Below are 72,089 nucleotides of genomic sequence, written 5' to 3'. Positions count from 1 at the left end.
TTTTAGAGGGTTGCTTTATGTCAACATTGGCTTTTGAAAGGGATTTTGCTGCCACTTTACTGAGCTTGGCAATACTCTGTTGGCAGTAACTAGACCTACTTTGGTGGCTTAATGAGCATCAACATGCCGTGTGGTTTATTTGATACCGTCGGATTTTACATAATTTTTGTAGCACCATCAATGAGAAGCCTTGATTGGCCTTGTATATTGGATGGCTATGGGTACATACATGGGTTTGGGGGTGTTTTTTCTACCCTACTACACAATGATATTGATTGGGTCTGTCTACATGAGAGTGTTCCCTTTGTAGGGCACCTACCTTGCCACTTATTAACTCTCCATATGTGGAGGGCTTTATGACCCGTTTATAGTGCACATGCATAATGACTTATCATGCTTAGTATTCTGCCTCACTCTACTCCCCCCCCCCCCTTCTCTCTCTCTCTCTCTCTCTCTCTCTCTCTCTCTCTCTCTCTCTCTCTCTCTCTCTCTCTCTCTCTCTCACTGAAATGACCTACATGCTTCCTACTTATGAAAATTCCGCTTCTCGCCTAACTTAACCTTCGTAACTTTCTATATAAGGAGGTGAGGGTTGCTTTGGCCCCTCACTTAGCCTTGATTTTGAATTTTGTGTGTGTATGTGAAAGTAAGGAGAGAGGGATTTCTGTCTGCCTGCTTACTGTGGTGCTATGGTGTCGGTTGAACATGGTGTGGCTCCTCTGGTCGGTAAATTGTTGAACTAGCGATGTTCTGCAAAATTACATTCTGGTAGGTTTTTTTAATCAGCATAGGACATTGATGTACGTCCTGGTTCTGAGGATGCAGGCGATGTTGAGGATGTGGCAGGTCTTGCTGCAAGGATTGCTGCTATTAGAGTTGTTTTGCCTACGGCAGAACAATCTCGTTGGGACATAAAGGACGCGCAATCTCATGCGTTGTCTGTGAAGCGCACCATTGTTCCTCACACTTGTTCAGCAAAATCTGCAAAGCAGGCTTGGGATATTTTGGCTGGTCTTTATGCAAGTCGCAAGGAGGCAAAAATTGCTTTGCTACGTAAAGAGCTGGAGTCGAAGATTATGCATGAGAAAGATGATATGGAAATTTTTCCTGCTGGTGTCAAGGATATCAATGAGCAACTTATTTCTGCAGGTGAAGTCATTTCAGACAGTTCCCTTGTGCAGACTGTTCTTGATGCCTTACTAGATTCTTACCAGACTTTTGCTAGTACTTGGAGACTTATGACCCAAGGAAATCCAGAAGTTGTCAAGTTTGATGCATTATGCACATTGTTGTTGCAAGAGTCACTTTCCAAAAAAAACAGGACTAGGTAGCGTGCAGTTGAACAGGCTTTTACTGCTTCTCAAAGAAAGGGTGGTAACAACAATGTAGCCACTTATTATGGTTCTGCTGCAAGTGGCAAAACTTCTGTTCCCAATGCTTCTTCTGGAAGCACTTCGTCTGGCAATTCTGATGATAAGGGCAAAAAGAAGATACGTTCCCATTATTGTAAAGCTAATGATCACTTGATCAAGCACTGTCCTGAGTTGAAGGCCAAAGAGGCTAAGAAGAAAGAGGGTGGTTCCACTACAAATGCAGCCATTGTTGAGACTTCTCTGAAAGGAGACTGTGATGCTGATGTTGATGCAGAATGGGCTTTTAGTGCAGAGTGCACTTACAATCCTGCTGTCCATGATCCATGCATGTCAGTTGTTGCATATTCACATGTGTGGTATTTCAATAGTGGTGCTACAAAGCACATTTCCTCACATCGTGAATTGTTCACCTCTCTCGAGTCTGTCCCTCATGGGAATTCAGTCACTTGTGCCAACAATGCCTCTTATCCGGTTCAGGGAGTTGGAAAGATTATGCTTACTGCTGCAAATGGCAGTTCTTTCACACTTGTTGATGCGCTTTATGTACCTGGGATCAAGAAGAATCTTTTTTCTGTATCTGCACTTGCTAGACTTGGACTTGTAGTCAAATTTGTGGATGATAGATGTACAGTTCATGACCTCAATTTTGATGATGAAATTATTGCATCTAGGCTTTTGTGCCCTGGGCTGTATAAGCTCACATTGTATGACAAGTGTGGACAAAATTTTGCAAACGCAGTTGCAAATTCAAGGGCTATTTCAGATACAAAACTTTGGCATGCACGTTTTTGGGTCATTTGAATTTTGCCAGTTTGCTGCATTTGCAGAAATCTAATATGGTTGCTTCTTTGCCGCCTCTTGAAGCACTTGTCAAACATGTTTGTGAAGGCTGTATTTTGGGTAAGATGCAACGTTCAAAGTTTCCCAAGATTGCAGCTTGTGCATAGTGATGTTTGTGGGCCCATGCAAACTCCGTCCTTTGGCAATTACCTTTACTATGTGACTTTCATTGATGATTACTCCAGGCAAGCATGGGTATTTCCGCTTAAAGCGAAGTCCAAAGTTTTTATGTGCTTCAAACAATTTTTGGCTATGGCTAAAAATGTCTCAAAATGTACTATGGGCACCCTCCATTCCGATCGAGGGGGGGAGTATATGTCTCATGAATTTAATGCATTTCTCGCTAGTCGTGGTATAAAAAACCAATGTACAATGCCTTATACGCCTCAACCAAATGGTGTTGCTGAGCGGAAAAATAGGTCACTTACCGAAATGGCATGATGTATGGTCAAAAGTCAAGCTTTACCGCATTCTTTTTGGCTTGAGGCCATCATGTGTGCCACTTATGTACTTAACTGGTGTCCTATGAAAGCTTTGCAGTCTATTACTCCATATGAAGCATGGCATGATAGAAAGCCTTATATTGAGCACATGCGTGTTTTTGGCTGTTTGGCATATGCTTTGGTGCCACAAACACAGCGCAGAAAATTGGATAATAAGGCTGTCAAATGTATTTTTGTTGGTTATATTGTTGAAAACAAAGGTTACAGATTGTGTCATCTGCAAACAACGTGTATTCTGGTTTCAAGAGATGTAGTTTTTGTGGAAGATTCTCTTCAGCCCTTGCTGTCATGTACTAGAGACAGTAATGTAAGCTCACACGACATTTATGACACTTTATTGCCTCTTTTCAGTGGTGGAAGTTTGAATGTAAATTCCAATGAGGCAAATGTACAGCCTATGGGGGTTTCTGAAAATGTTACAGATCAGCCTATTACTGATGCAGATGTACATGATGAGGAAAGGGCTGAAAATGAGCAGGCTATAGGTATGCCAAAATGACTAGTGCATACATTGCGTGATAGTAAATTGGATGGACCTTTGTCTAGTCGTACTTGTTCCGGCTCTTGCCATGCATCTTATGCATCAGATTGTTATGCTTTGGCTGTGTCTAGCTTACATGATGTTGAGGAACCTCTGTCTTTTAATGAAGCACAGAATTCAAAAAATTGGATGGCTGCCATGCAATCAGTATATGATGCACTTATAGAAAATGACACATGGATTTTATGTGACTTGCCTCTTGGCAAAAAGGCCATTGGTACAAAGTGGGTTTACAAGTTGAAAACGCAAGCCGGATGGTGAGATCAATCGCCATAAGGCTCGACTTGTTGCAAAGGGTTATGCACAACAAAAAGTCATAGATTATGAAAAGACTCTTGCTCCCAATTGTCGTATGACTACTGTGCGTTTTCTATGTGCATTGGCAGCTCATTTTGGTTGGGATGTACATCAATCAGACATTGTTACTGCTTTCTTGAATGGTGACATATTTGAGGAAGTTTATGTAACGCAGCCTCGCGGTTTTGTCAAGAAAGGAGAAGAGGACAAAGTGTGTAGATGTAAGAAGGCTTTGTATGGGTTGAAGCAATCTCCTCGTGCTTGGTATGAGAGAGCTGACACTCATTTGGTCAAACACGGCTTTCGTAACAGTCCAATAGATAGCACATTGTATGTAAAGCGTGAGGGTGATGTACTTCTCATGGTGGTTCTTTATGTAGATGATTTGCTGATCACTGGACCAAATGAGAGACATATTGCTGAATTTAAGGCTGATTTGAATGTTACTTTCAAGATGAATGATTTGGGGTTGTTGCATCATTACTTGGGTATACAGTTTAAGCAGTATGATGGTGGTATTGCCTTGTGTCAGAAAAGTTACATAGAGACATTGCTATGTAAGTTTGGACTTGAGGATTGCAAACCTATTGCCACTCCCATGGAAACAGGTTTGAAGTTGAGTCTACATGATGCTGGCGATCCTGCTGATGTCACTTTTTACCGAACTGCTGTTGGATGCCTCATTTATGTATGCAACACGAGGCCGCACATTTAGTTTGTAGTCTCACAGGTCAGCAGATTTATGCATAGCCCAGGGTCTAAGCATTGACAGGCTGTCAAGAGTATTTTCCGCTACCTTAGTGGCACTTTACATCTTGGCTTGTTTTAGACCAAGGGGGGATCATTGCCGCCAGACTTACATGCTTTTTCGGACTCAGATTGGGCTGGTTGTTTTGACACGCGAGTGTCCACAAGTGGTTTTTGTTTCATGATTGGTAGTTCATGTATATCATGGTTGAGCAAGAAGCAACCTACTGTGGCCACTGAGGCTGAGTACAGGGCAGTCTTCACAGCTACGGTTGAGTGTGTATGGCTCAGATGCCTTATGGCTGATTTGGGTGTTGGACAGGACACTGCCAACACTATCTACACTGACAGCCAGAGCGTATTGGCAGTTGCGAGGAACCCAATTTCCCATGCTCGCACAAAGCACATTGAGGTGCATTACCACCATGTCAGGGAGAGGCTCTCAACAGGAGAGATCAGCTTGGCTTATGTGCCAACACATGACAACCTTGCAGATCTTTCCACAAAGGCATTGTCTCATGAGAAGCTCGAAGCTTTCCACAAAGCTTTGGGCTTACTCCCCTTTGTGGACTGATCATGTCCTCAGGGCATGGCACGCCCCTTTACTCATGTGCCAGCTCTCGTTCAACACCTCACTCCAGGGGGGATTTGTTACCATATACATGTAGTAGTGATGTGTGTGAACACACTAGGACCGCCGGGGCATTTTTTCCCTCTTTAGGAGGTTTTTACCCCCGTGCATTGTATATACACCCATCACTCTAGGGCTATCTATCTTTCCATTGCACACTAAAAATCTCTCTATTGTGTGCCTTGAGCTTCCTTCGTCTTCTCCAAGCTGTGTGCGTTTATCTGCAACCCTAATTCCAACAGTTTGTGCTTGCCAATGCTCATGGTGTAGTTTATGCTCATAGCATACTTGAAACTCAAGGGAGATAGAAGTATAAATAGCTCTTGTAAAAAGAACTAAATATTTACCACATTGAACCGTAGCAACTCATAATAGGCGATACATGATAATTACTAGGTGGCCCTGCTTAGAAATTTGAACCATAATAGAATGTGAACACTAGGGCCCATAATGCCTAGTCATTAGCAAAAACTTATCCAAGCCTGCATTTCCATGATTGGGGTAGTTTGTGCTTGCCAATTCTCATGGTAGTTTATGTTCATGGCATAAATGAAACTCAAGGGAGATAGAAGTATAAATAGGTCTTTTAGAAAGAACTAAATACTTATCCAAGCCTGCATTTCCATGGTTGGAGTAGTTTGTTCTTGCCAATTCTCACGGTGTAGTTTATGTTCATGGCATAAATGAAACTCAAGGGAGATAGAAGTATAAATAGCTCTTTTAGAAAGAACTAAATACTTCCCTCCTTCAATCGTAGCAAGTCATGATAGGAAATATAGGATAATTACTAGGTATCCCTGCTTAAAAATTTGAACCATAATAGAATGTGAACATAAAGCACATCTAAGTACAAATATTGAACATTTCATTGGCATGACATAGCCTTGTGAGGTGCATAATAGGTCTACAAAATTGCAACCTAAAAAACTGACACAACCATTTGTTAAAGTTGTTTACAATATTTATTACATTAACAGGTCTTACAAGATATTTGACAATTTTTGGCCACTGAAAGTGTTCCCCACACTGCATGCTTGAATTGGTCCAATAAACAAATTTGACCAGCACATTTGGGACTTTATCATGACACGTGATTAAGGAAAAGGTGCATGTGTTAGTCCTAGAAACTCATATTCGCCACATGTGGAATATGTCTCACATATTGAAGTTGATAAATGTGACATCTATCAAGTATGAAAAGTACTTATGTATGCAAGTAGCTGGAAACACTCAACGACAAGAGTAAGAGGACCCTCTCCACATTAGTTAAACCAAACTCCATGAGTTCCTCGACCATGTTGCACACCTTATTGGTGACAAAACATGAAAATGAATTCCCATGACACCGCGGACAAGTCTTTGATAAACACTATACACCTAGTGTGCATGCTTTGACAAAGATGAATCCTACCGTGTAGAGTTTAGAATCCTAAATTTCTTGCTTACCATGGTAACGATTGTTGTTGAAAAACCTGAATGTAAGATCACTATGTATTAGCGGAATCTTATGTAGTGCAGAGTGTCAACTGAACTCCATGAGCTAGTAGACCAAGTTGTGCACCCTTATGGACAACAAGATCAATGTGTACTAAAAGAAAAGACAATCGCTAATCTTGTAGCCATGGAATATGTGTCGAAAATCTACCAAAAGACAATCAATGCTTGTAGTGCGATCTCAAATCTAGTGTAACGGGAAGGAAAAAATGACCGAGGAGGTACCGCGTATACTAACCTCCAAAATCCTTTCCGCACACATGACCTTTCCATAGACATAAAGAGCTAAGTGGGATGAAATCACTAAAGAATATGCATCCCACTTTGTAAATCTCATCTAAAGCATATTTAGAAATGAAACCAAACTATATCATATTCTTATCTTAAAGAGCAAAAGTATTGGATACTTACCTTGATTAAAGGGAACTTGTAAACAAAGGATGTAAAGGTGCATCGCCAAAATCCTTGCTTCTGTTGGTTCATCCATTTCCTTAACCTATGAGCTAAACACTAAAAGTTCATATTAGTGAATAGAAATAGGAAAGTTAAACTACCATTTAGCGGACAAACCTCGTCTCCTTAGCTAAGACTCCCTATTAATTTCCTCTGGTAGTTGAGGACTACTTTCCAAAGCTAACAGGATTGGTGTGAATGGTCAATGACACCGTGATATAACCATTGAAATTCAATTCACAAGCTTGATCTTACACAAGCTATACTTTATCTAGAGGCACAAGAAGGCATGTAGAAGGTAACATTGTCTACTTAGGTTGAATTGTCTTCACATTTGGATCCTCATAAATTGGAATTGTATTCACCACTAATCTTTTGGGATAATCATATCTACCCCCGAATGAAGGAGTGAAACTTTCTTTTCCAAGCTTAGAAGAGTGGAATCTTATTCATAGCTTCTTTAGAAAGATAAGGTATTATCAATGATTGATGAGCAACCCATAGAAAACTACAAGCGGTAAAGACATGAGACAAGAAAATCATGCCTTTTTGTCGCTCTAGCATAAGCTTCAAGCTAGATTAAATGTAATATATAGCTCCTTGAGCAAGTATACTAAGTCATGCCATGCATATGCATTTTCTTGTTTTATTCTTTGTGCTTGTGTAGCATATTGCGAAAAGCTTTATTCATGGGTTCAACTCATAACTGCACTACTATCATGCACTTAAATAGAGAAAGAGACTTCTCGTAAGTTAGATTGAGAAGTCTCCATTATGGTCGTCCTTTGAGAAGAGGATGGCCAAACCAAGGTGTCTACTATGAATTTGTCCTCTGAAAAAGATCATGGATGTATCTCTTGCTTCCAATCCCTTTGGTGTCAACCAAAGCACAATTCATGACAATGTGACCATGGTTGGAAACCCCCTTGACAAGAACACCTTAGATACAACATCATTAAGGGAAGTGAGAGCACCCTAACTACCTATATATCTACAACGATGCAAGGTGAGTCAACCATCATGAAAGCCCCATGACCCAAAAACATGACCAGAAAGATAAAACCCTAAAAATGGTTCTCAAACACAATTAGGTTTGGATGGCTAATGTGACCTAGCTAAGACAAGATGCAGCCTAAATGCAATACAAGTGGGTGGCCAATCTAGGTGCATACTAGCCTGCACAAACATGACGTAGCCCTAGATGAAGCAACAAAGTGGTGTAAATCTATCTCTCACCCGTCTATTTTGAAAGAAACAAGTGAAAAATCATGAGCCTAAAGGAAAATCTCAATCTCTCTCTCTCTCTCTCTCTCTCTCTCTCTCTCTCTCTCCCCCCCCCCCACTGCTCACTTGTGTTAAACAAAAATATAGGCCTAGTGTAATCATACCTACAAACGTTTTAATGTATTTCTACATCCTAAAATAGAAAGTAAGAAATATCCCTCGGCCTTTAGCATAAAAAACTTGAAGTATAATTCATTTACATTTAGAATTTATATACCTATGGTTTTCAAGTTTTTATAGAAATTTATCAATTTTAAGCATTGCTCCTCACCTCATTCGGCCTATATTTACCATTTGTAGTTCTTAAACCTTTGATTTGATAGATCATTGCTTTTTAACTTTCCTTATAGATATATTTTATGTATGCGCATTCAAGTGTATCCCTTGCTAATGCACGTGTTATTTCTTGATATGTAATGATGGTGATTGGATTTGGTGCTGTGCTGGCTTAGCTAGCAATTGGGGTGTTGGGGAGGGGGGGGGGGGGTGTGCAACACGATAAAGCTAACACAAAAGGAAAGTTGAAGCTCTTGTACAAGAGAATAAACCAAAAAAGAGGTAATACATTGATACGAACCCAAGCTACATATATTAGAGACTGCATGTATTCCTAGCCTCTAATTATGATGCATGGTTTAAGAGTTAAGTTCCATGTGCACAATTGATTATCAACATCCCCCACTATCAAGTGTTATCCACTTTTGGCTTAGTGGCTGACACAAGTTTTAGAGAGGTTCTAGATTTTTCAAGTGTGGGTTATTCTAGCTAAGATTTGTCCCCATTTAAAGTGATGTCTTTACATTTTTTGTTTATCCTTCTATGAAGTTTGTATATGATGTGCAATGAAGGGGGTCTTAGCCCATCATGAAACCATTGTCTATATTTTTAAAATTTATTGTGCAAGAATCGAACTCGTAACAACATTAAGTGGTGTAACATCTGGATCATCGACTTCTTGATCTTTAACCGGATTCACCCATGGTTTGTTCTTATAAAAATAAGCACATTCAATATGGTTTGTTCTTATAAAAACAAGGTCGTCTAAAGAAGACAAGGGCACTGCCCATAGTGGCACAATAAAAAATAAAATCCTAAGTGTTAGGAAATAAGATGTAGCTAAATAGATAATTGAGTAGATTACTTAATGGAGAGAGACAGATTTACATACACGAGATTATAAAGTAGAGAGAGAGAGAGTACACACGATATACGTGGTTCACCCAATGTGGGCTACGTCCACGGGAAAGCAGCCACTCAATGGCTTTAGTACTTCAAAACAAGAAGTAGTTTACAAAGGGATTATACCCTTAATGGAGCTCCCGCCTTGCTTCACGCTCACCACCTCACACTCACCTTGTTGCATCAACTTCACACTATGAAATGTGTGTAGAAATGGCCTCCTTTTATAGGCCAAAAGGGCTGCCCTCTCTTATGAGAGACAGCCATGTGTAGCCGCCCTTGTGCGAATAAGTCCAAATCGGACCCTCCAATCCGCCCATGTGTGGCCGCCCTTGAGAAGACAAGTCCGCTTTTGAATTCAGCCACCGGCCACCGGCCATCGGCCATTGACTACCGGCCACCGGGCAACCGACCGGTTGTTTTCCGACCACTTTTCGGCCGCCGTCCGGCCATAATATTCTGGCAAAAAGTAATATTCCGGCAAAAAAAAGGCTTTTAAAGTTGCCCCTGATTCTTGTCCGTGAAAATTTTGGTTTCCGGTGAGTGATTTTCCTTCACGCACGATGGCTTCTCCTCATAATGGGGGCCTTACAAATGTGCGCTTTTACCACAGAAAATTACAAGGGTAAATCAAGGCTCCATACTTAACAATCTCCCACTTGGAGACTGATCTCCAAACCAAACCTGTGACTGCTTTCCATTCTGGCTTCTTATCCTTGAATGCCGATTGAAGATGAGCAAAAGCTCAACTTCTCCTTGTTGACCACCTTTGTAAACATGTCTGCAGGATTTTCACTTGTATGCACCTTTCCTAGCTTTAGTTGTCCCTCTTCCAAAAGAGTGCGTATAAAGTGATATCTCACCTCAATGTGCTTTGTCCTTGAATGAAAGGCTGAGTTCTTCGCAAGATGGATAGCGCTTTGGCTATCACTGTACAAGACACAATTGCCTTGTTTGAATCCAAGCTCTTCTAAGAATCTGTGAAGCCACAGAATTTCTTTGCTTGCCTCTGTCATTGCTACATACTCTGCTTCCGTGGTAGAAAGTGAAACCACTTTCTACAGCTTTGAAGCCCAGCTTACTGCTGTGCCTCCAACCGTGAACACATAGCCAGTAGTGCTCCTTCGAGTATCTTTGTCACCTGCCATATCTGCATCAGCATATCCTTCTAGAAAAATATCAGTTCCTCCAAAATACAAAGCATTTGTTGTTGTCCCTTTTAGATACCTAAGTATCCACTTCACAGCTTGCCAATGCTCTTTACCTGGGTTGTCCATGAAGCTACTCACAACTCCCACTGCATGTGCAATGTCTGGCCTTGTCTAGACCATAGCATACATTAGAGAACCTACCGCTGCAGCATATGGAACTTTAGACATATAGGCTATCTCCTCTTGTGTCTTTGGACACATATCCTTCGTTAGTTTAAAATGACCAGCCAAAGGTGTAGAAATTGGTTTTGCATTTTACATTGCAAACCTTTCTAGTATCTTCTTGATGTAATCTTCTTGAGATAGCTTTATTGTCTTCTTCGTCCTGTCCCTTGATATTTTCATACCAAGTATCCTCTTTGCAACACCTAAATCTTTCATTGAGAAAGATTTGGACAGCTCCTCTTTTAGGTCTTTGATGTCCTACATGTTAGCACTTGCAATCAACATGTCATCAACATACAACATTAGGATGATGAATTTCCCATCTCCCAAATTCTTCGTGTAGACGCAGTGATCCGAGTTGCATCTTGTGAATCCATGATCCAACATCCATCGATCAAACTTTAAGTACCATTGTCTTTATGCTTGCTTTAAACCATACAAGCTCTTCTTTAATCTGCAAACCATTTTCTCCTTACCTTTTACTTCATACCCCTTTGGTTGAAGCATGTAGATTTCCTCCTCTAAGTCACCGTGAGGGAATGCCGTATTTACATCCATTTGCTCGAGATTTAGATCATGAGCAGCCACAAGGCTTAAGACAAGCCTAATTGAGTTCATTTTTACAACAGGAGAAAATATTTCATTGAAGTCAATACCTTTCTTTTGAGAAAAACCTTTTACCACAAGCCTAGACTTGTACCTTTTCTTCCCACCTTCTTCTTCCTTTAGCTTGTACACCCATTTGTTTTGAAGTGCCCGCTTACCTTTAGGCAACTCAACCAACTCCCATGTTTGGTTGCGATGTAGTGAGTCCATCTCCACTTGCATGCTCTTCGTCCATTCTTCTTTGGATTCATGTTGCATAGCTTCTTCATATGATTCCGGCTCTCCAGAATCTGAGATCAAGAGATGGTTGAAGGAAAGAACAAACCTTTCTGGAGGTCTACTTGCTCTTGTAGATCTTCGGGGAATAGGTTGAGGCTCCTCATTTGGTTGACGTTGTTGCACATTGTCACCGTTTGCAGTCCTTGAGTCTTCACCGTCCTCAAGCTCCATGTACTCATCACCTGTTTCTTTTGTTTGTTTTCTTTCCAAGTAATCTTTGTACATATTTTGTTCGTTAAAAATTACATCCCTACTCCTTAAGATTTTACCATCTTCAAGATTCCATAGGCAATACCCAAAGTCTCCTTCTCCATAGCCAATGAAGAAACACTTTTTGGACTTTGCATCTAACTTTGATCTTAGGATTCTATCTATGTGCATGAAAGCCTCACACCCAAACACTTTGAGAAATGCATAATTCATCGGTTTACCTGTCCATGCCTCTTTTGGAACTCCCCCATCCAATGCCGTTGAGGGTGACCGATTGATTAAGTACACAGACGTACTTACAGCTTCTGCCCAAAGCTCAAGCAGTAGGCCTGCATGTAGCCGCATGCTTCGTGCTCGTTCCATGATTGTCCTGTTCATCCTTTCCGAAATCCCATTTTGTTGAGGTGTCCTTGGGATTGTCCTTTGCCTCCGAATGCCATTGCTAGCACAAAAGCTTTCAAAAGCTTGGCTGCAATATTCGCCTCCATTGTCAGATCTGAGGCATTTAACCTTGGTACCTGTTTCATTCTCCACAAAGGCTTTCCACCTTTGAAATATGGAAAATACATCGGATTTATTCTTCATGACATAAACCCATGTTTTTCTAGTCGCATCGTCTATGAATGTTACATAGTACAATGAGCCACCAAGTGATAGTGTACTTGCAGGACCCCAAACATCAGAATGAACCAACTCAAGTTTTTTATTTTTTCTTTCATTTCCTGATTTTTGAAATTTTACCCTCTTTTGTTTACCATAAACACAATCTTCACAGAACTCTAAGTCCACTTCTTTCAAACCTGGTAGAAGCTTCTTTGTTTGAAGGATTTGCATTCCTTTGGCACTCATATGCCCAAGTCGGTAGTGCCACACCGCACTCTCAACTTCTGTAGTTGCTGCACAAGTTGAAGGGTGCATGCTAACAGTACACAAGTAAAGTGTACCGACTTTTTCACCCTTGGCAACCACCAAAGATCCCTTTGAGATCTTCCACCGTTTGTTTCCGAATGCAATGTTGTGACCTTCATCGTCCAATTGTCCTGTAGAGATCAATTTTTTGCGAAGAGAAGGAACATGCCTAACATCTTTAAGCTTCCATTCATTTCCGTTAGCAGTTTTGACAGAAACTGTACCTTTGCCAACAATCTCACAAGCTTCATCATCTCCCAAGTATACATACCCAAAATTACCTTTGGTGTAGTCTTGGAAATGTTGCTTGTGTGGTGTCGCATGGAATGAAGCCCCGGAATCTACTATCCAGGAATTAGACACATTGTCTAATGAGAGAATTAGAGCATCTTGCTCTACTTTACCTGCCACATTGGCCTCCGATGTTGGCTTGTTGTCTTGAGACTCTGTCTCCTTCTTTTTCTTGGACCAGCAATCCTTCTTGACGTGGCCCTTCTTGCCGCAGTTCCAACATTCAAGAACTGACTTTGTGCGTGACTTGCTCCGCCTTGAGCGATCACGACCCTTTTGGTTTTTGAACCTCTCCTTAGGCCTTCCTCTTGTTTCCACTGATAGTGCAGCACTTGATGATTCTCCTGGGCTTCTCCTTCGCATTTCCTCGCTTAGGAGAACACCCACAACATCATCAAACTTAAGAGTACTTGTGCCATAGATAGAATTACTTACAACCATCACAAGGCTGTCCCAACTATCCGGTAGAGATGATAGTATAAGGAGAGCTCGCACTTCGTCATAGAAATTGATTTTCACTGATCGAAGTTGACTTATGTTTGTGTTAAAGTCATTTAGGTGTTCTGCAACTGAACCATTCTCTGCCATCTTTAGATTGAACAAGCGCTTCATAAGAAATACCTTATTGGATGCTGATGGTTTCTCGTAGAAGTCGTCAAGTGACTTCATCAAGTCCTCCGTGGTCTTCATCTCCGAAACATTAAAGGCCACCGTTGACGCCAAGCTTAACCGGATTGTTCCAAGTGCCTTTCGATCAAGGACAATCCATGCTTCATCTGCCATTGTTGCGGGCTTCTTCGCAAGACCGCCTATGGCAAATAGAGGTCCTTCTGGTAGAGATAGTCTTCAATCTGCATCTTCCAATGCTGGTAGTTTTTGCCGTTGAACTTCTCAATCTTGAGCTTCCCTTCCTCCGCCATAACTCCCACTCAATTCAAGGAATCCTTTCCTTGAGATAATTTAGCTATGCGCAAACCTTGCTCTGATACCAGTTGTTAGGAAATAAGACGTAGCTAAATAGATAATTGAGTAGATTACTTAATGGAGAGAGACAGATTTATATACACGAGATTATAGAGTAGAGAGAGAGAGAGAGAGTACACACGATATACGTGGTTCACCCAATGTGGGCTACATCCACGGGAAAGCAGCCACTCAATGGCTTTAGTACTTCAAAACAAGAAGTAGTTTACAAAGGGATTATACCCTTAATGGAGCTCCCGCCTTGCTTCACTCTCACCACCTCACACTCACCTTGTTGCATCAACTTCACACTATGAAATGTGTGTAGAAATGGCCTCCTTTTATAGGCCAAAAGGGCTGCCCTCTCCTATGAGAGACAGCCATGTGTAGTCGCCCTTGTGCGAATAAGTCCAAATCGGACCCTCCAATCTGCCCATGTGTGGCTGCCCTTGAGAAGACAAGTCCGCTTTTGAATTCGGCCACCGGCCATTGAATTCATCCACCGGCCACCGGCCATTGACTTCCGACCACCGGCCATCGGCCATTGACTACCGGCCACCGGCCAATCGACCGGTTGTTTTCCGACCACTTTTCGGCCGCCGTCTGGCCATAATATTCCGGCGAAAAAAAAGTCTCGGGGGCCTCCGCCCCCCCGAGGCCTTCAAAGTTGCCCCTGATTCTTGTTCGTGAAAATTTTGGTTTCCGATGAGTGATTTTCCTTCACGCACGATGGCTTCTCCTCATAATGGGGGCCTTACAAATGTGCGCTTTTACCATAGAAAATTACAAGTGTAAATTAGGCTCCATACTTAACACGAGCCACACAAAAAAAACACCCTCACACGCCAATTTTTCATTGGCCAAAGCCCCTATGGCCATGGGGACAAATTTCCTCCCCTTAGATCCTGCCTTACCGGCAGTGCCAACAAACACATCCAATACGGCTAGTTTTTCCACAAATGGAACATTGGCTTTTTGTTTACCTCGACCTCAATTGAAATTATTGACAACAATGTATCTCTAATATTGTATAGTAAGAGCTAGGCAGTATTGTTGGAAATCACATGTTCTTGTTCTTGTAGTGAATCAAAACACACCTGGAACTATAAGGTCATTTAGATTCTGCAAGGTAGTAGAAGTGCAATAGCTTTGTCTTCTTCAACATTGGAATTGATTTCAACCAATTGCAACATAAAACTGCACATGCTATTATATATGACTCGTAAGAGTTGTACCTCTCTTCATGACAAGGGAAAAAAACTTAATCTTTGGAACAATTTTTGCGATCTTCATCTAGGCACCAAATAGCTTATCCAATTCGTGTGATGCAAGCGCTGACAGGGTTATCCCTACAATATGATGGGTGCCTGAGTCATGATTGCAAATGTTTTCTCATCCCTTTCAAGCCATTGCAGCTCAGCATCATGAGTTGAGGGTCATTTGGTTTGTTTTATCGACATTACTCAACAAATTATCTTGCATAAGATGAAACTTCAGTTTTACCTACCATGTGAACATATCCAATTTTAGCGATAGAGTTTGGGTTGACGAAACCATCAAAATCAACTGTAATCTAGGCATGCCATATATGCAACTTAATTTCCACAAGTCTAACTTTGAAGATGCCAGTAGCAAAGTACTACTATAATATTGAAAACAGCTTCTTCTTAGTTGATCCAGATTTGTGACTCGACGTATTCTTAATCTCATATCCAAATGCCAAAAACTGTGACTAAAATTATGTTTTGCTATAAAACAAAATTCTTTTTGTAGTTGAATTTGAGAATCCGTAAGAGAACTAGATACATAAGTTGATAACTCGACATTGAAGTCATTGTAGAACTTCTGTGAAAGAAGAATCCCATGTGTTGAACGCTATCAAGATTTCTATGAAGGCACTCTTTAGGTTTTATAAAAAGTGGGCAATCTTAAAATAGGTGTGAAATCTTGCAAAAAAATCCACCGAAGGTTTGCAATAGTGAAGAATTCACCCAACGACATTGAATGTGTCCATGGTGAGCTACGTGAGCCAATTTCAAGGATGCCACAGTGTTAAAGATGCTTCAATAGACTGAGCGACCTTGTTAACACCGGTTGTGTGTGCTTTCATGCGAGTCAACCAAGTGAGCTTCCTCTCTACAAGGCTCTTTCTTGTGAGCTTGTTGAGTTGAGGTTGCCAAGCTATGGCCGGCTAGATCTTGAAGGAGGCTTTGTTACCATGCAATGTTGGCTTATCTAGCCATAGCCAAGGTGGGTAATGTGCAACACGTCAAAGCAAACAGAGAAGGAAAGTTGATGCTCTCAAACAAGAGAATAAACCAAAAAAGACAGTAATACATTGAATTTGACCAAATTACATATATAAGAGATTGCATGCATTCTGAGCTTGTAATTACGATGCATGGTTTAAAGGTTAAGTTCCATGTGCACACTTGAATATCCAACATTTGGTACATGAGGAAAGAAGAAGGGAGAAACACTATTACAAACCCATAATTGAAAATATGAGAGCAACAATCTAGTAGTCAAGGTATACTCTTTATGATTTCCAAAATACTGGATTCTCTTTATGATGGGGAAAGTAATCTTCAATCTAGTAGTGTTGACATAGCATTTCAGACGTTAAGAGCCGCTACGACTTTTAGTTAAGGCATATCATGCCTCCTTTCTTTACTCTTATGCTCACATCGCGTCTAAAACATAATTAGTATTGATAAGAGACAAAGAGCAACCCCTTGAGATCGAGGGGTCACTTTGCACATACCTGTACCGCTAATGAAGGTGGCTCAACTTTAACCTTCATGAGCATTAAATAGAAAGTGCTCTTTGTTGATGAGTGCGCTTGTTGCGTTCGGTTGTATGCTTCTAGTATCTTTTTCACAGACTTAGTGTAGCGAAGTACATCTCCACGCTATAAACGTTAGCATGCAATTACTATTGTAGCTAGACTATCATACAACACATGGGAGCAAGCGTGCGCACTCACACACTCATTCACTCACACACACACACAGAGAGAGAGAGAGAGAGAGAGAGAGAGAGAGAGAGAGAGAGAGAGAGAGAGAGAGAGAGAGAGAGAGAGAGAGAGAGAGAGATGTTCAACCCCTCATGAAGAGGGGTGATTCCTAAGTCCACAAGAGTGAAATTTTGAGATAACATTATAGAATTTGGCTACAGACGAAGAGTGAAAATGTCTCATCCTAGACAAGGAGATGAAACAGGAAAGATGAATATTGAAACTTTTTCCACGTGGCAAATGCATAGCCTCCTTTTGCTCACAAAAGACAAGATATTTTGTCTTTGCTTGGTTCAAATGATGATCTAGACGATAAAGATCTCATTCAAGATAAAATCCTTATGAATGCTTTCATCAATACACATTTGTCTTTGTAAGAGTGATTCCTATCCCATGCAACCAAGCAAAATTTAGCTGCAAGCTTCTCATGTTTCATTAGCCACAAAGGACCTAACACTAACACAAAGGGGTTTGTTCTATGAATTGACGAGTAACCATTTGGCCAGCTCATGAACATGAAGTATTAGGCCTAGAGCGCATCGACACGATCGCTGAGCTACCCCAGCTGTGTGTGTGTGTGTGTGTGTGTGAGAGAGAGAGAGAGAGAGAGAGAGAGAGAGAGAGAGAGAGAGAGATGGCTCTGTATTCCGACGAAGATGCTGTTCCTAGTGAGGATATGGAGCTTGATGGTCGCATTGTCAAGGCGACCCTCTCTCGTACCGGAGTCATTCGCTGGACAAGCTCTTCTTTTTCAGATAGCCTGGTCTTGCAGGACGATCTCCTCGGCTTCTCCCGTGACCACTCTTCTCTCACTCTTTTCACTTTCAAGGTAGGTCAGGTTGGCTGTTGTGCTTTGAACAACGCTAGAGTGAGAAAAGATATTGTTCTGAAGTTTCGTGATGCTGATACCCTTGAGTCCTGGTCCCAAACCATCCAAGAGTGCTTAAATGGTGCAGGTATGTGTGTAGAGAGAGAGAGAGAGAGAGAGAGATTATGAATGGTAGATCGGTTTGTAATCTCAATCCTATTAAGGAGATGTTTGTTTGAACATCAGCAAATTTGGCATGTAGAGGGGCAGTACACCATGCATACAAAAGGTGTGGAATGTAAAACCCTATTGCAAGTTGAAACCCAAAGTAGTATGACTTGTATTCTTGTCCATCCATCATTTACTATATGTTTGTTTGAATTATACATCTCGTATGAATAAACAATTATTTTACATCGTGATTTTAAGGGTTTTTCCTAATGTTTGCAATTTCGTAGGCAGAATAATTTACTAGCCCTATGGTTTTCACTTTGAATTTATTCGATAAGCTTTATTGGTGCAATCTCAACAATGTTCCTATGGTGTTCACTTTTGTATCCATCTATTAAGAAGTATTGGCGCAATTTCAAGTAAGTTTGAGAAGTGTCCGATGGTGTTTACTTTTGTGTCCATCTAATGAGAGTTATTGGTGCAATCTTGAGTATGTTTGCCAAGTGGCCCCCCCTCTCCCCCCCCCCCCCCCCCCCCCCCCCCGCCCAAACCACCCACCCACCCACCCAAAGGCTTAACGTTGAAAGATAGATGGGGATTGCTTAACTGAAAGAAGCTAGGGTCTTGCTCTTAGCTCTCAAAAAGTTGGTATTGGTGAAGAGGAGAGGCGGGATGTGGGACTTTATGCAAATAACTGTTGGAATTAGGGTTGCAGAGAAACACACACAGCTTGGAGAAGACGAAGGAAGCTCAAGGCACACAATAGAGAGTGTGTTACTTAGTGTGCAATGGAAAGATCGATAGCCCTAGAGTGATGGGCGTATATACAATGCACGGGGGAAAAAACCTCCTAAAGAGGGAAAAAATGCCCCGGCGGTCCTAGTGTGTTCACGCACATCACTACCACATGTATATGGTAACAAATCCTCTCTGGAGTGATGCGGTGAACGAGAGCTGGCACATGAGTAAAGGGAAGTGCCATGCCCTGAGGACAGGATCAGTCCACAAAGGGGAGTAAGCCCAAAGCTTTGCGGAAAGCTTCAAGCTTCTCACGAGACAATGCCTTTGTGAAAAGATCTGCAAGGTTGTCCTGTGTTGGCACATAAGCCAAGCTGATCTCTCCTGCCGAGAGCCTCTCCCTGACATAGTGGTAATGCACCTCAATGTGCTTTGTGCGAGCATGAAAAACTGGGTTCCTCGCAACTGCCAATGCGCTCTGACTGTCGGTGTAGATAGTGTTGGCAGTGTCCTGTCCAACACCCAAATCAGCCATAAGGCGTCTGAGCCATACACACTCAACCGTAGCTGTGAAGACTGCCTTGTACTCAGCCTCACAACTCGAAGGTGGCCACAGTAGGTTGCTTCTTGCTCAACCATGATATACATGAACTGCCAAGCATGAAACAAAAACCACTTGTGGACACTCGCGTGTCAAAACAACCACCCCAATCTGAGTCCGAAAAAGCATGTAAGTCTGGCGGCAATGATCCCCCCTTGGGATAAAACAAGCCAAGATGTAAAGTGCCACTAAGGTAGCGGAAAATCCTCTTGACAGCCTGCCAATGTTTAGACCCTGGGCTATGCATAAATTTGCTGACCTGTGAGACTGCAAATTGAATATCCGGCCTCGTGTTGCATACATAAATGAGGCAGCCAACAGCAGTTTGGTAAAGAGTGACATCAGCAGGATCGCCAGCATCATGTAGACTCAACTTCAAACCTGTTTCCATGGGAGTGGCAGTAGGTTTGCAATCCTCAAGTCCAAACTTACATAGCAATGTCTCTATGTAACTTTTCTGACACAAGGCAATACCACCATCACACTGCTTAAATTGTATACCCAAGTAATGATGCAACAGCCCCAAATCTTTCATCTTGAAAGTAGCATTCACATCAGCCTTAAATTCAGCAATATGTCTCTCATTTGGTCCAGTGATCAACAAATCATCAACATAAAGAACCACAATGAGAAGTACATCACCCTCACACTTTACATACAATGTGCTTTCTATTGGATTGTTACGAAAGCCTCTTTTAACCAAATGAGTGTCAGCTTTCTCATACCAAACACGAGGAGATTGCTTCAACCCATACAAAGCCTTCTTACATCTGCACGCTTTGTCCTCTTGGCCTTTTATGACAAAACCGCAAGGCTGCGTTACATAAACTTCCTCAAATATGTCACCATTCAAGAAAGCAGTAACAATGTCTGATTGATGTACATCCCAGCCAAAATGAGCTGTCAATGCACATAGAAAACGTACAGTAGTCATACGACAAGTGGGAGCAAAAGTCTCTTCATAATCTATGCCTTTTTGCTGTGCATAACCTTTTGCAACAAGTCGAGCCTTATGGCGATCGATCTCACCATCCGGCTTGCGTTTCAACTTGTAAATCCACTTCGTACCAATGGCCTTTTTGCCAGGAGGCAAATCACATAAAGTCCATGTGTCATTTTCTATAAGTGCATCATATTCTGATTGCATGGCAGTCATCCAATTTTCTGAATTCTGTGCTTCATCAAAAGACAGAGGCTCCTCAACATCATGTAAGCTAGACACAGCCAAAGCATAACAATCTGATGCATAAGATGCATGGCGAGAGCCTGAACGAGTACGACTAGACAAAGGTGCATCCAATTTACTGTCACGCAAAGTGTGCACCAGCCATTTTGGCATACCTCTGGCCTGCTCATTTTCAACCCTTTCCTCATCAAGTACATCATGTACATCTGCATCAGTAATAGGCTGATCTAAAACATTTTCAGAAACCCCCATAGGTTGTACATTGGCCTCATTGGAACTGACATTCGTATTTCCACCACTGAAAAGAGGCAACAAAGTGTCATAAATGTCCTGTGAGCTTACATTGCTGTCTCTAGTACTTGACAACAAGGGTTGAACAGAATCTTCCACAAACACTGCATCTCGAGAAACCAGAATACGTTTTGTTTGCGGATGATACAACCTGTAACCTTTGCTTTCAGCACTATAACCAACAAAAATACATTTGACAGCCTTATCATCCAATTTTCTGCGCTGCACTTGTGGCACCAAAGCATATGCCAAACAACCAAAAACACGCATGTGCTCAATAGAAGGCTTTCTATCATGCCATGCTTCATATGGAGTAATAGACTGCAAAGCTTTCGTAGGACACCTGTTAAGTACATAAGTGGCACACATGATGGCCTCAAGCCAAAAAGAATGCAGCAAAGCTTGACTTTTGACCATACATCGTGCCATTTCTGTCAGTGACCTGTTTTTCCTCTCAGCAACACCATTCTGCTGAGGTGTATAAGGCATTGTACATTGGTGTTTTATCCCACGACTAGCCAGAAATGCATTAAATTCATGAGACATATACTCCCCCCCTCGATCGGAACGGAGGGTGCCCATAGTACATCTCGAGACATTTTCAGCCATAGCCAGAAATTGTTTGAAGCACATAAAAACTTCGGACTTCGCTTTAAGCGGAAATACCCATTCATGCTTGGAGTAATTATCAATGAAAGTCACGAAGTACAGGTAACCCAAGGACGGAGTTTGCATGGGCCCAAAAATATCAGTATGCACAAGCTGCAACCTGCATGTGGCCCGAACTGAACCATCCTTTGGAAATTTAGAACGCTGCATCTTACCCAAAATACAACCTTCACAAACATGTTTGACAGGTGCTTCAAGAGGTGGCAAAGAAGCAACCATATCAGATTTTTGCAAACGCAGCAAACTAGCAAAATTCAGATGACCAAAACGTGCATGTCAAAGTTTTGCATTTGAAATAGCCTTTGAATTTGCAACAACATTTGCAAAATTTTGTCCACACTTGTCATACAAAGTGAGCTTATACAGCCCACGGCACAAAAGGCCAGATGCAACAATTTCATCACCAAAACTGAGATCATGAACTGTACATTTGTCATCCACAAATTTGACTACAAGTCCAAGTCTAGCAAGTGCGGATACAGATAAGAGATTCTTCTTGATCCCAGGTACATAAAGTGCATCAACAAGTGTGAAGGAACTGCCATTAGCAGCAGTGAGCACAATCTTTCCAACTCCCTGAATTGGATAAGAGGCGTTGTTGGCACAAGTGACTGAATTCCCATGAGGGACAGACTCGAGAGAGGTAAACAATTCACGATGTAAGGTAATGTGCTTTGTAGCACCACTGTCGAAATACCACACATGTGAATCTGCAGCAACTGACAAGCATGCATCATGGACAGCAGGATTGTAAGTGCACTCTGCGCTAAAAGCCCATTCTGCATCAATATCAGCAACACAGTCTCCTTTCACAGAAGACTCAACAATGGCTGCATTTGTAGTGGAACCAGCATTTGCAATGGAACCACCCTCTTTCTTCTTAGCCTCTTTGGCCTTCAACTTAGGACATGACTTGATCAAGTGATCATTGGCTTTACAATAATGGCAACGCATTTTCTTTTTGCCCTTATCACCAGAATTTCCAAACGAATTGCTGTCAGCAGAAGCATTAGGAACAGAATTTTTGCCACTCGCAGCAGAACCATAAGAAGTGGCTGCATTGCTGTTACCACCCTTTCTTAGAGAAGCAATAAAAGCCCGTTCAACTGCACGTTGTTTAGTCCTGTTTTTTCTGGAAAGTGACTCTTGCAACAACAATGTGCATAATGCATCAAACTTGACAACTTCTGGATTTCCTTGGGTCATAAGTCTCCAAGTACTAGCAAAAGTTTGGTAAGAATCTGGTAAGGCATCAAGAACAGTCTGCACAAGGGAACTGTCTGAAATAACTTCACCTGCAGAAATAAGTTGCTCATTGATATCCTTGACACTAGCAAGGAAAGTGTCCATATTATCTTCCTCATGCATAATCTTCGACTCCAGCTCTTTACGCAACAAAGCAATTTTAGCCTCATTGCGGCTTGCATAAAGACCTGCTAGAATATCCCAAGCCTGTTTTGTAGATTTTGCTGAATGGATGTGAGGAACAATGGTGCGCTTCACAGACAACGCAATCAATGCATGAGCCTGCGCATCCTTAACATCCCAACGAGCTTGTTCTGCCGTAGGCAAAACAACTCTAACAGCTGCAATCCTTGCAGCAAGACGTGCAACATCCTCAACATCGCCTACATCCTCAGAACTAGGACGTACATCAATGCCCTGCACAATGTTCCAGACACCCTTTGACACAAGAACATGTTGCATCATATAAGCCCACATAGGGTAGTTGTCCCCATCCAACCTGTCCTCAGCAGCAAACATCTTGAACACATCTGTGTTGTTGTTGTCAGCCATGGTAAATGCTGCACCTGATGTGAAAACTGCCTGAAAATAGGAGAAACGGAGCGGGAACAACTTGTGCTATATAGCACAAACCGTAGAAGACTATAAGGCACCTATTATGCAGAAAACGGCACTGACAGAAATTCTGCACAAAATGACGAAATAGCCTGTGCAGTACTGCCTGTAGTGGAAACGGAGGCCGAAATGAGCCCAAATCAAAATTCTGAGCAGACCAAGCTCTACGAGCTTGCTCAAAATATTTGTCGACCTGCGAACGCTTACCAAAGCTCACTGAAATCGGAGAAAGTGAGCAGGCGTGTGCTGGAGCAGCTGGCGACTAAGCCCGGGAGGACGTGACCTGCTCTGATACCAATTGTTGGAATTAGGGTTGCAGAGAAACACACACAGCGTGGAGAAGACGAAGGAAGCTCAAGGCACACAATAGAGAGTGTGTTACTTAGTGTGCAATGGAAAGATCGATAGCCCCAGAGTGATGGGTGTATATACAATGCACGGGGGAAAAAACCTCCTAAAGAGGGAAAAAATGCCCTGGCGGTCCTAGTGTGTTCACACACATCACTACCACATGTATATGGTAACAATAACCTTATGCTTTTGTGGCCTCGGGACCAGGTCCCACATATCATTCCTCTTAATGGAATCAAGCTCTGCCTACATGTGGTAACAAGTCTGCGCCTTGGTATCAGAGCCTTGGCGAAGGAGAAGATGCACTGAGAAGAGCTTGTGAAGAGTACCTCCCTTGCCCGCGTCATCTTTCCTTGCCTCTAGCGATTTAACACGCTCCCCTTGTAGATGCCGTTGTCCCCTTTCATCACCACCCGTTGGCAAGCCCTCTTCCCTTTGGCCCACCGTCGCAGCGCTTTGAGACGTTGCTGCATATAGGCGTGCACCTTGGCGGCGCTTGCCTCTCGCTCCAAGTGCACGTGCGTTTTAAAACACACCTGCCGGCAGTGACAAATGCTCCCCCCTTTGGCGGCGATGTCAACTAGCTTGGCGTTTTGAAACGCTACCGGCTTGGCACTTGGGCAACGACATCAACAATGAAGGACTTATTGCCCCCCCCCCCCCCGCATGCCCCTCTCTCTCATGCTAAGCTAGCGTTCTAAAACGCTAAAAGCATAGAGTGGTAGGCACATTAGGGAAGCAGAGGGGGCAACGGCCGACAACGTCTTGGTTGCTATCAACGAGGGATTGGGGAGCACTTTCAAGAGAAGTTTTTTTGAAGAGCTTTGACGTGCAGCTTGGGAGATGAAGAGGCGGAGTTTGGAGCTCAAGAGAGGTCATAAAAACGAAGTTTATGTTGAACGGCTTGGAGGATTATTTGTGGTTTTTGGAGTGCGAGAAGGCATTATTTCCAGATTTTGCAACTTCAACATAGCCCCCCTTGCTCGAGTGCCAACGATAAATTGAACGGCGATAACTACGCCCATTGGAATTTGATTATGCGACTTTGGTTCTCACAAAAAGGCTTATAGGACATTGTTGACTGTTGGGTGCAACGGAATGAATGTTTGTGCTTTGCTCAAGATGAGTGCTCCGAACTGTGCTCAAGGTTCCTTTTGTTCTTATGGAAGGTAGAGCCTTCCGTTCTTAATGAGAGAATGCTATGATCACAAACAAAGTGAGTGGACACTGTGCATGCAAGTGTATGAGACTGAGAGATAGAGAGAAGAGAGATACGACACCAGAGACGTAAAACCCTCCTCCGAAGGCCCCACTCTCGTCGGCGAGAGTGGTCTACTTATAATTGCACAAACTGGTATAAATTGAATGCATGTGACTGATGCAAGTCTAGGCTATGTCGGCGATGACGACACCGACCTAAGGGCTGAAATCTGCAATCTTTTATCTGTTGTCCAAAAACGCTAGGGGCTGAAATTTGCTACAATCCAAAACACTAGTTTTGGGGCTGATTCTGTTGGTCTTTGTCGTTGAAATTCTGCAGGTCTTAGGGCTGAAAACTGATGGTCTTTGATGGCTGAAAATCACCTGCTGAAAATGTCTAAAGGCCGGAAACTGGGGCTGCTTTTGCTATGACCAAAAACGCTAGGCATGGGGGGTTCTGTGGCGATGGCAATGGCTGAAAACACTGATGTGTTGCAGCTTTGCCGGCGATGCTGAAACTGAAAACGCTATGCATGAGGAAATACGCGAGGCATGGGGATTGCTTGCGGTGACTACCTGTTCCAAAAACGCTAGCTGAGGGAACTCCTAGAGATGATGCTTGATGGAGAAAACGCTGGATGCTGAGTCTTGCTTGGAGGGGAGAACTGCCAAGGTCTTGTTTGAGAAGTTGCCTGCTGAGCTTGGCTCCTGTTGCCTCTTCTGCCAAATAGTGCTAGTCTAGGTTTGCTTATATACAAACTTACTCAATTTGCCCTACCTACTTTCCAACAAAAGTCACTTAAAAATAATAAGTGAAAAATGTCAAAAATAGGTAAAACAGGCTAAATGCATTGGAAAATTCCCCTGAATGATTTTGATGGATTCTGATGGGAATGCTTTTGATCATGTTGTGTGCAACCAGAGGATATGCATCTACACTAAGTGTCTAGACATGCACGGTCTGCGAACAGACTCACAAAAGTGCCAGATCACTTCTAAATCTAGACTGATTGGACTGATTGAACCCTTGTCGTGTTGTAGCTTGTCCACGGACACATGGGTTGGATGTGTCTTGTGACATCGATGGCTCAGAGCACCATCCTCCGAGGGATCCTAACAACAGGTACACCCCCCTTCAAGATGACGAGCATCTCAAATTATGTGTCGATTGGGATGCTGCTAAAGCGAAGGCAATGTCGGCCATTGCGGAATCTCTTATGAAGGAAATTTCTCCAGCTTGCTTTGGTTCTCACGAAGTTGACTGAGGCGTATGAAACGGTGTCTAGGACACCTTGGTTACAAATCACGAAGGAAAAGCTGGAATTTGATGATCTCAGCTCTTCTCTTATTGAGGAGGAAGCCATGTTGATAACTCAAGGCAAAATTCAGATTTCTGAGATAGGTGTAGAAGCACTTATTGCTTCGGATTCTAGAAAGAAGACCAAGAACAGTCTTGTGGAAAGCGTGGTCATTTGTCTAAAGATTGCAGATCCAAAGGCAAAGACAAAGGTTCTACAAAGGACAAGGGCAAAAGCAAGCATTTTGAGAAAAGCAGTGATAGTGACTCATGGAAGGACAACAAAGAGGCTGCTGGTGTAGTGAAGTCTACAGTGGCAAGGACTCTTGCCTTCTAGTCACACGGAGACCAGTGCCGCCACCAGGTTTAGCTAGAGAGAGGCTTGTGAGTGGCAGAGAGGGGCAAGCAATGCTCCCTATAATTAATTTGGACCCTTGTGTTGGAGTTCAAGTTATCGGTGTTTGAACCCGTGGATCGGAGTTCAAGGCACATGCATCTAGTAGGGAACTAATCAGACGTATCTGAAACACTATGGATGAGTGCACCAATCCATTGTTGGTCGGATTATGGAAAGGATGTGTCCCAAAAGCTCATTATCCTGGAGTACTTTGGACGTGATGTGTTCACAGTTCACGAATGGGGATTCTTGGACGTAGCGTGGTCTATAGTTCAAATTTTCTAAAAGGCAACCGATGCTCAAGATGGCATTTTTTCTAAGGTACATAATTGAGGGTCGCAAATCCAAGGTGCATCCAGCAAGGAGCTGTTGTTGGGGTGTCCATGGTAGCTTCTTCATCGACTTGGTCTCACTATTTATGTCCACTATGAGATGGAGAGAGGGTGTTAAGAGTTTTGGCATCTCAAGTGAACTGCCCAAAGTGATCCCATTATTTATTTTGGCTTTTATATATTTATTTTACTTAAAGTCTGGGTAGGGCAATTTACTGAGGTGGGTATATATGCGAACCCCTTGCCTCCATTGTATACATCATTCAGTTATTCATTGCCAAGATTGATTGGTTCAAGAGACTCTCTCTCTCTCTCTCTCTCTCTCTCTCTCTCTCTCTCTCTCTCTCTCTCTCTCTCTCTCTGCGATGGATGCGAGCAGCCTGTGAACAAGGCAGCGAGCCCTCTTTGGAATCCAGTGAACAGATGCCAAGAACCTCTCTCTCTCTCTCTCTCTCTCTCTCTCTCTCTCTCTCTCTCTCTCTCTCTGTCTCTGTGATGGTGCAACAGCGCGCTGCCTGAAGCAGGTCATGTAGGGCTCGCGCAGGAAGTGCAGAGGCAGCAGAGCTAAAGGCTGAGGGCAGAGAGCGTGCAGGTCTGGTGCAGCACTCGTGTAAGGCCTGGTGCAGCCATTGCGTAAGGTGGGGAACTCTCTCTCAGCGCGTGGGCAGCCCAGCAGGTCTGCGCGTTTGGTACATGTAGATTCTCAGCACGTGGGCAACCAACTCAATAAGGCAAATTAAAGCAGCACGCAATATGTCTGGTGCCGCACCAGATACACAGGAGGAGGGTGACCTCTTCACCACTCCACCAAAGGCAAAGCATACCTTCCAACGAACAAGGCAACGAGAAGGTATCCTGTCACCAAGTCTGCTGAGAGCAAAAAAGGCCGCCAAGCTCAAAGACGAACACATGTACGAGAAGGTTCAGATCACGGAGATGAGTGCTCTGAGAGAAAATTTCGAGAAGGAGGTTTATAGTGCTATGGAAGCACACGAGGTCGATTTGTCCAATGCTTTCAAAGCTGAAATGCAACACTTTGTGAGAGCTGAAGTACAAACGGTAGAGATTTCTTGGCAAGCGAAACTGGATAAAGAAACAGCCACTTGGGAAGCATGGAAAACCGAGATGCAAAAGTCAATTGGTGAGAAGGATGCAATGATTGAAGAACTACGGAAGGAAATCGCATTTTGTAAAAGCAAACCTACAAATGAGGGAGAAAATCAGCCATGCATGGTGGAGGAGCTGAAAAGCATTAAAGAGCAGGTTAAAACCCTCCAGGAAGAAGAGCATCAAAAGACAAAGGAAGCTTCATCATGGGCTGATATTCTCACTAGAACACAAAAGAAGGCTGAGGAAGCAGAAAAGTGGATTGAAGTGGCAAAGAAAGGAAAAGGGGGAGTACATAGTCTCACACCCCCATCCACCATCATCAACATGACATTAGAAGAAGAACAAAAAAGAAAGACAAGAGCTCTACATGTACGTGTAACCGGGCTCAGAGACAGAGACAAGGTGGAGGAGGAAACAAAGGAGCTCTTGCTCATGATGGGCATCACAAGCCCTTTGCATACGCGAGCTTGGAGAGTGGGCAAAAGAAGTGAAGGAGGGGGAGAATCTTCAAGGGAAAGAGCACTCATTTATGCTTCCCAACTATGGAGGCAAAGAAAGAATTTTTGAAGAAGAGACCCACTCTCAAGAAGACAGGTATCTTCCTTGGAGATGACCTCACGCTAGCACAACTCGCACACATGAAGGAGGTTATGCAAGAGATAAAAGCGGCAAGAGAGAAGGGGAAGATTGCTTTCTATAGAGATGGGAGAGTAGTGATTTTAGAATGCCGCTCCGCATGACGGTGCGAGACCTATGGGACCACTCTTCATATGGCAGCGTGGAACTGCAATGGATCATTTCGGTTGGATGTGGGGGCGTTTCAGGACAACTATTTTGGGAGAGACATTGTTTTTTACTCAGAGACACACGAGGCTCCGGGACAGCTTATGCCACATGTATCTGGATATAGGTGGGAGACGACATGCAGAGCAGGAACTAGATCTGAGCTCAGAGGACGGGGATCTGGAGGAGTAGCTGTCTTATTCAGGAGGAGCTCCAACCACTCATACACATTGTTCGTAGAGATGAGCAAGCCAGGTATATGTGGGTGAGGCTGAGGGCAGAGACTCGTCGTTTTCTTTACATTGCCATATGCTACTTTCCTCCTAGTACTTCAGCCTATGCTATGTCCAGAGGACAGTCCCCCTTCTCGATCTTAGATGATGATATCTTGGAGTTCTCTAGAGATGGTGACATTATCTTGTTGGGGGATTTCAATGCTAGGACAGCTCAGATGCAGACAGCTTTCTATGATACTTCAGAGGAGATGATGAGGGAGTTGGAGACCAGCGACTTGGGCTTGTCTAGGACTTCACAGGACTTGGAGCACACAGAGTACGGGAGATTCTTAGTAGAAATGGGAACTTCACATGGTCTTGCCATTTTGAATGGCTTGCAGAGATTTCCAGAGGCGGGGGGGTTTACTTGCTTCCCACATAGGCATGGCGCCAGTACAGTGGACTATGTTATGATCCAGCCCAGTTTCATATCTTCTATTCAGGACTTCACGGTCGGCTCCAGACCTATTGGTATAGCGGTGGACCACACACTCCTGCCTTTCACCATATCATTTCGTTTCAGTTCAGCATCTTTGGCACGGCCACCCACACATGCCCGTTACACCTTTACACGAGAGACTGACTCAGTTTATATGGATGGGATCTACAGGCGTCTATGTACAGAGGAGCCAGGCCGCCCTCTAGACGAGCTCACTCAGATCTTGACAGATACACTACATGCGGCAGCAGTCGAGGCATACCCTCACACCCAGCCTGAGTCCAGACACCGCACTGGGAGTATGCCCTAGAACAGCTGGTATGATGATGAGTGCAAAGAGATGCGAGCTACACTTTAGAGGGAGGTACTTTTAGGGATTATCACACACAGACAATCGCAGGTTCTTTCGACGCCTAGTACGGCGAAAGAAGAGAGCTTATCTTGCTTAGCTCGAGGAGGAGTTATATTAGCTGTTCTTGAGCCAGGACTCAGGGGAGGCGTTTTCACGAGTATTCTTCTACACCTGCCATTACATCTACAGAGACTTGGGGTACATATGCAACCTCTCTCTACTCGATCCTAGGGCAGCAGTTCTTACCTGATCCCCCAGAGCCTTGTCCACAGACTTGCACTTTCTTCACTGCTGAGATGGTAAAGAAATCCCTTGCCAAGATGAAGACTGGGAGAGCTTATGACCATGATGGTTTGGTGGCCGAACACTTTATACATACTGGAGATATGCTTGCAAAGCTGATTGCAATGATGTTCAATTGAGCCATGTGTGAGGGATTTCCTAGCACTTGGAGCTTATCCACTATTGTGCCTATCTTCAAGGCAGGAGACCCTATGGAGCCAAGGAACTACCGTACCATCATGATTGGACACACTTTGGCTAGGTTGTATGCATCTATTATCGAGCATCACCTCAGTAGATGGGTAGAAAGACAAGGCATACGGGCTTTAGGACAGGCAGGCTTCAGGAAGGGACTCTCTACTCTTGATCATATACTGACGCTCAGAGCTATCATTGAGGAGGGTAGAGCGCACGGCAGGAGGATCTACTGTAGCTTTGTGGATTTCCGCAAAGCCTTTGACATGGTCCCTAGAGCCAGGTTGATGCACAGATTACATGAGCTGGGTGTGCCCACAGAGCTGATCTAGGGGATTATGGCCCTGTACAGGACAGTAGTGGGATAGGTACGCACTCCAGAGGGTATGTCTGGTCTAGTTCACTCCACCATTGGGGTGAAACAGGGATGCCCACTCTCCCCTACTCTCTTTGGGATGTACATTGATGAGGTTTCAGACTACATAGAGAGGGACGGTGGAAGCGGAGCACAGTTGGCGGGCACATGGATTTCCTTGCTGTTATATGCAGATGATATTGTCTTGATTTCTGATTCTCCAGAGGGGATGCAGCGTCATCTGGATGCTTTACATAATTTTGCTCACGATAGTGGTATGTCTGTAAACCTTAGCAAGACTAAGGTTATGGTGTTTAACACCACACCACAGTGGGTCAGACGGTCAGCTCCTGCATTTACTTATGGCCATCAGCAAGTGGAGTATACAGATGCATACACATACCTGGGGGTGGTCTTTACTGGCCCGGGGTTTTCTTTGAGGAGAGCAACAGAGATGAGACTGACAAGAGCACATACAGTTTTGGGGAGATTAGAGAGGATGTGTTCACAGACCCAATTTCAAGAACCTCGTACAAAGCTTTGGCTCTTCGATACCTTAGTGACCTCAGCCATGCTATATGGAGTTCAGATATGGGGCCCTTCTGTGGCTCATAGCAGTCGCCCTAGTAGTACTGATGGTTGGAGATGCATGGAGAGACCTCTGGTTTCCATGATTTCGCGGATGATTAGAGCCAAAGCCTCAGTACCACATGAGATTATCCGCGCAGAGCTGGCTGCCCCCCCGCTGGTGGTAGAGGCACTCACTAGATCAGTCTCCTTTTTACATAGCATCTGGGAGCTCCCCAGAGACAGGTATGCACGTTTAGCACTGGAGTCCTCTTGGCAGCTGGCTTCACAAGGAGATACAGCATGTTGGTATGCACAGATGACCTCTTGGTTCCAGATTCATGGTTTTAGCATAGACAGGCTACCACCCTTCCAGTATTCGCTGGATGCACCCTCTTTGTCCCTTACTCGGACAGAGGTTAGCAGACTCATCAGACAGGATGTGACTCAACTGGATACCAGGAGGACTTGGATAGAGCCGACCCATGAGCTAGGCACGAAGATGTCTTTCTACAGGGAGCATCTTCTCCAACTCACAGAGGACAGTTTTGTGACTAGACCTAGCTACATGGACACACACCTGTCATATGGTTTATGATGTGCCATTGGTCAGATATGCACATCTTCTCATTAGCTGGAGATTGAGGTGGGTAGGTTTAGCAGAGTACCAGCAGAGGCCAAGATATGTCAGTTATGCCATTTGGAGCTAGAGACAGAGCTGCACTATATATGCCATTGCCCAGTTTACTATGAGATACGAGGTCGTTTTCATTGCCTCTTTAGGGATGGTTTTGGGCCACTATCTCGAGTTATGAGGTACCAGGATCAGAGATGTCTTGGGCTATTCTTGCTAGAGCTGCGCAGACACAGAGAGAGCCTCTTGAGGAGATCAGATAGGGGGAGACAGTCCCAGAGGGAGATCACTGATTTCTTTCGTGTGGAGACGCGCCAGTCAGAGGAGCAGGATCCAGAGCAGCCTCCAGGATCTACCTGCACTAGAGGTATACTGATTGACAGGGCCATGGAGCTTGGGAGATCTAGACGCCCGCGATTGCGAGGATCATCACTGCATCGACGGAGGATTCATCAGAGGATCAGGATCATTCTAGCACGATAAGGGAGACGCCTAGCCAGAGTGCTTACTATGGAGGACATTGATGAGATTCGCCAGCGGCCGATGCTGGACATCTTGGGACCCTGATGTGCAGATGCTCCCTCACCCTGAGTTTCTTCATGTGCATGAGTTTTGTATCATTGGATTGTTGTACTGGCTAGAGAGTCTCTAGTCAATGCCCCCCCCCTAGCTTGTCACTACAACTTTCAGTCTAGTTTTTCTTTCATAGTTTTTTCATCTTTTCAGTTCTACAGACAGTGTATCAGTACATCATTTTGTAACCGTGATGGTCTCATAGGTCATTTTGGCCTTTTGTAGACGTAAATATATCATTTCATTTCATTTCTCTCTCGCTCGCGTTCAACTCTCCTCGTCGGATAGATCTTTAAGGTCTCTTGTGATAGTTTCCTACGACATTAAAATTCTCTTCTTATTCTTCTTCTTCTTCTTCCTCTCTCTCTCTCTCTCTCTCTCTCTCTCTCTCTCTCTCTCTCTCTCGTGCTCACTCTCCTTGGTCTCTACGCTTCCGCATTGTCGACTTTAACAATCTCCACTACAGTCCTATTCTACCACTCCACCACTCCATTCTCTAAGGGCTATCCGGTATTCGCAAGCTCATGCCATGGTCTGCATAATACTATTCAAAATTACTATTCAAAATCATTGGATGTAAATTGTTCACCCTTGTTCGAATGAACGGTCTTCGCTTGCTTTTCTGATTAAAGACTTGCTTTCCTGATTCCTTCTCGTCGAGTGTACACCAATTATTGAAGATCTGAAACACCTCGTTCTTGGGCTTGAGGGAATATACCCAAGGAAAGCGGTTGTCACAATTTGGTCGTGTGGCCCTAAGTGAAAATCAACCTAGCAGCATAAGAAGACGTAATCAACTTACTGAAGTCAATCGAGGGGTCTAAAAGCTTTTATTGAAGACACAGGGAGTTAGGATTAAAATCCTAACCCTACCAAAACTAAACCCTAAAAAGAACTAGCACAAGTCAATTTACGTAGAGCATGCTGACGTGGCAAGTTGTCCGGTAGCTTCCGGATTTTTTGCTTACATGGTATAGATTCCATGATTTGCGCCTATAGGTTTGGGGCTCTAGATTTTGGACCTATTGCTTTTGGATGGAGTTTCTTTTCAAGTGAGATGCTTTTGGGGGCCAAGGGCCTTAAAATATAAACAAGGGGCTCTCTCTCTGTCATCCCAACTACAGAGGAGCAGAGCAAAGTCCCCCGGTCTTGTAACCTTGTCGAAGCAATATAAAGAAATACTGAAAGGGGCGCCAGGGTTTGGGACCAGTGCCGTCCGGGAGTGGAACTGCGCCACTCCGTGTCTCTCGTGTGGATTCTCTCTTTTTTTGTTCAACTTTTTTGAAGTGTTAAAAGACTGTTCTAGTCTTTCTTTTCAATTGGCACGTGGTGCTGTCCCATTATAGTGTCAGAGTGGCAGCGGAAGATGCAATGAGAACAAGACCTGACTCGTGATCCGGTGGGTACCTCGACTCTGATCTAGAACACCTGCAATGCCAAACACATGAACAAGGCACACCTTTGGAGAAGAGAGATAACATAGGTAGAATGAGACAGGACATTTGAGAATGAGAGAGAGAGAGAGAGAGAGAGAGAGAGAGAGAGAGAGAGAGAGAGATCTGGGAAAGGCTCTCCATGCTGATAACAATCTGCTTATACAGTGACCAAGGGTGGTCCGGCATAGAAGTGACATGCCAATGGATAGACCCGAGGACGCACACAACTGCGACTGCTTTTGACACTGCCAACTGCTCCTGCACACGAGACCACTCACACGGCCTCGTCATGGGCTGCCCTAGCCTCCTATGGAATCGAGGCTATGGCGGGATTCCCTCTTGGCAGGAAGGCTGATCTGAGGCAAGAAGGAACCGGATCAGGGCTGCCCTATGGTATGGCTGCCCCAGGACGAACATGGATCTACTCCTCTCGTATGCCTGCACCATGATGGAGGTGCTCTGCATCTGCCAGATCATAGTGCCTCCATGCATCTGCCTCGGGAAGCAGAAATGCAAGGAAAGGACCTGCTGCCAACGAGCGCATGCTGCCCCTGCCTCATGCCTAAAACGTTGGACTGCTGCCTGGCAAAAACACTAGGGATGCTGCCCTGCTGCATGCAACACACGAGGGAAAGGGGGAACAGAAAACGCTGTCCTCCCCTCTCCTCTGGCTGCATGCAACACACGAGGGAAAGAGGGAACAGAAAACGCTGTCCTCCCCTCTCCTCTGGCTGCCAAAACGCTGGCTGAATGGGCTGCCCATGAGGGCGCCCTGCCCTGGGCTGAATTGCGCACACCACAACACACTGAAAGTGGCCTCCTACCTGCTCCCTATATAGGGCCATCCGTAAACTGCCCAACCCAGCCCTTCAGTCCCACGACTTGGTAAAATGGGGGAAAGTAGGGGATAGGGCATCAGATAGGAGGGGAAAAATAGGGTGAGCTTTGGATAAAATATCCCAGGCCTCCAAGAGCCAATGTGACCATGGAACAAAGCCAAAACCAGAGCTAGACATGGCTAGACGTGACCCGACATTAGTGAACAACCTCACACTGGCTGGGCACAGCCACAAAACAACCCTCACTTCCTAATATGCTCCTGGGAGACATCGGAGCTACCACCGGATAGGAATATGAACTCTTAACACCCCTTCTCAGATCCTGGACGAGAAACGGATCCAAGGAGCTGGAGTGAGCAATCTGCAACTGTAAAGAGAGGGTTTCGTTGACGAGGATATCTGCTACAGAATTCCGAGGTTGAATAGTACCTGGCCAGTATACCATCCAACCGCCACTCCCGAAAGACGTCCGGAAAGTAGAATGTTATTTGCTGAAAGTAAATCCAGCTTTATGAAGAATCTCCTCAAGCCAACCGACTCAAAAGTCGCACAACCAGCATCTGTAGAAGGTACTGTTGCTGACGGCTCCAAGAGTATACATCCGTACTGAGGGTCGAAGGCATAGAAAAGAATGGTATCCGGATTATTTCCCAACTCTAAAGTACTCCACTCTCGAGGAAAGACTCGGAAATCTGCACCTCCGGTCATATACCACATACCACAAAAAAAAAAAAAACTCCAAGCTGCTACGGAAGTCCAAGGGAAGGGAACAATCCGAGGCTATTATGGAACTATTTGTCTGATGATGAGGAACCAAAGAACTGTACCAACCACCATATAGAATGATGATCTGCAAACTATATTTGAAGAAACTTCATCGGAATTGGGAGTGAAACTATAACTGATCTGTTTGGAACACCACCCGAGAGAATATCACCCCACTCTCAGAGTGAATCGTGAACAAACATCCAGTAGAATGGAAACACACATCAATATTGAGATTGTAGCTAACACGGCAAGATCAAAGGAAGATCCTGCTCCCAAGCTCTGCAAGAGAAGAACAGGGTGCTGTAGAAAGCAACCAAATAGACATTCAATCTTGTTTGCTGCACATGGAACCACAAGAACTGAAAGGAAGTAGTCCGCGGAAACCTACTCCCAAGTTGGCTCCATATCCCCCTCTGAAGGGAGAACATTCGAACCATGGATAACTGCATAACTCTCCAACAGTCTCTGCTTGTGTAATTGAATCACCAAGGATAGGTGAATCCGAATGGAAAATAATAATGATAATGATATACCTGTGGAACCTGGAACCAAATCTAGGAGAAGCAAGAAGATTGTCTTCCCTCTTTGAAGAATGCCATAGCTAATTGTAACTGGTTCCTGGTCCGAGGACCACTATCCACCTGTACAAAAGAGAACATGCTGGTCTAAGGATAAGGGAAGTAGGTGTGTCTTGTATGGTACAGTCTCCATGGATCAATCTGGAAGACGAGGAATAGGAACTACTGCTTGGGTGCACTGTGAAGAGCAACCGTCACACCACAAATCCGAAAGACGGGTCAACCACTGAAATGGCTAATGGAAAACATCCGCCAAGATAATAATTGCACTGTGGGCTCAAGCACACCATCCAAAGCCGCAAGAAATGGTAAGGAAAACCAAGGATTGAAAGACACCATGCGTGGTACTCCGTTGAATGGAGCACCGGTAGTCGACTGAAGATAATAACCTGGAACCCCCCTCTGAAAGAGAAGTATTCTCAAAAGTATGCTCTGAGGTAGCAAGTGACTCAACCCACGTCGGAATAGAGCAAACATTGACACTGAAAGCTCAAGAGCTAAAGCTGAGAACTCCTGCTAAGATAGGAAGTCCCCCTTCCGCTCAATCTTGGGAAAAGAGAATAAGTAAGTACCACCAGAAAGAAATCGGAGACAACGTGGAGTAAAACTGCTTCCTCTGAAAATGAATAGCAAAGCCCGAATCTCATGAAACTCGAGACTCAAAGAGAATTACACCACTGGTAAACTCAGACTGCGAAGAATAGGAAGACCTAAAAGGTCATTACTTGAGGATCATGTTTGCCAAAGAAGCCGTCGTGGTCCAAAAAGACCTAGCTACTCAAGCAAACTCCCTGAGATCAAACCAAATGTCCGCCAAATCTTTGCATCTCCCAAGATCAAAACGGTCTGTACAATCCAATACAATATGCCAAAATGCATACAGACTCGAAATTGCCATTGTTGTCACTTGCTTCCTTAAAATCTCCATCAGAAAACTGTCCTTCGTACTTGTGCTGAAAAGAACATACCCACTACTGAACTGTGCAATGAACATCTGATACACAACATAACTCCAATACTCAGAAGAGAGAGTGAAGGAACCGGCTCGGAGAACTAGCCCGTGAAGAACGCTGGGGCTGATTTGTAACAACGTTTTTGCACCAGATATTCAGCCTAGCTTTTTTGCAGTCTCCCAGTGTCTTCACCTTCCTTGCATCAGCGTTTTCAGTTTTCAGTGTCTAGACTCCGCACCGCAAGTCCTGAACCTCGCAGACCTCACCTTCCCGCAGCAGATCCTCGCCGCACGGTCAGATCAGCCACCGTTTGCAGATTCAGCTCAGAAAACGCAGATTTCAGCATCTGTGTTTTCAGCGCGTCGTCGTTGCATCGCCATCGTCACCGACATAGAGTCAGAATTCAGCAGATAAAGATTTTGCAGATTTCAGCCATTATCGTTTTCAGATTTCAGCCCGTCTCGTTGTCGTCCTCATCGTCGTCGACATCGTCGGCAAGTCCATAGCATAGTAGAGATTTGTGCAATCAATAGTAAACCGCTCTCGCCATAGAGAGTGGGGCCTTCGGAGGAGGGTTTGACAACATTCTGGTGTCATATTCTTCTCTCTCTATCTCTCAGTCTTAGCACCTTCATTCACAGGGTTTATCCACTTTGTTTGTGATCATTTGCACTCTCTCACTAAAGGAACGGAATGCTCTCCCTTCTGTAAGTAAAAGGAACCCCTTGAGCACAGTTCGGAGTACTCATCTTGAGCTAAGTTCAACATTCACATCCGCTGCACCCTACACTGCACCATTCCGGACCCTGCGGGGAGCGTATGAGCACGCTGAAAGTTGCTGGACAGCAGCGTTTTCATCACTTCGCAGTTGCATTTTGGGTGGACAGCAGCCTCTTGGCTTGTGTTTTTTACAGAGGATGAAGTTACCTCCTGCCACCAGGACACCATCTGGTGGTGGTCCATGCGGACTCTTAGTGACTCCTGCAGTACACGGTATCTTCGACATCGGCTTGATCATCTATGGGCGTACTATCCTTGGGAGATCCATTCATTCCAGACATCATTCCGCGGTTGCGCACTCCAGAGGGGGTGGTGACTTGTGGTTTGCTATATACACACCTATGCACTCATCAGAGGAGTTCACACGAGATATGGCCATGCTCATGGCATATGGGATTCCAACATTCTGAGAGAAGACACCACCACCTTTGGTGGACACACTTTCCACTTGACCTCGACATGTCAGATCACTTGCTTACACAAGAGCATCTACATGGACTTAGGGAGATGATCTTGGATCTCTTCTTGGACAGGTTCATTGCTTGGATCTACAGACTGGAGTGGGACTTCAGTTCTTTCGACTCTCTTGGAGAGTTTACCCGCGAGATGCGGGAGATCAGGCATCACTACACGACTACATCTGGAGTCACCCGAAGTTTGGCTTGGATGGTAGTGCAGTTGCTCTTCTACACTCTTGATCATTTGGATTGCTACCTTCAGAATTGCTTACACTCACCCTTAGTAACCTTGCAGAGCAGACTTATCCCCCGACTTGGGCAGTAGGCTACTCCCAACTCATTCACAATTTCACATTGAGAGCCACACCGAGTTGCGGTTTGGTGGCGTTGTTGGTGTGGATTCTATTTTGGTTGACACCGGAGGATTGGAGGCAGGAGATACAGGCAAGACGACGCAGACAGATTGGTCTGGCCTTTCCTCTTCTCAGAGGATCTTCACAGCGCAGACTTCAGTTTGGCTTCTCTACATCTACAAGATGATTATGGTGCAGACAGCTTGGTCTGATCACACCTCTTTACAGAGGGCCTTCATAGCGCAGATTGATGAGTCTGGCTTTCCCATCATCTTGGATTACCCTACCCACTGACAGGACACCATCTGGTGGTGGTCCGTGCGGTCTATCGGCGACTGTTGCAGCTTACGATAGCTTCTACAGTGTAGATTGCTTAGTTTGGCTTTCCTTGTTTCGGAGGACGTTTACGACGCAGATTGCTACATCTGGCATTCCTGGAGTTTTACACAGTTTAGCCACCTAGCCACACTAGGTTGCAGGTTCATGCATTGACAGGCTTCTGGTCATTCTCATGACGGTTTTTGGGCTTCCCCATTTTCTCGAGACGGTTTGACTACAGACACCACAGACCCTATTGGGCAGGACACTTGCAGGTCTATTGGCACTTCTTTTACGACAACGAATTTTTTTCACACTTAGTTTGGGACCTTCATGCAGTAGCTTCACCTTGTATCGGCGGAGTACAACAATTTGCTACAATGCTCGTGACGGCATCTCTCCACGGAGATTTCTTGGCGGTCGTGACACCCCAGACTGTTGCTACACTGGTGGAGTTCGCCGGAGTATTGTCCTTTAGTGGACATCACAGTAGACGTCTTCATCGTTTGCCTCACATCTTCGGCTTCACGCGGTTTGTTCAGCATCAGGTGCTAAGAGGGGGTGTTAGATTTACACCACTCTGCTATTTCACAGGTCTAGGGCATACATGTATGGCTAGTATGTCTTCGGGTTGGCCACCCATAGTCTAGGTTGTACCTGGTCTGGTTGCCCAAGTTTGGGGTCGAGCGCCCTCATATATTTCCATATATCATTTTTCTGCTGGGTCGTGGGGATTTTTATCAAGCCTTGCCCTACCTCCCCTTGGGCACCTATTTATAGGGCCAGGGAGGTACCCACTTCCATCATCTGGCATTGTACGGTCTCATGCTCTGGTAGTCATGGAGGGCTGATCGCCCCCTCTTCCCTACATCAGCGTTTTGGTGTTGTGTTCTCTCTCTCTCTCTCTCTCTCTCTCTCTCTCTCTCTCTCTCTCTCTCTCTCACGCTCACGCTTCCACACGTGCAGCGTCATAGATCTATAGTAAACTTTATCACCGTTTCATGCGTGAAAGAAAGAAAGAATGCTGATGGGGACCTACAGTGAAGAGTCAAAGATCTCTCGAGCTGCCAGGTTTCTCAAAGATAATGCTATGTAGTGGTGGAGTTCTATAGTTGCCAAGCCGCATGGTCCAAGGACTTGGCAAGCTTTCAAGAATATTTTTTCCGGAGCCACATGAAATCCCTCTTTGAAGTATAGCTTCTGGCAGAATGAGGTAACGTAAAAATTCTTGGCATGGAAACCATGGAAGACTACAACCAAAGGTTCCTCGACATTTACCTTCCGGTGTCGTTCTTCAAGCTGATAACCTCGGAGGACCAGTGCGAACACTATACCATTAGTGTAACTGCAAAACACGTTTCAGCAAGCCTGAAACGCAAAACTGGTGAAACGGTCGAAACGTTTCACCTGCAAGGTGAAACGCCTAGAGTGAAATGCCTGAAATAAAAAAAATCCTTCAGAGAATTTGGCCATTAAATAGTTATTTATTTATTAGATATATGCTATTTCAAGGTTAACATAGCATGTGACTCTACTCACTGCACTATGAACACCTATTTTGTCGATACATAACTCTATATATACACAAAATTGGCGTTTCGGTCAGACGTTTCAGTGAGGCCTTAGCCTAGGGTGAAACGTTTCGGAGTGAAACGCCACGTTTCGGGGTGAAACGTTTTGGGTCTAAAACGTTTCGCGGTTACGTTGTATAATAATACCATTGGACTACCATCACCTCTACGAGAATACTGTTTGTCTAAACAAGTTGCAACGATGCAAGAGCTTATGGACCATCTTGCAGCCGGTCACAAGCTTATGAAAGGACTATTGGAGTTAGTTACGGGAGATCAACGAGCAAACTTCTAGAATCCTCGATGACAATGCACAAATTCTCGGGATTCTTGGGTGACAATTTGACTCAAGTGGCAAGACCTTGTCTAACACCCTGCCAACAAGAAACTCTACTACAAGAAGGCAGATGCTTTAAATGTTTCTAGACGGACACAACTCCTATGCATGTTTTACAAAAGGGGATAAGCCTCTAGAGCAACCTTGTGCTAAGAAAGCTAAAACTACGGTGGGACTTGTTCTCGATATTTATGGCATCTCTCTTGATGGTTCTAAAGAATTATGTAGAGCATATGGGAAGATTAATGGCTTCAAGGCACCTATCTTCTTCGACCTAGGAGCCACCAAGACTTTCATCCATCCAAAATTCCTGAAGCAGTTGGACTTTGAGTATGATCAGTTTGCTGGAGAACTTGAAGCGGAGCTCGCCACCGAGCAAACTCAAAAAGTTGTACCCATCATTGGTGCTCTTCCGGTCACCATCCAAGGGTACCAGGGCAAGGTAGACTTTCACAGCATGAAGTTAGCGCATTGTGATGTTCTTTTGGGCATGCCTTAGCATGACAACAACAATGCTACCATCTAGATCCGGAACCGTACCATCAATTTAGTGTCGCAGGACAAGCCAATTGTCCTTCGAGTTCGACTGACCGGGACAACCAAAATGGTTCTAGTTTTGCTTTGTATTTAGATACTTTGAACCGTGTTCGGAAAATATTGTTTGAAATTTGTTTGAAATGGAATTTATCTGTTTTGAACTTGTCTTGGTGTTGATTGATTGAGATTGCTTGATTTTGGTTTTGATGTTGGTTTCATTGTATTTTGGTATGTGAATAACTCATGGCTCGGACATTGGAATGGGAGGAGTATTTTAAACGATGCAGGCTGCGGTTTGGGGGATGTTAAGTTGTATATGGAACCTTAAAAGACGCAGGCTACAGGTTGTATCATCCTTTGAATCTCATGGCTCGGACTTCGTTTCTCGGGGCGAGTATTCATGGGGAAAGTGTGGCCTTTGAATTTCGCATGGCCTGGAACTTGAGGAGGAATATTCATCGGCAAGTGTATGTCCTTTTGTCATGTACTTGCATCTGTAATATTTGTGTTGCATCGTGGTGTGCCAACCATATCTGCTCCATATTGACTGGGTATGTAATATTAGTGCATTGAGACACCTCTTTAAAGATTAGCGTGGTCTAGGTGTGATGGCTAATGTTGCTACGTTAGAATAGCAAGAGCTTTGATACAGAATGAGAAAACTGATTGATCCTTGAAATGTTCCTCGGACTTTTGAGCTAACTTGATTGAGTTTTACATGTCTAATCATGGACAATTACTTTTCTTTCAAGAGGGATTATGTCACAATTTGGTGACATGGCCCTAATTGAAGATCAACCTAGGAGCATAAGAAAACCTAATCAACTTACTAAGTTGGTCGAGGGGCCTAAAACCTTTTATAAACACACAAGGGGTAGGATTAAAATCCTAACCCTATCAACTTGCAAATTAGTGGCCGAGGGGCCTTGTCACGGGGACAGGCACCACGTGCCAACGAAAAAGAACATAGTGAACAACTTTAAGCACTTCAAATAACAATTGAACTGAAAGAGAGTGCACGACACACAAGATGGGGAGTGGCGGAGTTCCACCCCAAGAGAGCACTGGCCCCAAACCTTGGCGCCCCTTTCGATATTTCTTTATATTGCTTGAACTTAGTACAATGTGGGTACTTGCGTTTTGCACCTTCACCCGGAAGAGTGCCAAAGACTAAGCCCTCTTCACATATTTAAAGGCCCTTTGCCTATGAAAAGCATCAAACTCAAAAGCAATTGGTCCAAAAGTTGCCATCGCGTCTTGCGGAAATCTGTACAACTGCCACGTCATCAACGTAAATTGCGGGCGTTCGTACAGTTGCCATGTCAGCATGTCAGCGCGAGATCCGGAAATCCATATTGCTACCGCCACCCGCGTCATCATGTTGATCGCCAGAGACTTGGTGTGTGTGTGTGTGGTCTTGCTTTATTTTAATGCGTTAGGTTGGTTGGGCCCCATCGGTAAGTTGGTGGGAACTCTTCTTTAAAAATAGGCCACTCGACAAGACTTTGCAAGTTGGTGAAACTTCTTATGTTGCTTCTGCTTCTGCTAGGGTTTAGGCCCCTCGGTTGGGATCTGTAGGTTGGCTCCATTCTTCAATGGCCTGACATGTGAGCAGCTTTACATAGAGCATGTTGACGTGATAGCCTGCACAACAGTTTTCGGATTTTTGGCTAACACATGGGACCCCGTCCGATGAGGCCCAAGTGACATAAAGGCATCAAAATAAAGAAGGACCAGCGCACACACAACTGATGATGTGGCAACATATGTACGTAACTCCGCAATTTACTTTGGCATGCTGACGTAGCAGGCATTACGGAATTCTGTGTTGTGGCACCTGTACGGATTTCCGCGTTTTGCAAGCAGGCAGCTTTTGGACAAGATGCTTTTGGATTAGTTGCTTTTGAGTTTACTGCTTTTCATGTAATTGCTTTTGAGGCCAAGGGCCTTTAAATATGTGTAGAGGGCTCATTCTTTGGCACGCTTGAGTGAGAAGGTGCAGAGTGCGAATACTGACATTGTATTGAGTTCAAGTAATTTAAAGAAATACCGAAAGAGGCGCCAAGGTTTGGGGCCAATACTCTCTGGGGTGGAATTCCGCCACTCCGTGTCGTGTGTGCTCTCTCTCTCTTTCAATTCAGTTGTTATTGCAGTGCTAAAAGTCTGTTCAGGTTGTTCTTTTCTATTGGCATGTGGTGCCCGTCTTGTGACACGATGTGCCCCAAGAAATGTATCTCCGGTAAGAAAAACTCACTCTTTTTGGCATTGCGCAAGCAATCTATGCTTGCGCAATGCTTGAAAGACCCGTAGCAAATGATGTTTGTGCTCTGCTTCATTCTTGGAGAAAACTCTAACGTCGTCAAAGAAAGTGCCCACAAATGATCGAAACTCTCGAAAAATCCTATCCACCATTCGATTAAATGTTGATGGAGCATTCTTAAGTCGAAAGGGCATAACCAAATATTCGTATAAGCCAAATGTTGTCCGAAAAGCCGTCCCGGAGCCATTTGGATCTAATGATATCCTCTCTTTAGATCAATTCTGCTAAAACAAGAGGATCCCTGTAGTCTGTCGAGAATATCAACGATCCTTGGATAGGGAATTTGTTCTTAATGGTGATTTTATTGAGAGCTCTATAATCAATGCACATTCTCCAAGATCTGTCTTTCTTTGATACTAGCAACATCGGAGAACAGAAAGGTGACATGCTAGGTTGGATGAGACCCTTTTCTAGAAGTTCTTTTACTTGGTTCATTATTTCTTCATTCTGGGCTCAGCTAACTCGATAAGGTGGCCAATTCGGTGGTGTACTCCTAGGAATCAAATCTTGGTAGGCCATTTCAAAATTAATGAAATCCAGTCTTTTTGTTTACTCGATCTTCTTGAAAGAGCTGAATGATGAACAACGAGCCAATATGTATGAATTGGATAAGGAACGACAAGAATTTCTGCACACACAGGCTGATTGTTTCTCAGAAGGCCTACCAGGCGAGTCCCAAGTTGGTGTACTCCAAGGGATTCCTAGGAGGAAGTCACACCCTTTGAAAGGCATGATGTAAAAGTCCTCGTGCCCTAAATACCCCTGACAATACAAACGGAGTTTGCCAATGACGAGTTTAATGGCAACATCCCATCCGAGTGCCGCTAGAACTGCCTTCACGTGTGGCCCCACTCTATCGAGCGTAATTCCAAGTCGAGCCGCCAATTCAGGTGAAATGAAGTTGGCCTTGATGAGGGCTTCTTGATCTCGTACTTTGCCCCATGCGCGGCAAAGTTCTGTGCTTTCATCCATCTGGTCTGGGTCGGTCCCCATATAATCTGGTACCGGTCGTGCTTTCATCTTTCCTTTCTGCCACGTTCTTTAGCTGCTCTACAACTCTCTGGCTTGTCTTCTGATTGTCCTCGCTGTGCCTTTTTGGGACACCTTGCAGAGATGTGTCCTTGTTCTCCACAGTCAAAGCACTTCCCTTTCTTGTGGTATCCTAATTTCTGTTCCTCTGACAATCGGGGTCGTGCATCCTTCTTTTTGTGAAACTTCCTTCTCCTTCTGTTATCATTTGTCGAATTCTGTCCGGTCCTTGGTGTAAAAACTTGATCAGTGGGGTAAGTCAGGTTACCCGAATGCATAGAAATCCTTGCTTAGCATGTCCCATTAGTTGTTGTATGGACTCGGACTTCTTTTGAAGGCAGTAATCTCGGATCTCTTTGGGAAGTCCACAGCAAAATCGCTCGATTTGCTGATTGAAAGTGATCTTCTTAAAAGAAGAAGCAAGTAGAAAAGCATCCCAAAATCTCTCACAATAAGCATCCAATGTATCGGCCTTGGTCATCCGAAGATCGTTCCAAGTGGTAATCACATCTCGTTCGTACTCCCACATCAACCAAGAGGAAATAAAGAGCCGTTTGAACTTTAACCACTTTGTCGGGGCTTCTTTCCTTAAGAGAAGAGTGACCACCATGTTCATGCATTTCCTTTCAAAAATGATGCTACCCTCTTGATCTTGGGGTGCTCTGAGTAGCGCCCTCCAGAGAACGCTATGTCAAACTGTTGAATAAAGGCTAAAGCCTTGGAAGCATCTCAAAACCCTAAAAAGGTTTCTAACTTTTCTAACTGTCCACCCTACTTGAATTCCTTGGTCTTTTTTCCCTTATCCTCGAGAAAATCATAGTGGTTGGCTGTGTAAAAGTGCGTCTTCTTTGAAAAAACATGTAGTCACCGCAGTCCGAACTCTCCGAGGATGAATCTTGTCAAAACTGTCAAGAAAATGTCGAGATTTGTGGTATGGTTTGCTCTTCTTGGCCTTCTTCTTGTTCTTTTCAAATCTTTGGTTCTTTCTTCGTTTCTTGCCCTTTCTGTCCTCATCACTCGAATCACAGGAGGAAGAGCTATCCGAACTGTCAGAAGAAGATGAGAACGAACTGGACAATCCTTCGAAGCGGACATGCTTCTTCTACTTTCTTGCACTTGCAAAAGAAGATTGACGGCCCAAATAACGAGGGTAGTGAGTCCCCTTGTTGCGTTTCTTCGATTGCTTCTTCGCTCCCAAAAGTTGGTTGACTCGTCTTTCAACAACGTCATCAAGTTCATCTTTAGGAAACATCCCTGGGACAAGAGGTTTCTTGAGGGTTGACTTCATTGGGGTTTCGATGGTTTTCTGCCAATGAGTATGTACTTCATCAATCGGGTGCCGCATAAAAAAATTGGCATACTGTGGATCCTTTGCAAACCGGAGCATCTGCTTTGCGCAATCAACCTGTTGCTGCTGGCGTTGCATCTCCATTAGTTGATACTCTGTAGGGTGAGGTGGCCCGTATTCCTTCATCTGCTGATCCATTCGTATTTTCCATTGCTGCCTCCCGTTCCAGAAGTGTTAGGAGGATTCGTCTGATTCTTGCTAGAATTTATGTGTGTCGCGAAAAAAGGGATCAAATTTCCCGGTAGAAGAGAAATCGACTAAGCTCTGATACCATTGTAACAAACTTGGGCACCCCAAGTCTAGAATCTGGCATGACACACGAGAGAGAATCACTTTAAAATACTTCACACTTAATTCACAATTCAATTGAGTCGACACGGCCCGGCGTAGTTTCGTGCCTAGAGAGATTGGCCCCAAAGATTGGCACCCCTTTCGGTATTTCTTTTTGTATTAATGCTTGAGCAAAGTACAATTGCCCGCGAGTCCTCACTGCTCACCGGCTACTGTAACAGACTTGGGCACCCCAAGTCTAGAATTTGGCACGACACACAAGAGAGAATCACTTTAGAGTCAACACGGCCCTGGGGCCGCGTAGTTCTGGCCCAGAGAGATTGGCCCCAAAGACTGGCGCCCCTTTCGGTATTTCTTTTTGTATTAATGCGTGAGCAAAGTACAATTTCCCGCAAGTCCTCTTTGCTCATCGGCTCGTCAGCACATATGAGCTACAGATAGGCCTAGGGGTCTTATTTAAAGACCCTTGGCCATGGAAAAACAATCACATGAAAAGCCTTCAACTCGAAAGCACCTGGCTTTAAAAGCACTAGCGCAAAAGCTGCCAACGCATTCTGCGGAATTTAGTACAGGTGCCACGTCAGCTCAGCCAACGCGATTTACGGATTTTCGTGCGATTTGCCACGTCAGCACGCCCAACATGATTTGCGGATTTCAGTATAGCCAACCCGCCAGCTTCTTTTAAGTTTTCTAGTGTCCCCCGGGCCTTGTCGACGGGTGCCCATAAGTTGTCCCAAGTTGGGACAACTTATAAGTGGTCTTTTGTCCATTAAGCATGCCACGTCATCAATTTGTGACAAAAAACCCTAATTTTTCAAAATTGTTGGAATCAAAATCTGTTCGCGTCAATGTGTAGGGCTCGTCGAGAGGATCAAGTTTGTCATGTATCTCATATCCATTCTCAAATGTTGAAGAGATTTTTAGAGACCTCTGCAAAAGAGAAAAGCACACATGAGACATGGAGTAGCGGAGTTCCACCCCAAATGATGGCGCCCCTTTTTGAATTTCTTTATTTTGCTTCAACAGGGTACAACTCTGTGGCTCTGCTCTGCTTCTCCACACGGTAGAATGCCAGAGAGTGAGCCCACAACACAGATTCAAAGGCCTTGGCTTGTACAAAAGCAGTTTACATGAAAAGCAAGAGTTCTAAAAGCATCTGGTCCAAAAGCAAATGCCCACTATTGTCCATAAAGCGCTGCCACATCAGCAGCAGCCAACACAATTTGCGAAATGTCTGTACAACTGCCACATCATCATCTCCCTCTCCCACGCGATCTTGTAGTGTGTGTGTGAGTTTGCCCCTCGACAAAGGTTCTTCAAGTTGTTGGGCGTTAGGATTTTTAATCCTAACCCATTTACTCCTAACCCAATCACTATTTGGGTCCACTCGGCCGCACTTCATAAGTTGGCAATTCTTCTGTTTCTACTCCTCTTGCTAGGGTTTAGGCCCCTCAGCCGAGAACTCGTCTTCAGTGGCTTGACATGCCAGCATTTTGTGACAAACTCTCTCATGAAGTAAAGGGAACCTTGGGTACGCGCTAAGCACTCATCCTGAGCATTCACCATCAATCACTGCCGTTGCACAGTACAAAACTTGTTGTTAGAGGTAGGTCCAGAGAGACAAGCACTGTAACAGCAATGAGCACGATTTTGGTGCTGCAACTCCCTAGAACCTGCATATCATAGATGACATGCAGAGGAATTTTCGTAAGTGTGTTGTGAAATTGTTTATGATAACACACGCTTGAGAATATATCAAAGTATTCTGTCGAGATTCTTGAATTTGACCAATGTGTGGGCATTTGTGACCTTGCCTAAATCTATCGCATGAAGGTAGTGAAAAAGCTTATCTGATTGTAAATCTCACGTTATGATGTTTGCTTCTTTCAGTAGCTAAAGATTTGACAAGCTGCTACGAATCATTGCTTGGCTAACAACAGCACTCACACGTTGTGCCCCCTTCAATGCAGAGCGACCGAAACGATTGCTTATTTTCTTAAATCCTTTTGGAGGGAAGAAGCTGGCAAAGGAGCTTTTTCAACAACAGGTGGAGCCTCTTCTAAGTGCTGCAGGAGTTGGTTACACACTACAAGGTCCAAGCTTAAGAAAAAAATCATCTTTTTTTTTGTCCCCTTTTCAAGATTTGAGGCTTAATCTTATGTAGGCCCCTTGCTTCATTTACGTGTGCTTGCAAGAATTGAGTCAAAATTTCAACTTGCACATGCTTATTGCTGATCAATTCGTAGACTATTATCTACAGTTTGAGTAGCATCCAGGAGGGCAAACAAGCATTGACCCAATGATACAAGTTAAACAGGAGGATAATGGAAAATAGTTTACAGTCTATTTTGATCGCCTTAAGCTATACATTTATATTTGACAAACCTCAAATGTCTATCTACATCTGGTCTTCGTCCATGTCGAGTGTGAGTATGGATGCATGATGCATGTGCTTGCTGGTGCACCAGTCTTCACATGCTCTTTCAATCTTTACAGAATGTAATCTCCATTGATGCATTTCCTTGATTGTACATTCTCTGTCAAGTAACACCTCTTGAGCTGTCCTCCGCTTCTTTGTATGGCAGAAACTCAACACCAAAATCATGCCAGAGAGGTCGCAAGGTCTATGGATCCTTCCCAGTATGATGGCATTGTTTGTGTAAGCGGAGACGGCGTACTTGCTGAGGTTTGCATCACATGCTTTTCATATTGCGAACATTGATTGCTTTTTAATACTCAAATGTTCTTCTTTGCTTTCCTGAAAAAATTAATGAATCAAATAGCAGTGTTCTATTTCTGCACTTTATCCTTGATTTGACCAATAAGAAAATCTTTACTGATGGCCTTCCAATTGGAATTACATTCTCGTTGTCCTACCCCACCTACCCCATGTTGTATATTAGTAAGCTGAGAAGATAATTTGGTTGATAGAAAATGTTTTCCAAGGACGATGATTTGCTAGATGCAACGACAAGAAGGTTGATCCCATGCCAACTGATAACTAGATTGCAATTATTTCTTTGGAAGTTTCCAGTCACTGGTAAGGTTTTGGCACTACAGATGCTACATGAAGCTTTTGGTCTTTAAACACTTCACTGCCTGCAATAACTTGATTTAAGAAGATATCATATTTGAAACAATAGCAAAATGTCATATTTTGGGACCTGTCAGATCTAAGATGAAACGAGTGTCTAGCAAAGGCTCACATTTATTCATGTTTATGTGCATGCAATGTCAAGGCTTGAGGCACGTTCGTTCTCATTTGAAGGGTCGTGTGAGATTAGGGTCTACACTTGATTTGATCGACCATTGGTCTGGGTGTCTTGTTTTTGAAGAGGGAACTTGTTCCTATCAAACTGAAAGCAAGGACCACCCAGACACATTGTGCCCAAGCCTTGCATCTCTAGGCACATTAATACATCGTGATCGGTGTCAAGCAAGTCCTCTACCTTGTACCGAAGGCTGCCAATTACACTAGGCTCCCAAGGTACGTATTAGGTGGAGTTACCAAGCCCGATTCCATTCCAAGAACCACCAGTGTGCCAAAGGAACTCAGTTTGTGCAACAATTTTCCTCCTCCGCCCTCCACAATGCCTGAATTTGAGAGGTGATAGATTATGGTTTGTGGAGGGACTACCCCCTCATACCACTCCGCTTTTGCTCCTGCTCCATGTCAATCTCCAGCTGGTCGACTGTCCTAGCATCTCAAACATGGATCAAATCAACATGTCGCAACCACATATGGCTCACCACATACTTCAAGCTAACTGTCACTTATGACGGCATTAGCTGTGAATCAAGGCTGGTGGATGCCGACATCACTTTCTCTAACAGTTACCACATACTGTTTCTTTATCCTTAAATAGTGAACACAGTCTGTTCCTAGCAATCTGACAGTAAGAATCCAAGCCATCCACCTCTAGGCTCGCAAACACTCCATGATCGAGTGCCTCAAGCTTGCCGCTCATTCACAGCCTTCTTGTAACAAACACCTCCAACACATGGCTCCTGATATACGCATTAGGTTGAGGTGTCTGTGTAGCTTTGGTAGTATAACAATGACCTAATGGTGTTCTATATCATATAAAGGACTATGCAGAAATCTTCACATTACTACTTTGCCAAGGACAAACTTCATGATAAAATGCAGTCCATACCATGGCATGCTGCGTACCTCGATACGCCTCGATGAATCCAGGAAGAGCTCCCGTTCATCTTTATAATGCATGCATAATTGCATACATTATGTCCACTTGGAAATTTACTCTCTTTGAACATTCTCCTAGTCTTTTAACTTGCACTGTCCTTTGAAGGGGAATATAAGCTTTTGCTGGAATCACCTCATAATGTGTAATGAGGTCATCGATGCCCAGCAGTGGATGCACAGCTAGGAATCAATATATGATCTCCCACTTGCATGTGCTCGCTTGAGCATGTGAGCATGCATCAACACCAGGTCTGCATACTGAGATGCTGAAAAGATGCACAGCAGACTCAACCCTAATGAAGCCTGGGACTAAACAAAGCATTAGATAGAATGAGTTAATACTAACCCGCAACCAAAAAAAATCAGGGTAAACAGTGAGGATCAAATCCATATGGCCTATGAGGAATTATTGCATTAGTGTGCACACACACACATTCTGCAGTAATTCCTCCTAGGCAAAATATACATATGTTGCATCCAGATGTGATATGTTCACAGGAGCATAATCAGCATGTCATTGCTAGACATAGTGGGTATTCTGTAGGTTATGATATTTCTGTGCTCGTACAAGGTGATTTTCTGATGTTTGCATGTTGGTGAAACATGATGTGCATCCTTTTCTGTTTTTTAACGAACTATTTATTGGTGGTTTTGGAATCTGTGTTTCTGAACCATTCACTCAAGTATTAAAATCTGGTTACTCACCAAAGTGCAGGTGAATTCTTACTTTGCAGAGGTTAGAGATAGATTGGCCTTGTATACAGTCTGTTTTGGTGAACTATTGTACTCTCCTTAAATGGGCCTCCCAAGGCTAATGTCCTAGAGACTTTCACTTCATTAGATTTCCAAAGATTCCTCGGTGCTTGGTATCATGCTGTAAAATATTGCTCAAAACAACCTAGTTGAGTATCGACATATCTTAGTAGATAGACTGGCAAGTATATCTGACTTGAGTTTTAATATACACATGCCATAGACATAACTTTCTTCATTCGACTTCCGGTTTGTCACCCGCTATCTTTAAATTTGACATTTCATTCCGAGAGAAGAACTTCAAAGTCCGTCCGTAATCTAGCTTAAACATTCAGAATACCCTATTTATTATTTACATTCCTTTCTCTTCTCTTACCTTAGCTAAACAATGAATAGACTTTTCCTATTTGAAAGAAACGTGAAGCTTGTAAAGTACATCAAAAAGGACATTTCAGTGTAATTTCACCACACTAGTGATAATTAAAACGCTTTTTGACCAATGTTTGATGGCTTTGCTACTCCTTTATGTTAGGTTCTGAATGGCCTTCTTGAAAGGAAGGATTGGGAAACTGCAATAAAGCTGCCTTTAGGTGTCATACCAGCTGGTAAGTCTTTCCAGTCTCTTGATGTTGCTCGTGCTGTAAGCTTTGGACAACTCTGATACACGGACTAAATGTGGTTTATGACATGGAATTTTAGGGACAGGAAATGGGATGGCAAAGTCTGTGCTGCATCATGGACAGGAGATTTGTAATGTAGCAAATGCCGCTTTTGCAATTATCAAAGGTACAAGTGCATGGCACTCCAATGCTTCTACACGCGTATAAGACACAGAACTTTTTCATGGAACTTAAAGAGTGTCACGTTAAGGCTGTAATAACTGAGGCATGTTGATGTGGAATATACTTCGCTCATGCAGGCAGCAAGCAAAGCTTAGATGTTGCAACTGTCATGCAGGGACAAGCTTGCTTTCACAGTGTTCTTTTGCTAACATGGGGTAGGTGTTTGGCTCTTTCTTTTTGGACCGGGGCATAGTCACAAGGCTTTTTAATTCTGCTTTTGAGCTAAACTTACTTTTGGCTTAATGCCATCATTTTTTTCAACAGGGATTGTAGCAGATGTTGATTTTGAATCTGAAAAACTGCGTAACCTGGGCAGTTTAAGGAGTGACATCTATGTAAGTTCAACTTGTTTAAGATTGACTACATTTGTATCCTTGCCTTTGGTTAATGTTTATAAAGGGAGGGGATTGTGGGTGAAGAGAGGTAAAAAGTTTGAACAATCAAAATTCCGATTATTAGCTTGTCTACACTTCATTGATGGGTTCTGGATGCTTTGAAAACGTTTTTGAGCTTTCAAAAGGCAGTTCACTAACATGATGGCGGATGGGGGAGAAGGGGGGGCAAGGATGATGACATCTGGACTCCTTTAAGATTGTGCTTAATTTGGTTGCATATTGCATCATTCCAGTCTGTATGCAGTGGAGTAACATAGATTAGGAACTATGAGCTTCCGCCATTGCCTTTTGTCCATGTTGCTGTATGAGGTAAATATTATTTTTCCAGAAAACCATCTTGAATTAAGATCTTGAGCGTACATTCCCCAAGCTAAAGCATACAAAATGTCGACTACATCGGAGGAGGATATAACCACATCGACACGACCGAAAACAAGACCGATTCTTGTTTTTCAGCCCCTCAGATTTTCTAACCTTTACAATCTGATCGGATACAAGAGGCAGAAAATTCTTCTCATAATATGTCATAAGTTCAAGAAGAGGAATTTCATCTCCATCAGACTTATCGAGGGGGGTACACACAGGAGGCTTGTTCATCAGGCCCTGTAGGAGTTAAGGGAGGTACTGCTGCTGAAGCTGAAGAAGAGGGGCCATGTGAGGAAGGTGGAATTCCAGCTATGGAATTCCTGCACCTATGGAACTATGTTGGACTGGGACACCTTTGACTGCCTCAAGTCGTCTGTGTTCTTCATTATCTTTTACTTTTTGTCTTGATTGCATGTTCGGTGCAACTGTTTTAATCCCCTTCATAGCTCAGAAGTTCAGATTTTTCTGACCTTATCAAGGTCATTTGTTCTCCAAGTTGGTACCACATTGCTTAATCTCTCAAGGACAGATGCAAAAAAGAACCTTCTTTTGAGTCTCAAAGTCCTCTTAGTGTGTTGCAAGCATGTATGCTTTGAGCATGCTTACAAGTCTGTTTAATAAATAAAGTTGTGGTTACGTGGAGATAAGGTATCCTAGGTGTGTGCATTTGTGGTGTCGAGGGGGATTCGCTTTGCTTGCAGGTTTGAGAAAGTAAAGAAGCTGGTGTCAGAACGTATCAAGGGAGCAAGTATCAAAGGGCCTTCTTTGTGTAACACGATTCTACCAGTTAGCAAAGCCGATTTTACAAGTGATAACTCTTTGGTAGCGTCCTGCTTGAGCCTCTATGGAGTTACTCGTGGTATGATATCATGAAGCACTGCACTTACTCGCCTATTGGGCACTAGGAACCTTTCCTTTATTACATGTAAAATCGGCTTTGCTAATTGCTAGGATCATTAGAGGAAGGCCCTTTGGTAGTGTACCTCTTGAGCCTTTATGGAGTTACTTGCGACAGATATCGTGAACCACTGCACTTGTTCGCTTATTGGGCATTAGGAACCTCTCCTTTCCTCAATTTGGAATGCAGCTGCTTCTAATGCATCATTTAATTTTCTTTTTTAGTGATTGAAACGGCAGCTGCTTCTAATGCATCTTCAGCCACTAAGAAAGCTACTTGCTGCTACTTGCGAAATTGCCCTCAGCAGATACGAAGGATGTAACAGTTTTGCTACTCACACACCTGTTGTCACGATTTGCAATCTTTTAGAAGTCGATGTGATTGTTAAAGTTGGTACTCACTGATATGGGCAAGTTATTTTTGAGACAGTTGTGAACGAAATGTCTTGTGCTCTCTCATGGATGACAACCCAAATTCATACGGACACAATTATCTGTGGGGAGTCTCTTTATGTATAGGTGTGGAGGACACAACCGTTTTATGAGGGGAATTTTGATTGAAATCTGAGGCATCAGTAAACATTTTACACATGCTTATTCGGCAGATATGGTTACGGCCAACAAGTAGGTCATTCTCTAGAACGGATGTGGTTATATTTCGGCTAGCATGCCATCGTGGCAGAGCAGCTGGAGCCGGCTGACAGTCACTTGCAACCAATTAGCAGCAATTGACTAAAAAGTCAACATGTTTCCAGGGCACGCCTTCAAACTTGCGACCTCACTCATCACAGGCTGTACCCACTGCACTACGTGCGCATGCTTGTAGGCGACGAGTGGCTTGCTCTTTTTCACTCAAAAAATAGGCTGCCCCCCAAAAAAGCGCCATGACCGGCTCTACCAGTTAGCTCAACATACATGCAGGCAAGCTAGCCGATTTTTAACACGAGCCCTCTAGAACAGTAGAATCTTTCGATTTTCATCACATATCCTGTCCCTCCTCGTAGCTCATAAAGGTCAAGGAGGAGGTAGGAGGATGGTCAGGAAGCAGTTTTGGAATAAGAGGTGGACATATAAAGTGTGTTTTCTCCCTGATTTAATAAAGTAAATGACAAGAGGACTCTTTAAGTGATCGGGTTTTTTTCCCTAGTGTCATAAAGTAAATGCCAAGAGAACCTTTAAAGTGAAACCAAGTAATTTAGCAATTGGGGCTGTAGGAGGGACACATGTTTCTATTCTTAGTAACAAACCCACAAATGGAGTAAAGAATGATATGTCCTGCTTCAGTAGTAGTTCTGAAAGAGCACAGGGCACTCCTGTTGCTGCCGATAAATCTTCTGTACATATGTCCGTGAGGGCCAGTTGCAGTCTTGACAATGTGAGACCCCTTGAATCATTTTTGGCTTGTAAATACTAAAACATGCCTTAGAGAACAAGAAGAAAGATGTACAATTTTTTGAATCCAATTTTTTAGTTTGTAAATGAGTCCCTTCATTAAAGAGCTTCATGCCTTTATTTTCAGCTTTTTATCCTAAAAAGACTTATTTTAGTTAAAAAGACTTATTTTAGTTTGTAGATGGTCCTTTTCATTTACGTCCTAGGATTTCCTTTTCAACCTTTTGTTTTAAAATGCCAATGTGAGCCTTCACCTTGTTTTTTCCAGAGTTTGATTCGCATTATTCGGCTTCGCAAGTACCAGGGTACTTTAGCCTACGTTCCTGCACCTGGCTATGAAGGTTCTGGTGATCCAGTCCGTGAGGACTCCGAGTTGTTTGCTCCAGATATTACTGACAGCAGTGCTGGTCATGATGAAAGCTGGCAGGGAAAGAGCCGGTATACAGGGCCGAGGTTAGTACTGGAAAGATCCGAATGGAGGTCAGTCCGTGGGAAGTTTATCCTTGTGTGGCTTCAAAATGTTCCGTGGGCATCAGAAACTGTAATGGCAGCCCCAAAAGCAGAGGTGCTTTTATGTACAAGCTTTCTCTTTCCTAGTTGATCTTCTTATCAAATATTTTAGGCGACTTATTAACTTCATGATTCCCCATTTTCCGGCAGTTTGCAGATGGGTTCCTCGACTTGATTATCATCAAGGACTGTGCGTGGTGGAAACTGTTAGGCTTATTTCTCAAGCTGAGTGATGGAACCCATGTCAATTCACGTTATGTAGAGTATTTAAAGGTCGGTGAGATTTAATTCAATTAGGTCTCGACAATTTTGACAAAATACCAATCCTTGCAAAACATCTCACATGCATAAGTGAAGGGTAATATTGTAGAAAATGAAGAGTCTCATAACATTGGAAAGTCAAGAGCCTTCTTACTCTCTATTAACTCTGTGTGTAGAGCGAATGCAATGTGTATGTTCTTTTCTTTCCCTCAAGTCTTCTCCTTTTTTGACCTTTCCCTTGGCCTTTTCTTCTTCTTAGAGTTTCCTTGGAGTATGTATGTATATGAATTTTTTGAAGAGATTAGGTACCTTGATTTAGAGCAAGGGATTTAGAGTTTTCTTGGAGTACGTATATGAGTTTTTTTGAAAGACATTAGGGACCTTAATTTAGAGTAAGGGATTTAGAGATTCCTAGGAGTATGTATGTATATGAATATTTTTGAAGCCATTAGGTACCTTAATTTAGACGAAGTGCATAACTATTTCATCTTCAGATGGTTGTATATATATACACACGAAGAGTATGTAGTTAAGCCTGCAATAAGTGCCAATTATATTAGTGGAAAAATGTTTACTTTCAATTGCCCTGATTCAATAATTGTGGTCATCATTCATTTGACGTGAACTCGAGACTTTTCTTTATATCATCTCTCTCTCTACTTCTTTTGTTTTCCATTCTGATATGCATTGCTTTTGTAAAACCTTGGCTGATTCCATAATAGCTGGATAATTCACAAATGGATTCATTCTTGCTGCAGCAGCTTGTGGTAATCTCATACATAACTTTTGCACATGCAGGTAAAGGCTTTTCGTTTAGCGCCTGGTGGCCGAGTGGGGAGCCGTGTGCAAGGTGGATATATCGATTTGGATGGTGAAGTGCTTGCTAGGGGAAGGGGCGCACATGGAGATGGAAGTAAAGATCCAATGCTCTATGGCCCAATGCTAGAAATGACAGTGGACAAGGGTTTGGCAACCTTGTTTTGTGCTCGGTAGTTTGGACATCCATCATCTTTCCGCTCCAAATCCTGGAATTCGAAAGGATAAACAACCGATGGCCAAGACAATTTGCATCCCACATACTAACACAAACCCCTGAGTATAACATTACCAATGACTAATTTCTATATTAGCAAAGAATTTGGAGTATAAAAACCCTTCCCAAAATTTGGGAGGCTACATCACGCTTGGAGGAAAAGTTTGCCCGAGGGAGATTGCGGATCCAAAGTTGTCTGCACCCGATACTCATCACCCCAATTCATTCATTATTTGGAAGCTTTCAGTTGTATGCACCCACCATGAATAAAACACCATTTCATTCTTTGGAAAAGAGGCTTACAGAAGGCTATTTGGAATTGTCCGTCATGATTGGATTTTCCTATGGTTGTCAGCTTCTTTTATACTGCTCTCTTTGAAATTAAATATTGACATAGCTCCTTCAAATGGGTTTAATAATATGATCGTCCATATTCAAATATTTTTGCCTCGTTTGTTTTGTCAAATTATCTGTATTTTATCATAAAGCTGCACATAATATTCTCCTCCAAGATCATTGAATGAGGTACGGACTCACTTCCTGAGATGTATATTTCTTGTGATGTCTCATGCATCTTATAGGGGCTTACTAGTTGTTTCTTCAAACCTCTCGTACCACAATGACACTGACACTTTTTTGTTTAGTAATGTCGGATTGGATAGTTGATGGGAAACCTCAAGTCGAGGAAAACCCATAGAAAATATTACAAGCGGTAAATCAGAAACAATCAAAGTAGAGCTCGTAATGAAGAGGGGAGCTCATCCAAGTCATAGGCAACTCAAAGAGACGACCGAAGAGATGTTTTGAAGAAGGGTACATACTCCACGATACATGGGGAAATTACGTGCTCTCCACACTATCCATAGCACCCAGAGATAGAATCTAACCAAGTCAAAAGTATGCATATGGCTTAAGCAGTGGCAATCGCACCCAAAGATATTGACCAAAAGTTATTCCAAGGAAATACATGTGAAGAGATGTGGTCCACAAACTGTTTTGTATGAGAACAAGAGCACAATAAATGTGGAATGTTCTCAATGTTGGCACCACAACGAACACATAACGAGGAAGCTAATCTTCAGGAGTGTAGAACTTGATAGATGGGAAGACCCCAATGATGCATCTCCACATAAACAATCGCTCCTTTAAAGGAAGCTTAGCATGCGACACTTTCTTAACTTTATGTTGCCACCATGCAACACCTTTTGTTCATATTCTATACCTTATTATAGTGTTCATGTATCCGGGAAGATGACTGCAAATGACAATACACATTTGTGGATATAGAGAGGATCGAAGAACTAACATAATGTCAGTCACAAATTCAATCCTTAGCAACAAGCAACGGAATGGGAGATCTGGAATCAACTAAATCCTTAATAATGTGCCGCATGTGTCTATAATGCATTACAAGACCAAATGTTAGTGCAGCTTGCCTAAACGAGAGCACCTGCCTATCAGCATCAATCACATTCAATATGCTTTCAATGCCTTTACGGGAGAGAAAATGAGCTCATCTTGGAGATCGTTGAACAAAATTCCGACAAAAAACCAGACTCCAATGCAAACTCTCCATCTGAGCGAATTGCCACTCACATCATCTCGACCAAGCCACGACAACTCCTTCCTTACTATTTTCCAGTCAACTACAACGAAGCAAGGAGGTAGCCAGGTATCATGGCTTCAAATTTTCCAAATGGCTAGGTAGATAATTTCCAATAATGCAATTTAGACCTATTTTATTCTCAACCCAATCCAAGAATTTAGCATTGTTCACTGACCACATCAATAGGTATCTAAAATGTCACACAATTGATCTGGCTTCACTATCTCACCTGGTCATAATATAGAATGCCAATCCATTAGGTGCAATGACAAAAGTTTAGACTTTTGGAAGTTAACCTGCACACCAATAGCCAATCCATAAAGATGTAGAGCTTCCATGATACATCGAACATCATCTAGTTGATTTCTAGGCCAGAACATGGAGTCATCAACATACCCTTGCCCCACAAAATGATTGCGAGATGGTAATTCAATTCCATGCAATTGGCCAGACGTCGTTAAGGAGTCCCGATACAACAATAAAGGATGTGTCGCAATAGCATACAACATAGCACTTAAGGGCATCCTTGCTTGACCGAACGACCAAGATCCCACAACTCAGTCAGCTCACCATCAATTATTCTCAAAGATTGACTATGCTCATAAGGAAAATAGACCAAGGCTGCCATTATTTGTGCAATGAAGTCCCAGTGAACAGAGTCAAATGCTTTCTCTATATTAACCTGCATGATAATATATCTTGTTTAGAATATTTTGCATACTCAATGCAGATGAAAGCATTAGCAATATTATCCATAACGCAAGATGTGTGCTGGAAAACAAATGATCTTTAATGCGTGTAGCTATCATTTTCGACATCAATTTGTAATTGACCGGAATAAGTGTAATAGGATGTCACTGTGACGAGAAGGATTCACATAACGCTTGCTTAGGCAACAATTTCACAAGTCTTTCTTTGCATGATTGTAGCAAAGATTATGTAGTCCATGCATGATTCATCATGAAAAGTAGGGGCTGCTTAACGGATTCCCAAAAGCGAAGGAAAAATTCAATCATAAGATCATTCCATACAAGCAATTTCCAATGACCAAGATGTAACAAACTATCATGTAGTTCAGCTTCAGTATACTTGGCCTCAAGAGTAGCTACATCATCCATTGTCAATATAGGATGTACATGCAACAACAATAATTGTTTGGCTTGCAAAACCTCACTTGAGGGAGCCTCCGGAGTTGCAAAAAACCATTGAAAGTGATTCACCATGGAATTTACCAACTGTATCTTATTGGTAGTCCATTGTCCAAAATCATCCTTTACTCTTTTAATGGCCACAAATTGCCCCGAATGATGCAGATGCTTAAAAAACTACTTTGATGAACAACCTTTATCCATGAAGGCATGTTGTCTCAATCTAACCTTCCATTTTTCAAGTTTCCTCTTGTTATTATGCATCAAAGAGACCTTAGCCGAACATAACTTCTCTTGTCCAAATCAATAAGCGGTTTGAAATCTGCAAGACTTTCTAAGTCTTGACAAGTTGCTTTGTCTTCTTGCACCTTGTCTCTTTGCTGATGCATATACCATGTATCATAATCATTTATGACTTCCTGGATCCGCATAACAAAACCATACCAAGCCGCATCCACATCAATAAACATATGAGAGACAAGTGGAGTAATCACCGCTTCAATCAACATTGGAAGGCTTGGTGCGAAAGATTTGCAACACGCTCTGAAGAATGAGTAATGGCCCACGAATCCAAAGTATCTATATTTCTGATCATAGTATCTCAAGAAGAATGCTCAGAGTGGGGTATTTGTGTTTGTAGGTGCACTTTTAAAATCCCCACACCAAAAAGCATGCATTTGCCATGGATATTTAGTTAATTCTTGCCAAAGGGGACTTCTTTGTGCCGATGTGGTATAAGCATATATCCCACAAAAAATAAGAATATTCCCTTGCATAAGACATTGAGCAACCATCCATCGCCCCCCTAGGTCATTGTGAGCTAAAACCGGCTGTAATTCATGTCACACCCTCATCAAAACACCCAGAAAAGAACTAGTACCATTATAAGCAATCCAATATCCTGCATAGTACGAAGATTGGCCAGAAAACTCATGCTAATTACGCTCTTGCAATACTACTATATCTACTTTATGCGTGTGTACATAATGCCAAGTTAACTTCCACTTGTTGTGGTTGCACAACCCGCGCACATTATACGTAAACCATCTAAGAGGAGAATGCATCCCTGCAATATTTACAAGAGAACCAGATGACACAATCATCAAGAAGATGTTCCCATTGACACATCTGCCTCCATACCAATCGTCATCAAGAGTTTGCCAACCATCTGTGGAATCACCCATTTTGGCTTTAGTGACTTGTGATCATGATAGGCACATGTAGAGCTCCCACCACTTCTCCCACCCTCTTTGGAGTCTGCCAACCATCTGTGGAATCACCCATTTTTGCTTTACCTTTTGTATGAGTCTTTGCAATAGGTTGCACATTAGCCAAATGCTTAACTTTATCTTTATCCTCGTGACCTTGTATGTTTCCATTAGAATCCCACATCTTTGCCTTCATAGACGAAGAGGAGGGAGAGGTAGCATGAGTTCAGGTGGCAGTTTCAACAGAGGTTTCGGGCACTCAGATTGCATATGGCCAAATTTACCACAGTTAAAACATGCACTACAAATTTTCTCCATTTGAGTTCAAACGGTCTTTTTCCCACTACTGGATCACCAAATTCAACCGTGATTCTTGTAGGCATCAATTTATCTGTATCCTAGAGCACACGAAACCTATTGGAATTGGTATCCAAATTTGGCAGAAATATCACTTTGCCCAACTAAGCAGCCAAAAGAAGTTAAAAATGCTTCCAAGTACACCGAAATCCCACTATTTCCACCCAAATTAGACACCTACGTCGTATCAAACTTTGATAATCTTTAGTAAACGCCCATGGCAATACATGTGTCATTTGCATATTGAAAAACAAAGGCGACATTTCCAACATTTGGGAACAAGTGTCCATATCTTCCAATAACACTTCGTAAAATCCTTGGGCACCAAAATATACCCTTGACATTGCTTTTCTTTTCAACCGAAAATCAATCCACTGACCTACATCCTGTGGCGAGAGCATTTTGCACGGAAAAGCAAAATAATCGTATTCAACGCATATTGTGCTACTGGATCCATAAGATCTTAAATCAAAATAACCAATTCACTAGAGTGGGTTCCTGGCCTTCCCAGGCATTTTTTCGGGGCATCTATAAAATCCTCTAACACTCTTTGATGATGCGTCCCGCATCCATTGAGGGGGGGTCAACATGTTTCACACTTGTAAATACTAATGAACATATTCACACACTTTAAATTTTTTTGAACAAACCCACCCACATCTACGTTATGCACATACACGTCTCTCTCTCTCTCTCTCTCTCTCTCTCTCTCTCTCTCTCTCTCTCTCTCTCTCTCTCTCTCTCTCTCTCTCTCTCTCTCTCTCTCTCTCTCTGTGTGTGTGTCTCACACACACACACACACACACATTACAAGAGGACACTGGAACCAATTAATGGGCTTATTGCTTTTTACTTATGTAGAAATCGATCGCGCAAGTACATACCCCGTCAGGCAAAGGCAACAGTGGATGAATAAGAAAGAACACCAATAGCAAGTTTTTTAGTTTTGGGAAAAGTTTTATGCCATACTTGTGGAGATGGTGCTGCATATGGATGTATCCAGGAAAAGTTGTTGACAATAATAAACATTTTTATCCTTGTACCATAAGTGTAGTTTAGGTCTTCATGAGAGTGGGTTCTAAATGTGATATACTCTGGACACATGAGAGCAGTCAATGAGCTCATATGTTGGAGATGAGAAGAATAATGCCTAAAGTAGAATCTCTATAAAAATAGACTCATTTGTTTCTAAGCATAGGGGGGAAGCCTCCAAGCTGGACAAAAATTAAGGAGGTCACATGGACTCGCTGTCATTTAACCTCAGTGAGCGTGAGAGAAAGAGAGGCACATTCGATGGCGTGTATAAATACACACAGCGATACACAGAATTTGCATCACTCTTGCACCCTGGCAATCACGCACACATGTTCAATAGAGCACAAGGAAGTTTTGGGGTCTAAGCCCAACCAAAGAAGGCAGTGCATACGTGCGGAAAAGATTCCTTGACGCATACAACTCCCACAACAACACGGGACAATGACGACCTCGTAGGTAGATCTACGCTCTGATCTACTAAGTATGGCACTCGATTAAACACACACATGAAGGAAAATGAACATTGTCTTGATACTAATTGATGATTGAAGTACAAACTAGGTTTTCGTGTATTTGGGTAGCAGAATTGATTGAGAAAGCATAAAGGAATTTTTATATTGGACACGCACACACAAAGAATACATTTTTATGCATTTGTATCATTCTAATCTGCATAGGAAAGGAGCATAGTGTACGGTGTTAAGGAAACCTTTGTAAATCTGTGAATTACACGAGAATCAGTAAATAAGAATAGAATATTGGGGCTACTTTCATATATGCCTGGTATGGTCTGAACGTAAATCAGTCACCTAATCGGACGAACTTTGACCTAATAGATAGGTTTTATAACAAAAATGCGTGATAAGGAGCAATGAGGAACTAATGACATAGGTTCCAAAACATAAGCTGTATTGTCTCAGCTGAGAATTAGAAATGAAGACCTCTTGTGCTTTGACAAGATAATTTTGCCTCTTATCTAACATGGTATATAATACATGACAGCGTGTTCGATTCTTTGCCTAACTAAATGTACTAATTTGTACTTGCTCATCTGATGGTTAATGGCTAAAGAAATCTTAGTTTTGAAAAAAAGATATGTATGCCCGCCTGACTAAAACCATAAGTTACTGCACTATAAGTGCTCATTTGATGGGTAATGGCTTAAGAACTCTGGGTTTTGTAAATGGTATGTATGCCCTCTTCTCAAGTATGCTACATCTGATGGATAATGTATTAACCTATCTTGGTCAGCAGAACTTAGGATATCCTTTCATAATCTAATCTCTGATCTGGAATTATGTCACAAGTAGGGCTGGCTTATCTAGTCCGAAAGTATGTCACAGTATGTCATACAGTAGGGCTGGCTTATCGGGTCCGAAAATAAACAATACAAGATCTAGAAGGAATAATATAATGATTGGTTTTTTTTTAGCAGGTTTGAATCACATATTATGCGGAACGTAAGGTATCCTTTCCCAATGTAAATCTCTGATCCAAAAATATATCACGAGAGAAACGTTGGGAAAAAGGGACATACGGTAGGCCTGGCTTAGCTGGTGCAAAAAAACAATACAAAATCTGTAATAAAAATGAGGTTTGGGAACCAGATGCAAGATGGTTGATAGGAATACATATGCTTGCTCAAATGTCACTTAGTTTTATGAAGAACTTGGTGGTTGTAGTCTTGAAGGCATAATCTGATTAATAAATTCTTTTGTTGATATAACTAGGTTATGCTCACCCAATAATATGCAGGTTTTGATAAGGTAAGTCTGGAAAGATTTGAATGTTAAAGTTTTTGGAAGACAGCTGATTGCTTGTAAGAAATAATAGTGTAATAACAGTTATTTTTTTAGCAGTTTTGAATCACATATGATTCAGTACAGCGAAAACATATTCGGGAAGGCATTGGAATAGTTGAAACCTTGGTACAGTTATGGTTTTTTTAAAAAATTTCTTGGAAAAACAAACAAAACTCTGTCAAATTTTTCAATTTTTTAGTACATTGATTGCCAATGCTCATGAAATGAATGCTTGTCTGGCACAGGAACCAAGCAAAATAAGGCTGACTGCACAAATTAGGGTGAATAATAACCAAGAGAACATGAAGCAATTAATAATAAGATACAAATGGCCATATTGGAGCTTAAATCACCTACAGTGGAACCCTATAGGACTAGGGAATTCTTGCCTAGGAAAGCTAAAACGGTTTTTGAACCTACATTGTAAAAAATCATAATTCAGGATAGTAGTAGGGGGTTGTTCTAGGGGTGTGACAGCAATAACAAGAGGCAGAGGTCACTTGGTACCTGTCTACCCATTCATTGTAGCCTATTCTAATACGCTTTGATGTTTGGATGGTGGCAGGTACCGATCTCTCCTTCACCTACCAGGGGACGTTGGAGAGGGGGAAGGGGAACACACCCAGCACACTACACAATGCCTCACTATAGCACAGGGTATACACAACACCCCAATCCACTAGAGTTCACCTTCAGCCCATGATCTTCCTAGCTGCTCCAGCCTTTTGCAATGATTCTGCTAGCCTGCACATATATGCCCATGCCATCTTCTATGGTTGGCACACTTTGGCTGCACCATCATGACAAATGCAAGCAATGCAAAGGAAATTCCAAATGAAGCTGCAAGTGAAGTGCACGAGATGAGAGCTCACCCATTTTTTCTTTTTTAGGTCTCCTAGACACACCCTAGCAAGAATCTGCAACACACTGAACCTTCAACCTTCAATATCTTGGGCTCCATAGCTCTGTTTGATGAGCCGGTTGGACCTGCTCCTTCAGCACTTCAAGATCTACATTATTGGACCCAAATACTGCACCTTGAATTTCCTTCCCCTGTTCCCCAAATTAGCCCCTTCTGGAGCCTTCCTTGGCCTATAAACGGTATTAGTCATATATCTCCGCTGCTACCTGTTGGCCCATGATCTTTCTAGCTGCTCCAGCCTTTTGCCATGATTCTGCTAGCCTGCACATACATGCCCATGCCATCTTCTATGGTCGACACACTTTGGTTGTACCATCATTGCAACCCATCATCTTCCTAGCTGCTCTAGCCTTTTGACATGCTTCTACTAGCCTGCACATATCTATCCATGCCATCTTCTATGGTTGACAAAACTTTGGCTCTACCAACGTACCTACTGCTCCTATGTGGCTAGTTGTACTTCATACTTGATAAACTAATTTAGTAATTTGTGATCATGTTTTCTTATTGTATAAGTATGATTGTGTCATGCTTGGAAGTCTACTATTTATGTTCATTGGTGCAATTCACTATATAGTTTTGTACAGTTGGAAAAATAAAGCAAACACACACACAACACACATAAATGCAGTTATCAAAAGTGGATACGTCACACATACTCACATGATGTTCCACTAATTTTGCTCCCACATCAGCGTTTGTGATGAAATCTGCTCCACATGCATATGCATTTCCAATTGTGGACCATTAGATAACCTCTCTCTCTCTCTCTCTCTCTCTCTCTCTCTCTCTCTCTCTCTCTCTCTCTCTCTCTCTCTCTATACTTCACAAAAATTCATCTTGTTATGTACCCCTCATGTGATCGTGTCTCCTACAAGCCGCCTTCACGTAAAGCGCGATCGTCGTCTTATACTCACAAGCGAAGGTGATCTCCCATGCAGACCCTCACGGACCTTCTTGACTTCGGAGCAATCTTCTCAATCGGGCTTGTTCGCCCTCGTACTTCATTCACACAATCAAAACGCTGGAGTTTGGGACAATGTAATCCTCGCCCTATGAATCCATGATTCAGACACCTGATACTCTGTCTACCTTGGCCACACACACACACACATGTCTACATGGGCATAGCTAGTTTTTGAAACATGAAATAACTAGTGAGGTTTACATGGTGAGATAATGTATTGTTTTTTTTTACCATGTAACGGGTAGAATAAGTGTTAATATACCTTGACAAGATTTTTTAGCTAGAAGATCTCCAATGATCCTTTATAAACACACATGCATGGGCGTTAATTAAAGCTTGGCTCATGCTTGACTTAAAGATACACCAAACCCATAACTAACGATGGGGTTCTTAATTTGAGAGGATGGAATCCCTTGTGTACACACTTACAAACAATCTCTGCAAATGGCATCTCTGGTGGGATAATTCCTTCACACTCACCCTCACGCACTGCAGTGAGCATTTCAACTCTACATGCTGCTTTGTTTGCACCTTCTTGGCAGCACTTATTGCCCATAGAGCTTGCACAAGTTCGAGCGAACACACACACGCACGCGCACACACACACACACACACACACACACACACACAATGCCGAAAGACAGTGAGTGTTGTTTACATGCTCTTGGCAGTGCAACCTACACACACACACACAATGCCGAAAGACAGTGAGTGTTGTTTACATGCTCTTGGTAGTGCAACCTACACACACACACACACACACACACAATCTCATACACACCTTGAAAAGTGGCGATTACAAGGGAAGCACCTCTCTGATGGTGGATTACCTGATTAGCACATATATATTGAAAAGGACTTGAGGACAAGCTACCCTCTCAAAGTGGTTGATGTCTGGCTTGCTGACACACTTGTAGTAGGAGATCTGCTTCCCTTGAGTATTTCAACCATCACATATGCAAGTATTTAATCGCTTATAAACTATGTTTACATACGGCTCTGTACATGGTTGATGCACCATCGATATGTTGTTACAATCACACGCATATACACTTAGATTGGTTGCTAGATGTTACTCATTATGGCTCACATCTAGGACCCTTGATTTTTTGAATTCGTCTTGCATGGAAAGGCTCTCAATCACGAACATATGCTCTCGAACATACACACTTCTTGAACACACACACACACACACACACACACATCATGCATCTCATATTTGCATCCTCTGTTCATTGCCACATAGTCATGGTTACTTGCCTTCATATCGGAAAAAAAGGATTTAATGATTGATGGTGCTTACAATCCCTAGTGCCTCTATTACCGTTGATGGTAGTCATTGAATATCCTGTATCTTGTAGCCCATAAAGGTGTTCTCAACTTGGCAGCATACAACCATTTGGCATTGACTCATCCTATAAGACACATGAGAAGAGCTTTCAAGTACACAAAGTGATTGTTGTTATAACTTATAAAGGAACCTTGACAAAGACCTTTCGATATGAATATATGTCAAGCTATAGTGATAGCATGGGTACATAGACAACGGCTATGGCGGCATCCGACAAAACATGTAGGTGCTTTGGCACCTACTTAGAATACTTCTGTTTTTTATATGGTTTTAAGAAAATAGTTGTGGAACTTACAACAGAAAGAAGTTTCAATGAGTAAGAGTTAACTCTTAGTCAAACTTTTGATTGACAATTTAATTGAGAGCTACACTTAGATATACTAAAATGGTAGTATTAGCTCGATGATGGTGAATTATGAAGTTTCTTTTGGAATGTTATGAGACAAGGAAATAACACCTATGTTTTTGAATGCCTTGAACGTCCCGTAGAGGGTCTCCTTGGCGACGGCGATTATTGAAAATTTTGAAGAATCGCTAGGAATACAAACGACAGAATTGTGTGTATTGTTAATAACTTGTTGGACAAATACTGAAAGCAAGCTTCTTGAAACTCTGAGACTGAGAAGGACTTGAGAAAGAATCTGGGTTTTATGCAATTCATAAAGTTTCTATTAAAGCTTGGATTTTTTTCATAAACATGAGTATAGAATATCACCTGTTGATCTAAGATACAGAACATCTACTTGCTAGTCTTCTCCTGGATGGCGATCACACTGAATATCCCACATTTGTCGACCCGTAAAGGAGTTCTTAAATGATAACGCCTTTTGTGGCATACAAACACATAGACAGGTACCTACTTAGAGTTTGGTCAATTTTTGCTACTTAATCATGAATTTACTATTTTTTTATAGTGATTTATCCTGATACAATTGCTTGAGATTTGTGTATATACATTCTCTCTTGCAAGTTCAAAACAAGCCGTAAACCTCCCGTGGAGGGTCTGATTTAGAGATGGCATGAACCGGTTTCCTAAAAACTTATTCTAAGTACAAACAAGATGTTTGCCTATTTGGATAAGGTTGTTCACATTAGTGTTTTTCTATCAAGATGGTTATACAAGCTAGTGTAACATGATGTATTGATAATTGAGTACATGTAGTACCTATTTTCTATTGATGAAGTTGTAAACCTCCCGTGGAGGGTCTCGCTTAGAGATGACATAAATTGGTTTTTTAAGAAACTAATCAAATTTCGAACGAGATGCTGCCCAATTTTAGTCAAGTTGTCTTTTACCCAAAAGTATATAGTTGTTTGTGTTATAGTAATAGACACTAGCATCATTTCTTTGAGAAAACTCAGTAAATATTGGGATACATAAGACTCCATAAGCAGTGTTTATCTTACTTCAAAGTTTAACTAAATGTTCAATCCTCAAGGTAAGTTGTCAACTAGGTCTACAGGTGTGACATGGATAACAACTGGATCCAGTGTCGACACCCGCAACACGCACAAACATAGCCAGTTCTAACTGAATGTTTTTGTATGGATGCAGGTAACAAATGGATCCTTCTCCTTGTTGGTTTAGTGGAGGCTTATCCTAAGCAATGGATGCATACAAATACAACAACAAGATGCCAATTTGTTATGCTCAAAGATCGTATTGACTATCAGATGGAGAGTGTTGTATTTGACAAAGATAGGACATATTCTATACACGAAATGTATACTCACTTTTATGATGTCTTGTTTTAATGTATTGTTTTTTAATGTATCATTTAATGCAATTGTTTAAGTATGGTTCAATTATGAGAGGATTTTCATATATAAACACACACACACACACACACACACACACACATGCTACATTTGTGCATCTGTGTGTGTGTGTGTGTTGGAGTGAAACAAAGTTGTCCATTGTCTCCTACTTTGTTTGGTATGTATGTACATTGTTAATGAGGTTTGTAAATACATTGACAGAGAGGGTGACAAAGGTGCCTAGCTGATAGGGACAAGAATTCCATTGTTGCTATATGATGATGATAGTGTGTTGATCTTTGACTCATCGGAGGGTTTGCAACGACATTTGGATACATTACATAGATTTGCGGAGAATAGTAGATTGTTTGGAAACCTTGGTAAAATTAAGGCTATGGTGTTAAACACCACACTGCATTGGATCGGGAGATCAGGACCTACATTCATGTAAGGTTAAGAGAGTATGGATTACAGGGATGCAACACTTATCTTGGGGTAAACTTCATTGGGCCAAGCTTTTCTTTGAAGACTGTAGCACGTGATGTGGCAGAGGGCAAAATCATAGAGAAACATGTTCAACCTATAGCAGGAGCGCAAGAGGAAGCAAGTAAGTCAATGGGATCTACTAGCGAGATTTTGATGGTTGTTGAAATCCACAACCATGACACCAGAGTCCGAGACATCCAGGGAACGCGAGAGGAAAAGAGTGAGCCTGATGAGTCCTCACATGAGATCTTATCAAATGATGGAACCCAAATTCACAAATTCATGAATGAAGACAATCTTGGGTAAAAGATAGACCTTCTTAGCCACCTTGTGGATGTCTCTGGGTGGTCCCACAACGCTAGTCTACTCAAAAAGAAGAAGATAAAAAAAGAAGTGAGTCCTCTTTCGACATTCTAAAGCTACTGTGTGTATGGGTTGTTAGCTTCCTGTAAAAGCGAGATACATATTGTTCTTAAGTCCCCATGGCAAAGCTCTTTTGCATGGGTAGGGTTGTACCTTTCTCATTTTCGGTTGACAAATGCAACGCTCACACACTTTTGACCTTGTTTGGAAACACTACTTCATTTTTTTCCCCTTTTTTTTGGTGGGGGGTGGGGGGGGGGGGGGGGGGGGGGGGGGGGGGGAACTTCTAAAGAAAACAGTTTAACATCCAAACTTGGTACCTTAGATCATTAATTCTTGCCATATTTTCATCTCATCATCAACACATGCAAACTTTTTTCTAGCAAAACGCACTTTCTCCTGCGTGGTGATACAATGGACATTCGTGAGCGCTACCAAAGTTGTTTGGCCACATTCGAACCCATGACTCGGGTCACGGAGGACGAATGCTCAACCAACTAAGCACGAACAAACTTTATTTGAAACCTTGGAAACAACTTTATGTACCTCGTATCATACATTTTGATTCATTACTTTGTCCTCTCACCAACAACAAGGAGCGTTTATTAAACCTCATATTCTAGTCACGACTTCTTGTGTCTAATGAGGTTCCTTTGATTTGCAAGGCATCTTCGGGTTTTTACCTAGAGTTCTTTGTGCTTGTGACATGTCAATCTTAGCGTATTCAAACGTATTCAATCACAGTCACCACAAGGGAATTGACTCCGGGATTAAAATAATTTTCATTGAGAAAATCACTCACTACTACTTCCTGGCAGGTTCTTTGACTTCTATACTATATATATTGCAGCTTAAAAAATTTAAGGAAGAAGAGGGCCTCCATGTGTCACTCATTGATTGACTTCAAGTTATTTATTTTTACAAAACATCTAACCTAAAGTGCAAAAGCGAAGGGGTAAGATGATAGGAAGGACCTTTTGACAATCCTTTTGACAATGAAAAGTGAAAAGACTTACTTTCTTTCTTTTGCCAAAAGACTTTTCACTCTACACATGGTAAATGTGTCATGTTAAATATGCCTCATAGAAAAAATAAATTGGAGGGAAATTTTACTCAATACAAATTTGACTTTTGAATTTGTAGGTATATTTGGAAATTTTTAAAAGAAAATTTGTAATTTTGCATTCTAAAATTTTGAAAACTTACTCCAAAGAGGCACTCCTATTTTCTTGAGAAATTGACACCTCCACATGTTATGAGCAAACGTGCGAGCCCATCCTCTCTCCCATTAAGTTGTTGATTGTTGCGATGCAAGAGAGAGAGAGAGAGAGAGAGAGAGAGAGAGAGAGAGAGAGAGAATCTCGAAGGTGGAGTATGTTTCTATGAATAGAGGGGGGCTCGCTTACTCCAAATGTAGTTCACGTTTATCACCCAGGGAAAGAGAGAGAGAGAGAGAGAGAGAGAGAGAGAGAGAAGAGATTTGGTAAAGAGAGAAGGTTTGTAGAAAGGCCACTGTCAGATTTGACAAGATCTCATTTGCTTGTGTGGATCTGCTTAGGATTATGGGTAGGCCATCGTCAACGCAAGAGCATGCATGCATGTGTGTGTGTGTGTGTGTGTGTGTGTGTGTGTGTGTGGCAGTTCTAAATAGATACATACACGCAAATGAACACTACATGTTTCATAGAACAATAATTCTAAGCAAATACAATGGATTTGTCCAATAATTTATTTGCTGTTGAGAATAAATTTTGTACAAGGCAGTGAAGAAAACAAAGTATAATAAGGGAGAAAGTAATCCCTAACTCTGAAGTGATGCTGCTTCAAGGTAAAAGATAAGCCTCATGTCCTCAACCTCATAAAACAGTATGCTTTTATCAAAGAAGGTAGCCCTCACCTGCACCATAGTAAACAAGAGAATGCATGGTTAGCAATTGTTACTGTGTACAGGTGATGCATGGGCATCCCAGTTGTTATCCATGTCCCAATGAAAAAAACAACAGTTCTCAACGTGTATGTTGTATTTTGAACAAAGAATAAGAGTTTTTTAAGCCAA

The 72,089-nt window shown here is 42.8% G+C and overlaps 1 protein-coding gene across 3 annotated transcripts; it reads left to right on the top strand.

Moving 5' to 3' along the window:
• The first annotated feature begins 17,481 nt into the window (after positions 1-17,481).
• LOC147426270 (sphingosine kinase 1-like) lies at positions 17,482-57,349 on the top strand. Of its 3 annotated transcripts, XM_086499294.1 has the most exons (11): positions 17,486-17,948; positions 18,047-18,089; positions 48,345-48,421; positions 48,960-49,060; positions 51,867-51,939; positions 52,034-52,120; positions 52,254-52,331; positions 52,441-52,511; positions 55,495-55,791; positions 55,887-56,009; positions 56,796-57,349. In XM_086499294.1, the coding sequence occupies exons 1-11, from the start codon at positions 17,627-17,629 to the stop codon at positions 56,988-56,990; spliced, it is 1,467 nt and encodes a 488-aa protein (XP_086355420.1). In that variant the 5' UTR covers positions 17,486-17,626; the 3' UTR covers positions 56,991-57,349. The 3 variants fall into 3 exon arrangements, with proteins under 3 accessions (XP_086355419.1, XP_086355420.1, XP_086355421.1); XM_086499293.1 differs by lacking the exon at positions 18,047-18,089 and having other exon boundaries at positions 17,482-17,948; positions 48,345-48,467; XM_086499295.1 differs by lacking the exon at positions 18,047-18,089 and having other exon boundaries at positions 17,495-17,821.
• The last annotated feature ends 14,740 nt before the right edge of the window (positions 57,350-72,089 follow it).

Source organism: Adiantum capillus-veneris, chromosome 24 (genome assembly GCF_014529385.1).
Source record: "Adiantum capillus-veneris isolate H3 chromosome 24, ASM1452938v2, whole genome shotgun sequence".
Taxonomy (NCBI): Eukaryota; Viridiplantae; Streptophyta; class Polypodiopsida; order Polypodiales; family Pteridaceae; genus Adiantum; species Adiantum capillus-veneris.
Note: the sequence above shows the minus strand (reverse complement) of the source record. Positions and strands in the feature narration are given on the sequence as shown.

What these genes read in the sequence shown, in the direction of transcription:
- LOC147426270 (XM_086499293.1), top strand. Translation starts at nt 17,627, where the DNA reads ATGGCTCTGTATTCCGACGAAGATGCTGTTCCTAGTGAGGATATGGAG. An exon ending in AGTTGGTTACACACTACAAG is followed by an intron (nt 48,468 to 48,959) that starts GTCCAAGCTTAA and finishes TTTGTATGGCAG; the next exon opens with AAACTCAACACCAAAATCAT. An exon ending in TTTAGGTGTCATACCAGCTG is followed by an intron (nt 51,940 to 52,033) that starts GTAAGTCTTTCC and finishes ATGGAATTTTAG; the next exon opens with GGACAGGAAATGGGATGGCA.